General features: G+C 38.3%; 1 protein-coding gene across 2 annotated transcripts; it reads left to right on the forward strand.

Annotated features, from left to right (window-relative positions):
- The first annotated feature begins 23,702 nt into the window (after positions 1-23,702).
- Positions 23,703-58,212, forward strand: LOC118569541 (bile salt sulfotransferase 1-like). 2 transcript variants are annotated; one of them, XM_036167467.1, is made up of 6 exons: positions 23,703-23,835; positions 24,881-25,089; positions 26,746-26,872; positions 40,939-41,033; positions 53,664-53,841; positions 58,100-58,212. In XM_036167467.1, the coding sequence occupies exons 1-6, from the start codon at positions 23,703-23,705 to the stop codon at positions 58,210-58,212; spliced, it is 855 nt and encodes a 284-aa protein (XP_036023360.1). The 2 variants fall into 2 exon arrangements, with proteins under 2 accessions (XP_036023360.1, XP_036023370.1); XM_036167477.1 differs by lacking the exons at positions 40,939-41,033; positions 53,664-53,841.
- The last annotated feature ends 13,877 nt before the right edge of the window (positions 58,213-72,089 follow it).

Raw genomic sequence — 72,089 nt, forward strand, 5'->3', positions numbered from 1 at the left:
AGCGGCAGCTGCTTTGCCTTTGACTGAGATTAATGGGGACGTTGAGATCACAGGCAGCCCTGAGCCTGCCCCGACCTTGCATGCCCCCTCTCTTATTGATGAGCTTATTCCTGCTGCTGAATTAATCCCTCCTCTGTTAAAGCCTCCCACCCCAGTCAAATCCTATAAAAAGATTTATCCTGTCATTAATAAGAATGCAGCAGGCAATGACTGGCTTGACCCTTCTTCACAAATCAGCCTGGAAGAAGTGGCAGCATGTTACAAAAGGGGGAGATATGACCTACCTCCCCTTTCTCAGTCCCAAGCCTTTTTTGCCAGCCACCAAATAGGTGAGAGGAGCCTTCACTGGCACTCTCTGCCTCCCTATGTCACTCCCACTCCCAACACCCTGAGCGCTCCCATTTGTAGGGAGACAATGACAGGACAAATGGGCCCCATTATACCTGGAATGCAGGGTCTCTTAGAGACCAAGGAATCCCTTCTAAACCAGATTACCAATTTGAAGGATGTCCCCCTCACACAGACACACACCCCCCTGGCCCCCCATGCAGGAGCAGGGCGGGGGACCGAGAGGGCTGGCGCCAGCCAAAGACACAGATCAAAGCAAAATTATGCAAGAACAAAAGGGCACTGACTGCAGTGTCCCTCTCTTTCCTACTAATGACCCACTCTGGCACTCAATCCCAGGATGTGGGGGAACAGGCAGACACCACTCAGGGTGCTGAAAGAGATACTGAGGTTGTGGAACAGGGGTCTTCAGCCTTGGAGGGAGAGGAGGAGGACCCAGTGGAGAATCATGACACTGACCAAGTTATATATAAAAAACTAAAAATAAAACATCTAAAGGATTTACACTCAGCAGTCAAAAATTATGGTATTAATGCGCCCTTCACAATTTCAATACTTGAAGGGCTGGGGCAGGGGGTAATCTGTTGCATCATGAATGGAATAAGGTGGTTCAGTCAGTGTTAACACAGAGACAGTTTTTGACCTGGAAGGCTGAATTTATAGACAGGGCTGAAACACAGGCCGTCATAAATAAGAAAAGTCCTCAGATGGCTTCATGGTCTTCTGACAAGATTACAGGGAGAGGCAAATATGCCACAGAGGAAAAACAACGGAAACTCTCAGCAGGGCTTCTGGCACAGACGGCCCAAGTGGCGCTGGCGGCCTGGCGAGCTGTGCCTGCGACAGGGGCAGCCACCACCTCCCTGTCTAAGCTAGTCCAAGGCAACAGCGAACCTTACGCCCAGTTTGTTGCCAGGCTGCCAGAAGTGGCTGAATGAATCCTTGGAGAAGATGGTTTAGATAATATTGTGGTCAAGCAATTAGCCATAGAGACCAATGCAGCCTGCAGGGTGGCCTTGAGCGGCAAAACTAAGGCTATGGACCTCAATGGCATGATTAAGCTGTGTAGTGATGTAGAGTCATTTGATCATAAAATTTCCAAGTCCATCAGTATGGCAATAGGTGCCATGCTCCAGGCGCCTCCTAGAGAGCCTAACAATGGAACCAAAAACTGTTTCAAATGTGGGCACCCGGGACATTTTGTCAGGGAATGCCCTGGCACCCAGAGTGAGAGGTCCCCCCCTTTAATGATAACCTGAGAAACCCACCCCCAGGGCTCTGCCCTAGATGCAAAAGGGGACAGCATTGGGCCAGAGACTGTCACTCCAAGACTGATGCTAACGGCCAGCCGTTATCTGCGGTCTTGGGAAACAGGCTGTGTGCCCCTTTTCGGGGCCCCACCCATCCATCACAGCCCTGTACAACTCCCAACAACCCCTTCAACAACAATCAAGAACAGGGAACCCCACTGCCCCAGACAACCTTGGCCCAACTTGCTCAAGCCTATCCTGAGCCACACCAGGAAGCACAGGACTGGACCTCTGTTCCTCCACCACCTGGATTGTAAACCAGGAAGAGGGCACAGTGATTACAGAGACCGGGATCCTTGTCCCCCATCCCCCCACCCTGCCTGGGATGTTCTTTCTTATTATAGGCCGAGCTTGCAGCTCGCTGCAAGGACTCGCTATCATTCCTTCCATAGTTGATTCTGATTATCAGGAAGAGATAAAATTCCTGGCCCCAGCCTCTTGGGATCCGATCACCATCCCTGTGGGCCAATGTATTGCTCAGGCTCTCCCTCTCCTGATGGTCGGACAATTTCCCCATAAGGGTCCAACTTGTGGCCTTTCAGAACCAGGATCATCAGACATATTCTGGGTCCAACAATTAACAGAGAGCCGACCTACAATTAAACTCTCTGGAGGGAAAACAATTTCTGGGCATTTTGGACACAGGCACTGATGCCACTGTCATAGCCAAAAAATATTGGCCTGATTCATGGCCACTGGAGCCCACTGCCACACATTTAAAGGGGATAGGCCAAATCCAAAATATACTACAAAGCTCTAGATTCCTAAAATGGGAGGACCCTGGGGGAAATACTGGAACAGTAAGGCCCTTTGTGGTTGAGGGTTGCCAATAAACCTGTGGGGAAGAGATATAATGACACAGATGGGGTCATCATGATGAGTCCCAATGATAAAGTGACCCAAATGATGCTAAAGACGGGCTTTCTGCCTGGCAAAGGGTTAGGAAAGTTTGAACAGGGGCAAACTCAGCCCATCATGCCCATCCCCAAGCTGGACAAAAGGGGATTAGGGACGGGCCTTTTTTCCTAAGGACCACTGCTCCTCCTGCACACCAAGCCGATAAAATAACTTGGAATTTGGATGACCTGGTTTGGATAGATCAGTGGTCCATGCCTCAGGAAAAGGTTCAGGCTGCCCTCCAGTTGGTGCAGGACTAGAGCAAGGGCATCTTGAGCCTTCCACATCTCCATGGAACACTCCCATCTTTGTAATAAAGAAAAAACTGGAAAATGGAGGTTGTTACAGGATCTTAGGGAAGTAAATAAGACTATGGTCCCCATGGGGGCGTTATAGCCTGGATTGCCATCTCCTGTGGCCATCCCTAAAAAATATTTTTAAATTGTTATAGATATTAAAGATTGCCTTTTCTCTGTCCCCCTGCATCCTCTGGATTGCAAACGATTTGCCTTCTCTATGCCTGTTGTGAATCATGTTGGACCCAACCCCCGATTTCAATGGAAAGTATTGCCCCAAGGTATGGCCAATTCACCCACATTGTGCCAAAAATATGTAGCTCAATCCATCGATCCAGTGAGGATCCAGTACCCTGATGCTTATATTATACACTATATGGATTATCTATTAATAGCAGGGGAGTCTGAAGAAAAAACACAATATATAGCCCAAAAGATAATTACTTTACTTCAAGGCTGAGGATTTTGTATAGCCCCAGAAAAGATACAAACCCAATACCCCTTCTTGGTTTTAGGATTTGAGTTACATCCAGACCTTCTTTATACCCAGAAAATTCAGATCAAGAGAGGCAAGCTCCATTGTCTTAATGACTTCCAGAAGCTTCTGGGGGATACCAACTGGCTATGATCTTATTTAAAAATAACCAAGGGAGAAGTATGTCCCCTCGAAGATATTCTCAAAGGGGATTCTGATCCTTGGTCCCCCAGATATCTTACTGTAGATGCAGAAAAGGCACTACAAAAAATTGAGTCAGCCATTGCCCAACAACACACAGGATATTTTGAGTTGGCCTCACCTTTATATCTGATCGTTTTTTCTATAGAATTTGCCCCCATGGTACTGCTTTGGCAAGAACCTGTGCCCTTACTTTGGGTACACCTTCCTGTTGCAAAAAGAAAAATCCTTCCCACCTACCCCTCTTTGGTTTGCCAATTGATCCTGCTGGGGATAAAAACTTCCACACGATACTTTGGGCGAGACCCTGATGTTATTATTGTGCCATATGATAAGGAACAGCTTGAATGGCTGTGTACCTGTAGTCCTGATTGGGCCATCCTTGTTTGTACCTATATAGAGAAATTTGATACACAAATGCCCAGTAATAAACTCCTACAATTATTTTCCCTTACTTCTTTTCTTTTTCTCAAAAATACCTGAATGGAGTCCATCCCAGATTCCCCTGTGCTTTTCATAGTTGGGTCAAAAAATGTTAGGGCTGCTTATGTCCTTAATGGCCAAAAGAATGTTATGACAACTCCTTTCAAGTCAGCTCAGTTGGTGGAGTTATATGCTGCACTTGTTTTCTTTAAAGATTTTAAAAATTGCTCCTTTAATTTATATTCAGACAGTCGATATGTGGTAGGGGCTTTACAGACTCTGGAAATGGTCCCAGTAATTCAACCTATTACTACCACCTTCCAAATGTTTTCTGAACTGCAAAAGTTTATCCGACAGATGTCATTACCCTTTTATGTTGGCCATATTCATGCCCACACAGGCCTGCCTGGACCCTTGGCTCAGGAAAATGAGCTTGCTGATTCTGCTACATGTTCTATCTTAATTTCTCATCGGGATCATGACCAGATAGGAGCCGCTCGTGAGGCTCACCGCCTTCATCATCTCAGTGCTCAAACTTTGAGACAAAGTTCTCAATTACCAGGGAGCAGGCTAGGGAAATTGTAAAAAGCTGTAAAAATTGCCTGATGCTCCTACCTGAACTCCATTATGGAGCAAACCCCAGAGGGCTTATACCTAGACAAATACGGCAGATGGATGTCACCCATGTTCCCTCTTTTGGTAAATTAAAGTTCATACTTGTTACTGTAGATACCTTCTCTGGATTTATTTGTGCCTCCGCTCACAGTGGAGAAGCCACTAGAGATGTTATTAATCATATGTTACATGCCTTCACAGTGCTGGGCCAGCCAAAATGTGTAAAAATTGATAATGGCCCGGGATATACTAGTAATAAATTTAAACAATTTGGTTTACAGTTAGGAATTAAACACATCACTAGAATACCCTATAACCCTCAAGGCCAAGGTATCGTGGAGAGAGCTCACCAAACTTTAAAAAATACTCTTAGCAAACTCAGCTCACAAGAAACACTGTTTTCCTTTAAGGGGAACCAAAAGGCTCTGCTTTCTCATGCCCTTTTTGTGTTAAATTTTTTGACATTGGACATTTTTGGAAAATCTGCAGCCGAGCGGCACTGGCACCCAGAGACCAAACAAGGGTATGCTCAGGTCCTTTGGAAAGACCCAATCACAGGAAAATGGGGCGGCCCTGATCCAGTTATTATTTGGGGAAATGGGTCTGCATGTATCTATGATTCCAAGGAAAATGGGACTCGCTGGCTACCTGAGAGACTGGTTAAGCCATATACTGCCCCCAAAACCCAATCTAAAATCGATGGCCAAGATTAATGATCATCACTGTTTATGATGTCCAGGCCTTAACCCTGAGACAAAGATTTTTTTCTCTCTCTCTTTAGGTGTGGTTGAAGCCTCCTACAGAATGAGGGATTCTGCCCTTACCTGCCTTATCATGTGGCTTGCGCTGATGCCTGCTGTTGACACCAACTCCAGCCCTCATCTCTCAGTTCAACAAACCTGGCTTAATGTGAACCCCAATACTGGAACCATTGCCAATTCCACCTCCTCCAGCACATTCCCAAATGGGGCATGGTTCCCAGACCTATATGTAGATCTTTGTGATATAGTGGGGGGGGAATAGGACCCCCCTGATCATTTTCCTTCTCCTCCTCACCTTTGGTCCTTGGGATTTTCAACGATTAACACAATTCATAAAAAATCATATCAATTTGGCTCTATCAAAAACCGTGTCAGTACACTATCATCGTTTAGAGACTCCAGATCAAACTATCAGAACAGGTGAAAGGCTAATAAGGTTCAGCACCCTACAAACCTAAAAACCCCTTGCAACTAAAGGCTAGAGGGTACTCAATGACGGGATTAGTATGGGGCCTGTGCTGGGGTCACAACGTACAGAGGTCGTTGAGACAGGCTCAACATGGCAAGTTTCCAGCCACGGGACGCACCCCATATAGCCTAAGACAGGGGCCCTCTCGAGTCATGACCAAAGCCTGCTTTGGCCATTTTAAGAAAAAAGGGGGGATTGTTGGGAACCAAAAATTGGATGGCTGTGCCATGACTTTTCTTGCTTGGATGATCTGGCATAACTGCACCCATTGACTTGCAAAACAATCATTCCCGGAAAAATCACAAAATGTACTTTTAGATTAACTTCCTGGAGTATGTTTGATTGATCAGTTGTTCAAGCATTGACCAAAGAGGCCTCTCCCTAACCCTTTTCTAATTGATTGATCGGTTGCTTGAGCACTGGACCAAAGAGACCTCGTCCTGAACCCTTTTCTAACAATTTTTTCATTTCCCTTCCTTCCCCTCATATCCACCAGTATATAAGCTTGCTTCACTTTGCAATAAATGAGACCTTGACGTGACTCAGACTGACTCTGTCTTTCTTTATGCACCTGGTCTCCTTTCTCTCTTGCCCCCATTGGTCTTTCAGGTGGTGCCTCCTCAGGTCCAACCTAATAACCTGGCCTGCAGGACAGGTCACCTGGGGTCTCCTTATCTTGTCCAGATGTGAGCTCCTCTTGTCCAGATGAGAGTTCCAGGGCACGGTGGAAGTTCTGGTCCAGATGGGAGTTCCAAGGCGGATGGTAGTTGGGGGCTCTCTGGTCCAGATGGGAGTTCCTAGGCAGGAGGGAACGCTGGAGGCTGGTTTCTAAGTCTCTGGAAGTGGCTGTGGTCTCCCTGGTCCAGATGGGAGTTCTGAGGCAGGATGGAAGCTGGGGGCTGGTTTCTAAGTCTCTGGAAGTGGCTGCCTTCTCAGGCAGATGGGTGTGGGGGCAGGGCGTGGAGGTTGTAGAATTCACTGGAGGGTCTAGGAGAGGGGAAACCTTCCTGGTGGGGATACGGGAGTCCTGCCTCATGGCCAGAATCTGGAGTCCAGTTGGGCAGGTCTTCCCTGGAGTGGCTGGTGCCCAGTGGTGGGACTATAACCTCAGGCACTCACCTCTGGTTCAGATGGGAGTTCTGGGTTGATGGGAGCTGGGGGCTGGTCTCTGAGTCTCAGGAAGTGGCTGGGGCCTCGGGCAAATGGGTGTGGGGGCAGGGTGTGGAGATTGCAGGGTCTGCCTGCAGTCTTAGAAAAGGGGAGCCTTCCCACATGCCTGCCAAATAGCTGGAAACTGGGGCCAAGTTGGGCAGGTCTTCCCGGGACGGCTGGTGCTCACGGGCAGTTGCCTCTCTGAGTATAACCCCAGGCACTCACCACTGGTCCAGATGGGAGTTCTGGGGCAGGATGGAAGCTGGGAGCTGGTGTCTAAGTGTCTGGATGTGGCTGTGGTCTCCCGCAGATGGGTGTGGGGACAGAGTGTGGAGGTTGTAGGATTCACCAGAGGATCTTGGAGAGGGGGAAACTTCCCGGTGTGGATGGGGGTCTTGCCCTATGGCCAGAACCTGGGGCCCAGTTGGGCAGGTCTTTCCCGGAGTGGCTGGTGTCCAGGGCTTGCACCCAGGTGTGGGCCTCTCTGGGTGTGTCCCCAGGCACTCACCTCTGGTCCAGGTGGGAGTTACAGGACAGGATCCACTTATACCTCTTTAGTAAGTTTTTTTCTGAAATTCTTAACAAGGAAAACTATAACTATCTAATCATCAGCTACCTCAAAGACCCAAGAATATAATTTTACCAAAAAAAACAGAAACAAAAAACCAAAACAAAAACAAACAAACAAAACCAAACCAAAACAAAACAAAATACCCAGGAAGTGCATTCAAGCAACTTCCAAATAAATTTGTATTGACAGAAACAGTCAGGTGCCTGGACAGTCACCCAAGGTTTCTCTGCAATGTTGGGGTATCATCTTCAGCCTATAGTCTTAGCATATCTGACAGACTTATTTGTGGAGTAAGATGTACACAAGGCCTACAGTTTGTCCTCACATTTGGTGAGAGTAGTCCAAGTACCAGCAACACCTGAATTTCACTAGTGTCCTGTCATGATTCAGGATTTTAAATTCTAGAAATTGTTGATGCTTTTAGAATTCACTTTGTCCAATTTTCTTGGCTTGTGGGTGGCTTCATCTCAGCATCCTGTTCTTCTCCACATCCCATGGAATGTCATCAGATTAGAACTTAGCTGCCTATGTGCTAGGAGGAGGGTATGTATATAATGGGAGCCTTCAACTTTATTAAATAAATGAGTCTGCTGTTCACCTTTCATCTGATTCCTGGTGTCTGTGTCACTGATGCTGCACCTTCATACCACCTCCCCTGAGGGAGCAAGTAGGACCCAGCAACAGAAATATACAGTGCAATTGTGTCACAATTTTAATTGCATTCCTTTTTAAATATGTTTTAATTTTATTTTACTGTAATGTTTAAGTGTTTTACTTGTATGAAAATATGTGTACCTCATGAATTCCTTGTACCTGTTGAGGCAAGGAGAGATCACTGGATTCCTTGGAACTGCAGTTACAGATAGTTGAGAGTAATGTATGGGTGACAAGAATGGGACCTGGGTCCTCTGTAATAGCAACAATTGCTCTTAATCCCTGAGCCATACTGTGCCTTTCCCATTTTATGGTCTACGTATAAATAAGAAATAAAGTGTTCTACAAAATGGAAATCTGTCTATGGAATCCTGATATCTTACAGGACTAATCTCTTATTTTTCATCACAAATAATAGTTGTGTGTTAGTGTTTCTGTTACTTTGAAGATAACATGACTACAGCAACTTGTATAATGGAAAATATTTAATGGAGTAGCTCACTTATATTTCAGAGGTTGAGTTAATTATTATCATGGTGGTAAACAAGAGAACATCCAGGTAGACATGGTGCTGAAGCTAAGAGTTCTTATCTTGATCCAAAGGTAATAGGAAATGGTCTCAGTCATTGGGACTGGCTTAAGCATATATGAGACCTCAGAGCCCACAGTGAAACACTTCCTCCAACAAGGCCACACATACTCTAACAAAGCCACACCTGCTAATATTATCGTTTCTTTTGGTGGGCCATTTTCTTTCAAATGACCACAATTTGGTATATCATATGAATTCAAAATATGTTGAGGAATATTACTTAAACTATGTAAAATTGTGTTGCATTTGTTTCTGTTGCAGAATATTACTTATCTATGTAAATGTGTGTTACATTTGTTTATGATGCATTTGTTTAAATATGTACACATGACTTGTATTTGTCTTATTTTACCTCCCTAAGACACCTCATTGGTCTACCAAAAAGTGGAACAACCAGTAGCTAGGCAGTAGAGGTATAGGTGGGGCTATTGGGAAGAGAGAATAAATAGGAGGAGGAGTCTAGAAAGCAAAGAGTGGAGAAAATGAGGGAGAAAGAGGAAAGTGCTGAAGGCCATACAGACACAGAGTGAGCAAGAAAAGTAGGACATACAGAATGAAAGAAAGGTTAAAAAGTCCTGAGGCAAACTCTAGAAGAAGAGAAACAGGTTAACTTAAGTTATAAGAGCTAGTGGGATGAGCATAGATAAGACCTAGCATTTATAAGTAATAATGAGTCTCTGTGTCATGATTTGGGACCTAGTTGGTGGTTCAAAAGAAAGACTGCTACAAAAAAAAATGACTTTCTGTTGTTATTGGATTTGGTCTGTAGTGTTAATTTACATTATTTCGCTAAAATGAAATCTTGTGCAATATCAAAATAATAGGCCTGTAGCATAAGTCTTAAAAGGTCTTATTAATAAAAACAAGCCTGGAACCAGGTATTGGGATGAACGCTGAAAGATCAGAGAGACAGAACCAGCCACAGATACCCTTACCTCCCCAACTTCTGAGCCAATCCTGTTTCTTCAAAATGGAAGCCTCTGAATCCTCATCTGGAATGAATCTCAGCTGAATTGCTGCTAAAAGCCTAAAAGCTTAACCAGGCCTAGTTCTTGGTCCTCATGCCTTATAAAACTTTCTTCTTCCTGCCACCACTTCCTGGGATTAAAGGTGTGTGTCACCATGCCTGGCTGTTTCCAATGTGGCTTTGAACTCACAGTGACCCAGATGGATCTCTGCCTTCATAATGCTATGATTAAAGGTGTGAGTGTCACCATTTTCTGGCCTCTATATCTACTGGCTGTTTTGTTCTCTGACCCCTGATAAGTTTATTAGGGTGCACAGTATATTGGGAAACATAATATCACCACATAGGCCAGATCAAATTTTTATCATATAAATAAAATCTCAAGTACCAGGAATTGGTTACATCTTGTAAGTTGTTGGTCAAAGAGGTCCCATAGACCCCCTAAACATTATAGGATCTGGTCAGTGTTATTGGTTACCATCCACAACCTGATGGTAAGGCCTTATTCCTGAAGGCAGAACTTAACTTATATCATTGAACATGGAGAAGAGGAGCTGGTATATAACAGGAAACTTCATCACTACTACTTATCATTAATAGTGCTAAAAGGTAATGTGCACATTGCAGGAGAAGAAATGCAATCCTCAGTCTCACACACCTACAAATTCTGCAACCTAGAACAGTGACCTACCTTCAAGATATAGTGGTACAATAATGGCACAAATGTTATTGGAGTGATCAACAACTTTTTATCTGGAATTAAATCCAACTCCATCAGATGGAGCCCATAACTGATACTAATGAGGCTAAGAATAATAGTAACAGAATTTTCCATAAGTCTTTGACTTAAGTAGAATCAGTTTGAAATTGATTCTGATAAATGAATATAACAATAAAATGAATCCTGATGCTGGTCGGTGATGGCACACACCTTTAATCCCAGCACTCGGGAGGCAGAGCCAGGTGGATCTCTGTGAGTTCAAGGCCAGCCTGGGCTACCAAGTGAATTTCAGGAAAGGCACAAAGCTACACAGAGAAACCCTGTCTTGAAATACCAAAAAAAAAAAAAAAATCCTGATGACATATTGCTACGCCAAAACATCAGTGCTCAACTCTCATCAGAAAAACTCTATTTTTTTTTGCAGTAAATGGTGATTAATACAGAGACTCACAGATGGACAATGTATAGACAGTGAGAAGCTAGGAGAACTCATTCCAAAACAGGATGTTTTAATAAAACCCATGACTCTAAAAGATTTATGAAGAATAGAAGATAGATTGATTTTAGGAGCCAGAATTGTTAGATTACTTCAAGGAAACAGATAATTTCAGACTCAAGAGGGTTTGAACATGTATGAATTCATAGAGACCTATAGCATGCATAAGACTTGCACAGGTTCAAACCAGACAAAACTCCAGCACACAGGATGGCAGATGGACATAAGGTCTCACTCCTAACCAAGAAGCTATATACAATTGATACATTCTAGGGAAATCAAAGTCAGTGTTCTCCAATAAAGTGTTATTGGGGATATCAACCTTATTCTAGAATAGCCCTCGCACCCAGGTATAGCTGGCAAACACAAAACAAACTCCAGGTTTATTTATTGAGGGAAAAGAGACTTTTATTTAATTTTGGTTTGGTTTGGGGTTTTGTTTGTAATTTTATTTGTGCTTTTCTTTTTAGAAAGAGGGGATAGTGTTGAGTGGGTAAGAAAGATGGTAGGACCTGTAAGCTGTCAAGGTATGGAAAAATATGATCATATATATTAGATAAAAAATTAAATACAATATATGAAATTAAAATTTAAAAGTACTTTGGGAGCCCACAACTGACTCAGTTTCCCAGTATAATTCTGAAGACTATTCTGAGTCAATAGGGTTCAAGCTTGCTTGCTCCAGGGCTTTATAAATGACCTGACAGGCCCACAGAGTCTCCTCAAAGAGCTGTGAGAAAGTCCTGATTAGCTCATGGGAAGGAAATACTATCTAGCAAGACACAGGCTGCTGAAAGAGAAAATGAATACTGCTTGCTCCTTGACTCAAGGACAGGACAGATAGTGGTTGAATGCCTGTGCTGTGCATTGTTCTAATTCTGTCCTTCAAGATTGTATATAAGCTAGTTGTGAAATAAAGTTGGAGCTGTCTGGCATTGACTGGCAGACCTCTCAACTCTTTTCATTGTCTCTACAAAGCACATGCCTCTACCCAGCTACCCAGGTCTCTGTGGGCAGGCCCTGGCAAGTACAGAGACTTCCTTGACAGGCTCCACAGAAGAAAAAAAAGGAGTGCACTCAACAAAAGTGGAATCTGTGGTAAGTATGACTCAAGATTAAAACTGATAAGCATAAATAAAAAAGCAGATGTGGTAAAAAAAAAAAATTGAATGAGTGAAAAAATAGGTATGGCCCAAGGAAATAGAAAAGAGATGTTTGTATATTTACTTAGAGATATCTTAAAGGCTAGAGGTACTAAAGTAGGATGTACAAAACTAAATTTTTAGAATTTGTAGAATGTATTGGAGTTAAGGTACAGCTGTATTATGATAAGCATGGTCCAAAAAAACTTCCATCAGATATTATCAGTCTCTGGACATTCATTTGGGATAGGTTAGACCTCCATCCTGTAAGGCACAAAGTGTTTCCAGAATAAATTAAAACTGAAACTAAACATTGTGCTCTGGCACTTTATGTGGATTTTGCTCCACCTCCATTCCTGACTATGAATGATTTCTCTGGAGAGAATAAGCAGGTCAAACCATTCACCCAGTGTCTCACTTTCAGATCTGTTCATTGCAGCTAGTAAATGTAAATGTGAGCTCTCTCTGTCTTAGCCTGTGTTCTGACTGTTACTATGTTAAGGGTTGATCCCATGTGTTTAAGGGGACTGGGTCTCCCTGACTAAACTGAGACAAGCAGATAACTTCTGTGAGGTGTGGCTTGTGTATTGCAAGAGAAGCCATCTGTTAGACAGGACTCTCTAACCATGAGGAAAGCCATCATCTCAGTGTTCAAGTTCCAGTATTTTGTTTTCTGTTCAAGTGTTATTTGTTTCTGTCTACTAGCCTTTCTCATTTTCCTGGAAGAGTAGGAGAGAGGGGTATTGCAAGGGCAGCCTCCCCCCATAGCTCTCTTTCTATCAGGTAAAGTGGCAGAAAGTTTACTGTCTACAATTGGCAAGGTGAACAAACACTGAAAAGAGAATCTGGGGTTAATTGTTAACTTTAGTCAGGGGAGTCAACAAAATTTTTTTTCAGCAACAGCCAAAAGTACACTCTATGCCTCCCTTCCTTCCTAAGCCAAATTCTTCACTGTGATAACATGAAGGTCTCTTCCACTAGCCAGCAACTTCCAATTTTAGCCCACTTTAACCCTCCTCTGTCCTGATACTGCTTGAGAAAAATGTTGAATTACAAGCCTGCAGACTTTTAAACGCTTTGACTATATAATAAAAGTAAAAAACATATTATGTTTGGAAAAATTTTGCTTTTGCCTCCACAGGGTTTCAATTATAAGGTTACAGAAAGAAAGCCTATTTTCACACAATCACCCTTAATTTATCCGGTAACCATACAACAGCAACCTGGTCAAGTGAATACGCAAAATATTTGGACTCCAGTTGAAATGTTAGACTTACAAAGGTTTAAGGAAGCAATAGTATCTTATGGCATGCATTCTCCATATGTAAAGCAAATGTTAAACTCCTGGTCAACTTACCATAGGATTATACCACAGGACTGGCAGGAGCTGGCACTGGCGGTTCTGGAACCCGGACAGCAGCTCCAGTGGCAAATGTGGTTCAAAGAGGAAGCTAAAAACATAGCAAAACAATGTAGGGATAGAGGTATACAAATCTTCCAGGATCAGCTTGTTGGAGAAGGCCAATATGCTGCAGTAGAAACACAATGTTTATATGATATCCAAATTATAATTCTATGTCAAATGGCAGCCTTGATGCATGGGATGGAGTTGAGGAACCAGGAAAGAAAACTGAGTCATTTACAAAGGTTATACAGGGCCCAAAAGAATCTTTCACAGATTTCTTACAAAAACTGACTTCAGGAGTAAAGAGAATGGTCCCAAATTCAGAAGCTAGCCAGATAATAATTGAATCTTTGGCTTTTGAGAACACAAATGCAGCATGCAAGAGAATAATCAGGCCATTAAAGGCAAGATCTGCACCCCTGGAAAATTGGATTAAAGACATGGTTAATGTTGAGGCTCATGATCATGATAATATGTGGGTAGGAGAAGCAATTTCAAGAGGTTTGAGGAATGTCAGATGTTTTGGATGTGGAAAGCAAGGACATTTGAAAAGGGACTGTAAACAGGACACTTCTAGAAACAATGTTTCTTCAAGGAACAATGGCAACAGAATGCCCCTTCCTTCTGGAGTATGTAGAAGGTGTGGTAAGGGAAGACACTGGACCAATGAATGTAGATCAACAAGGGACAGACAAGGTAATACTTTGCCTCAGTCTTTGGGAAACACCCAGAGGGGCCTCAGTGAATCCAGTTCAGACCTTTCCTGCAATCGTAAAGGAGACCCCTACTCAGAGCAGTTAAATAACCAAATGCCTATTGGAATAAACCAGGCTACTCAGAGTAATGGAACAACTGAGACAGAGAACAGAAAATTCACGAGAAACCATAAAGAAAATTTTTTGCAAACTTCTATAAACGAACAAAGACCAAACTTAACAATAAAAATAAATGGTGTTTTGTTGTCTGGTCTAGTAGTCACAGGTGCTGATGTTAACATAATTGCGCCAAAATTTTGGCATCCATCTTGGCCTCTTCAGGAGGTAAATGTTCAACTGTTAGGAATTGGAACATTATCTCAAGTGAAACAGAGTGCAAGATGGCTCGAATGTATAGGCCCAGAAGGACAGAGAGGCAGATTAAAACCATATGTGGCTAACATAGCCATGAACCTGTGGGGTTGAGACCTGTTACAACAATGGAATACTCAGATTAACATCCCTCCAACCTCAGAAATAAATCATAAACTAGCAAATGTTTCTGAGAGAAATATTAGAAGGTATTATTCTAATAAGTGGTCACCAGCCATCCATATTATACAAGAACAGGGCATAAAAACTGATGATCTTCCAAAGACACCAACAGCTCTACCTTTAAAATGGTTAACAGACAAGCCTATATGGGTTCAGCAATTGTCTTTAACAACAGAGAAACTCCAGGCTTTAGAAGAGCTGGTAGAAGAACAGTTAAATGCTCAGCATATTGAAGAATCTACTAGCCCATGGAATTCTCCTATATTTGTTATTAAAAAGAAATCTGGTAAATGGAGAATGGTAACAGACCTTAGAGCAATTAACAAAGTAATTCAGCCAATGGGCTCTCTACAATCTGGAATTCCTTTGCCTACTCTGTTACCTAAAGGATGGCCTCTCATAGTTATCGATTTAAAAGACTGTTTCTTTTCAATACCCCTACAAGAAAAAGACATAGAAAGATTTGCTTTCATGGTGCCTACTTACAATAATTCTCAACCGGTTAGAAGATTTCAATGGAGAGTCCTCCCACAGGGAATGTTGAATAGTCCAACCCTGTGTCAATATTTTGTACAACAGCCCTTGGAAGTGATAGGTAAAAAAATTTCCTAAATCTGTAATTTATCATTATATGGATGATACTTTACTAGCTGACTCCAATGCAGATACATTAGAAAGAATGTTTGAAGAAGTAAAGAAAATATTGCCTTGCTGGGGAATACAAATTGCTCTTGAAAAGATACAAAGAGGAGACTCTATTAATTATTTAGGATATAAAATAGAGCTACAAAAAATTAGACCTCAAAAGGTACAAATTAGGAGAGATCACCTACAGACTCTTAATGACTTTCAAAGATTATTTGGGGACATTTCTCATTTATGAACTATTGTTGGGGTAAAAAATGATGAACTGAATAATTTATTCAAAACCTTAGAAGGTGACAAGGACTTAAATAGTCCAAGAGAATTATCATCTGAAGCTGAGAAAGAATTGGCCTTGGTAGAAAAAAAAGTACATGAAGGACATGTGGATCATATTGATCCAAAGCTGGATTGCATTTTGGTTATGTTACCTTCTAGGCATTATCCTACAGGAATATTAATGCAGAGAGAAGATATTATATTGGAATGGATATTTTTACTAAATAAACCAAATAAAAAATTAAAAACTTATGTTGAAAAAATCTCTGACTCAATTTTGAAAGGAAAATTGAGACTTCGTCAATTAGCAGGAATCGACCCAGCAGAAATTGTTGTACCTTTAACTGAAGAGGACATTGAAAAATTATGGACAGAAAGTGAACCTTGGAAAAGAGCTTGCAGTAACTTTTTGGGAGAAATTAACAGCAAATATCCTAAAAGCAATAGAATTGATCTTATAAAGAGAGCTGATTGGATCTTGCCTCGAATTGTAAGTGAAAAACCGATATCTGGAGTTCAGACATTTTATACAGATGCCAACAAACAAGGAAAGGCAGGTTACAAATGAGAAAATTTAAGTAAAGTGGTTCAAAGTCCTTATAATTCAGTTCAAAAATCGGAATTGTAAGCTATTCTGTTGGTATTAATGGATTTTTCAGAACCTCTCAACATAGTTACTGACTCTCAGTATGCTGAAAGAATGGTATTACATATTGAGAATGCAGAATATATCCCTGATGCTTCAGAATTAACTTCACTATTTATTCAATTACATGATACAATCAGGGAAAGGAGTCATCCTTTATATATAACTCACATCCGATCCCATACTGGTCTGCCAGGCCCTCTCGCACAAGGAAATGATGAGATTGATAAATTATTGATAGGAAATGTGCTGGAGGCCTCAGAATTTCATAAGAAACGTCAATAGTAAAGGTTAAAAAGGATTTTTCCATAACCTGGCAACAAGCCTAGGAAATTGTAAAGAAATGTCCTACTTGTTCCTTCTACAATCAGACACCATTACCAGCAGGATGTAACCCAAAGGGTACTCAGAGGAATGAAATCTGGCAGATGTATGTGTTTCACTTTGCAGAATTTGGAAAATTGAAATATGTACACCATACTATCAATACTTATTCAGGATTTCAATGGACGACTGCTTTGAGTTCTGAAAAAGCTGATTCCTGTAATCACTCATTTGCTAGAAGTTTGGCCATCATGGGTATACCAGCACAAATTAAAACTGACAATGCTCCAGCATATGTCTCTATTAAAATGAAACAGTTTTTTGCTTATTATGATATAAAGCACATTACAGGTATACCACATAATCCTACAGGCCAAGCAGTTATAGAAAGATCCAACAGAACTCTAAAGGACATGATAAATAAACAGAAAGAGGTAACAAAAACCCCCAGAAGTTTACTGCACAATGCTCTATTAGCTTCGAATTTTCTCAGTGCTAATGAGAAAGGAACAACAGCTGCAGAGAGACATTGGTTAATAGAAAAAACAACAGAATTAAATCAGCCTATATACTTCAAGGATGTGCTGACCTCACAATGGAAACCAGGGTATGTGTTATGTTGGGGACGAGGTTTTGCTTTTGTTTCTGCAGGAGAAGATAAGCTGTGGGTACCATCAAAATTGATAAAGGATCGATTTGAACAAGAGAGACCTCTTAATTAGAGGAGGTGAAAGTTCATCAACCAACATGACCATCCAGTTTAAACTCACTTACACCATTAATACATGCCTTTTCATTTAATCAGATGTAACTTGCCAAAAGGGAACCTCCCCAAAATTAGTCTTGGGGAAGGGTTTTTGTTTTTGTCTTTTAGGAGAATGAAGGATAAGGAATCTGAAGAACACTGGACAAATGAGACAACTGAAGAAAAAGGACAAATCATCTGTCCCAGGACAAAGAGTAAAATGGCCTATTGGTATATCTTCTACAAAATTTCATAAATCTTCCTAAATTTTTGTTTCTTCTCTTCTCTAAAAAATTAATACTATTGGTCTTCTTGTAGTCCCAGTTCAATTAAAGCTTCAAGCTGATTTTGGAGTTGGAGAATGGCTCTCTCCTCCTTTAAACTCAAGCATGTTGTTAAAAGGAAAATGAAAACTCCCGGTATCATATCAGAAGAAAAAGCCATCTTCTTACATGGAACAGGAGAGAAAGCAAATTAATTAAGGAACTATTCTATTACTAATCTTAATTCTTTGATTCTATTCTGATTCTTTAAATTTTACTTAAAGTATGAATTTTATATCAAAATTACTATATATATATATATATATATATATATATATATATATTAAACTTTGTTAAGATAATAATGGTTATATAGAGTACTAATTAATTCTAGAGAAAAGGCTTCGATTAGCTGCCTATACATGTCTTTGTGTTCGAGTCTCTTTTCAGTTTTCTGCAGGAAATCACGGCCAGGCCTAACTTCAACTGAAATCTCCAGGAAGAAGATGGGGCCCCACAGTGACAATTCCACATAGAAAATAATATCACTAAGCTGACAAACATCATCTACAGATCAGCTTTGGACTACAAAGTGCTTAGAGCAATTCTGAGATGGCTAGCTGAGATGATCCAGTTTCAAAGACTACTTGAATAAGGACTTGAGATAAACCCTGAACTTTGGCATTATGGATAACAAAGAATATAGTTACCTTTCCTAGAATTTGTCAATTAACCCAAAATTTTTCTTTTCAGAATAAAAATAACTTTGCCCATATTGAGCAGGAAGCAATTTTAAGAATACGATGCCCACCTTCCCAAAGGGGTGGTGTGGGGTGGGTAGTTTTTTGGTCTTTTTAGGGGTATTGGGTCTGGGATAGTTTTCATTGTTTAGGAGGGTTGGTTACAAGTTGTTGTTAAGGGTTAGGAAAAGGGCTAGGCAAAAGGTGCTTGTTAAAAAAAAAGAAAAAGAAAAATGTAAAAGACAATTACTAGTTTTAAATACTTTATATTGGATTGGATTGTTTTATATTGTATACAAATTATTATTATTATTGAGATTGAGATTGTTAGAGTATGTCATATACATATTTCTAATCTTGCTCAAGATATTGTATTTATACCATTCATTTAACAATGTAATGCAATTTGCTAATCCTTGAATTTTAGTATTACCAACTATTAGAATATATAGAAATGAAAATTAGTGGTTAGACATTACAATTGAACTTGTAGTCATATTAGGTGTGTTTTCAAGATCAAACAGATATATTTTAGATAGACAGGTAATCTTCAAACCCTTCAGAGATCTATAGAATATGGCATTTAAAATGTTTTAATAACTTAGGAATTTTTCTTTTTTGCTATGACTATGAGACATGTCGACTCCTGGCAGTACCAATCTACTTCAGAGTAAATATGGGCATTAAAGAAACTGCATATGGAATTAACTTTCATTGTGGCAAAAGTTAGCCACTGGACAACAATGTATCCTCAAATCAACTGCTGATAAACAGGACAGTCAGGACATGAAACCAAGGACTACCAGTTCTTGCCAAAACAAGTGTGGTTGTGGCTTTAACAAAAGGCATCTTCTGAAGCCAGGACAATATGGCACCATCCCTTAAGTGAGTGGCCTTTGCAATCTGTAAAAGGTACCGTGTCCTTTTCTTTGAAGGCAGCTGAACAGGAAGTGGGCCAATGGCTTCTGATGTGCAATGGAACAGCAGATGAAACAGTTATTCTTGGAGAATAACTAAGCTCACCCCTCTCAATAGTAGACTGGCATTTAATAGAGGGATGTGGAGAAGAACAGGATGCTGAGATGAAGCCACATAAACACAGCCAAGAAAAATGGACAGCTGAATTGAAGAAACATCAATAATTTCCAGAATTTAAAATCCTGAATCATGACATGACACTAATGGAATTCGGGTGTTTCTGGTACATGGACTGCTCTCACTAAATGTAAGGTCAAACTGTTGACCTTGTATACATCCTAGTTCACAAAAGAGTACGATAAGCCTATAGGCTGAAGATGATGCCCCAACCCTGTGGAGAAACCTCAGGTGGCTGTCTAGACAACTGGCTGTTTCTGTCAACTCACATTTTTTTTATGGAAGCTGCTTGCATGCACTTCCTGTTTTTATTTTTTATTAGGTAGTGTTATTTCCTTCTTGGGTCTCTGAGGGAGTTGAACATCAGTTAGTTATACTTATAATTATCATTGTTAAGGACTTCAGAAAAACTCACTAAGAGTTGTAAGTGTATAAATTTGAAAGATGTTATAAGACAGTTCTGTTAGCAATATAAGTTAGGATAGAAAGTGAATCAGGTACATTTTGGACTTACCAAAATAGGATAGATAATGGAATTATTTTCTCTGAATTTGTCAAATGCAAATGGACTAGATATTGTTTAGGTATTTATTGTTTGTAATATGGTATTTAGTTATTGTACTTTTGTACATAGTTTTTCTTATATTAGTTATAACTTTTTCCTTTTTTCTTTTTATTAAAATAGAAAAGGGGAAATATAGTAATATTTTATTTGTATTGAAATGTGATTTTATTTATATGTTAATAAAGTTGCCTTGAGGTCAGAGCAAGCCAGAGCAGGAACTGGGCGGTAGTGGTGCACGTCTTTAATTTTGGGAGGCAGAGCTAGGTAGATCTTTGTGTGTTCAAGGACACAGCCAGCATGGCAGACACACGCCTTTAGTCTCAATAGCAACCATAGAAGACCTGGAGGTCTGTACAAACAGGCAGCGATGAGGAGGTCATGTGGCTGGGTTTACAACCAATGAGAAAACAGAACAGAAAATCTATAAAAAAAAAAGATAGGACACAGAGAGGTAGCTCTCTTGGGGAGAGGAAGAACAGCAGAAGCAGTGAAGGGTAAGGTTTTCAGCTCTTGCTCTGACCTCGTGGTTTTTAACTCTGCAATTGGTACTGTGTTTCTTATTTAACAGGCTGGTTACATCTACAATAGAGCTCAAGCTTCTTTGCTCCAGGACTGTGAGAAAGTCATGATTAGCCCACAGAGTCTCCTTGAAGGGCTGTGAGAAAGTCCTTAGTAGTCTACAGAGTCCTCTTGAATGACTGTGAGAAAGTCCTGATTAGCCCATGGAAGGGAACACACTATCTAGCTGGATTCAGGCTGCTGCTGCCAGCTGAAGGTACATTGAGATAGAAAATCAAATTACTTGCTTCTTGATTCAAGGACAGGCAGATAGTGGTTGAATGCATGTGCTGTGAATCATTCTACTTCTGTCCTTCAAGACTATATATGAGCTGGCTGTCTGGCATTGATTAGAAGACCTCAAGACTCTTTTCTGTATTTTTCATTGGCTCTACAATCTGCATACCTGTACTCATCTACACAGATGACTGTCTGCAGGTTCAGACAAAGTACAAAAGCATCAGGAGAAAGAGACGAAATGTTTAAAGACTAGGCTATATTGAAAACTGGGCAATATCTCTGACCCAAAACTTCTCAAGTGAATAAATTAAAATGTCTAAGAAATATCTTTTAAATTGGTCAACATCTTTAAAATTAAGAAAATGAAAATTAAAACTACTTTGAGATTTCATTTTACTCCAGTAAGAATGACTATTATGAAGAAAACAACCAAAAACAAATGCTGGCAAGAATAAGTGCTGGTGAAGGTGTTGGGGAAGGGGAACCCTCATTCACTCTTAGTGTGACTGCAAATTCTGGAAATCAGTGGAGCCATTCTGGAAATCAACATGGAAAATTTTTCACATGGTCCAGATGTATTACTCCTTGGCATGTAACCAGAAAACTTGATATCCTAATCCACAAATTCTTCCTTAGCCATGTTCATTACTTTTCTATTCAAAATAGCTAAGAAATACAAACGACTAAAATCTCCTTCAACAAAAGAATGACTAATGAAAATGTGGTACACACATAAAATAGAATTCCACTTAGCTATGGAAAAAATGAACTCATGAAAATTTTCAGGAAAATATGTAAAAGTAAAATGTATTATACTGAGTGAGGTAACCCAGGCACAGAAATACTAATGTTAAATGTCCCCTCTTCTTCATGCTTTCTGTCTTTGAATTTATAGATGTGCACTTATAACCTGGAGAAACTACAAACTAAGATAGGAAAACAGGACTGATTGGGGAAGTAATTCTAGATATTGGAATAGCATGCAGGTGCTACAAAGAGAGAAATATAATAAATGGAGGAGTTAACTGATAAGTGGTCAGAGAGGCAAATACAGAGTGACAGAGAAGAAGGTGAGATAAATTTTACTAAGGATGTTTGGAGAGAAATGGAGAAGCTTATTATCACACATTTATCTAATGTCACATATAATATGCATGTATAAAAATATATTTTAAAGATGCTATGAAATTTATAATGGCAATACTTCCCCCCAAGTGCCATGGACTATATGGGAAAACCCCAGTACCATGCATGAGAAACCTCCTCTCATATTGTTGGTCAGGGTACTTCAAGCAATGTCTAAAACAATACCAAGTATAATTGCCCTTGATTGTCTTACAGAACTTGAAGATACAATTCTGTTACAGAAACCACAATATACTTCAGACACAGAAATTAGAGGAATTGAACTGAAACTCACCTGGAACTTCTTATCTGAGGAGTGGATTTCATAAGTTAAAACCTGCCAAGGCAGAAGAGCAATAACTGGGCTTATCCAGGAGTGATATCAGTGAACAACAAAAATAAATTAACTGGCAATGCATCCATGGTGGTGCAACAGAGGAATTTTAATCTTGGAGGTTTCAAGGGCTGACTAATTGGACTTAAGGCACACTCATTAAGAGGGAAGCCATATCTTGTACTGTAAACACAGATAATTAATTGGGCCTGCAAAGTGCATAGAACCAAGAGGTGAACCTGCTGCTGCCAAGTTCAGAACCTAGTATACTTTCTAGTTGTTTTCTTAATACCTATCTTTTACACATAGATAAATATAGTTCTCACCCCTCAACAAGAAAGCATCTTTTTACAATATATGGATATTATCACAAAGTCCCACATGTGGTCAAAATGCATAATTGACTGTAAGGTGCCTAACCCCAACTGATATCTCTGAAATGAATCCATTCAAGCTAAGGCTTGGAGAAAACACAGAAGAGGGGGCAGAAAGACCTCAGATTCCCAGGATCCCTATTGATAGGAAATATCCACTGACCATGACAAGGGACTATGCCTATGAACACTCAATACTACATTTATGCAAATGCATCAGCATAATTGCACCAGTTGGTACACACATAAAAGACAGAGGAACTTCTACATGGTCTTATCCCTAGATGGAGGAATACAGCAGTCCAATGGCTGCTGAAAGAGGGAGAATCAGGTGCCTCAGTGTGAGAAATCCCATATTGGTTGCCCAATCACAAGTGCTTAACTCAGGATTCATTCACAAAGAAACAGAACTAAAAGGACTCAGTAGGTTATATATATATATAAGTTTATATATACATATGTATATATGTATATATAGTAGTTTATATTATATAGTATATATAAACTGAAAATTAAAGAAGAGATCATAAATATGGGAAATGGGTAGGTACTGGAGTGGTAGAGGGAGGGTGGAAGTCATATAGTGCAGCCAAGTAACTATGAGTTTCTCTAAAACAACCACTACTTTTTACAAAACAATTGCATGTGGCAACATTTTTAAGATCTCTAACTTTGATGCACATTTGAAACCATTTTGAAAGCTGAACTGTATTAGAAATCATTTCAAATGAAACCCCAATTCAATCTCCTAGTCTTGTTATTGAACTTCTGGTTTGGGGTCATGAACTCAGGCTCACAAAAGCCACAGAATGATCTCTGAATGAGTTCACAATTGCTTAATACAACAACCTTTGACTGGTCACTACAATAATCGTTTCTTCCTTTTAGTAGCTAGTTTTACAAAAAACTGTGGAGTGTAAATGATTTCTTTTGACTGCACTATAAATATTACCTCTCAAGATTTGCTACAAGCTGAACAGGTGGCTAAAGCTGGAATCCTAACAGTAACTATAAAGAGCTCTTCACCATGTCAGACTACCTTTGGTTTGAAGGAATACCTTTCCCTGCTGTAGGGTTTGAAAAAGAAATAATTCAAGAAGCTCATGATAAGTTTGTGATCAGAGATGAAGACACAGTCATATTGACTTACCCCAAATCAGGTAAGAACTGTGAATGAGAATAATCCTGAAGTGTATGAAGGTTAGGTTTTTAGATCTCTTTGATTTGGGCTATAAGTGGAGTGTTCTTTTTATCTGATGCATAAAATGTTTGTGAGCATGGAGAGCTGTGTGTGAGTGCATTTTCACTCAGAGAAAGACCTCTAGTCTAATATGTGTAGGCAGAAGATCAGTCAAATCGTGAGATAAATGTTGATATATCCTAAGTAGACTCTGTCATTATTCTGCCTCTGTGTGGAAGAGAGAGTAGAAAAGGGAGAATGATGAAAATAACCAGAATAAATAACATCAAGGTGTAAAGACATGGATGCAAGGATATGTGGAGAGAGGACAATGTCAGGTAGAAGATTTACCATGAAACTTGTCCAGGTAAAGGAAAGAGTAAACAAAATGAGGCATCATGGGTTTTGGCGGAGGTTTGTTTACTGGGTGGCAAAAACACTGAACATTTGGTAAATGTTACATTGCTGATATTGAAAAGCAATAACATGGAAAATCCAAGGGCAATAGAACACAAGAAAAATATTCATGTAATAGTCCAGAGACAAGAGCCAGAGAAATATCCATTGACCAACAATCATTTAAACACAAATACAACTGTGTATGATAAATAGACACAAGGGGATTTATTCACATTAAAGAGAAGTAGTATTCATACACACACTGCATCATGGATACATCTCAACAGCATTGTATTAAATGACAGGAGCCAAGCCCAAGGACAGATTCCATGAATGCATCCATGTGAATATCTGGTATAGTCAAATTCACTGCATCAGACTAGAATGATGATGGCCCAAGACTAGAGGTGATGTTAATAGGCAGGTATTCAGTATATTCTTTGTTTTTAAGAGTCAAGCATTGGGAATGTACCAGATGAATATGCTTTGTACTGTATAGACATTGTGAACACCATAGGTCTGTGTGCTTGGAAACAGTTGCACTGTAAATTGTGTAGTTATATATGCTACTTCAGGCTTTTCTGCAAGTACTGTTGAAATAATGACCACCACTTTTCCTTCTTCAGGAACTAACTGGCTGATTGAGATGGTCTCCTTGATTCAGACCAAGGGGAATCCCAAGTGGGTTCAATCTGTGCCTATCTGGGAACGTTCACCCTGGTTAGAGTCTCAAGTAGGATATCAAATATTAATGAATAAGGAAGGACCACGCCTCATCAGCTCCCACCTTCCCTTCCATTTTTTCCCCAAGTCTTTCTTCAGTTCCAAGGCCAAGGTCAGTGTTCAGTGGTTATAAAATCTTTTTACAAAATTCTCTTTGAACTTATTCTACCATGACAGGCCCTGGAGATCTTGCTGAAATGCACTCTGATTGTGTAAGGTGGGAGTGGGAAGCTGGTCTTCAAATACATAGGTGATGCTATTGTGTCCCTTCCTCAGACTACATCAGAGTACCAGTATATCAACAACCACACAGTGCTCCTGGATAAATAAATATATGAAAGAAAGTAAAATATCAACTAGAGCATTCAGAAACTATATACAGGTCAAGCATAGTTCATACTCTAGTGTACAGTGGATAATAATATTTGCTGTCATCGAGGTCAATTAGTTAATCTTGATTCTACACATAGCTCATGCCCTTGAATTACTCAAGACACAGCTGCATATAGTGGAAGCAGCCTGACCAGGCATAAGTGCTCTAATTGTGGAGATTGTTCAGTAGTCATGCCTCATTTGTACCCATTGTGTCTTGCTGTATCTATCTGTCCATTGAGATCAGTAGCCACAGGATTCATCCACATCACTTAGAGAGGATCTCCAGAAGGGAGCAGAGATATATAGGTTCTAATCTATTATAGTTTCTAGTTAGTAAAAAAATTTTCTGGAAGTTTCTTCACCATAGAACTTAAAAATATTTTATGCCTAAACAACAAAGATAGATATAGAATTATTACCTCTCTTAAAAATATCACAACAAAGGTGTGATCATACACTTATATGCATGTGTGTTATGTGGATTTGGCAAAACCTTGACTGGAGAAATTGAAGCCTGAAGAGTTGAATTCTAGAATAATTTTACAAAAAGAATTAGTACAAAATATAAATTTCCATTTATTAAAATTATTATTTATTTTTAAATTATTTCCTTTTTTGAGATTATAATATAATGACATACATCATTCCCCATACTTCCTCCCTCCAAGCTTTCCTCCTTTCTCTCTTTCAAATTTGTGGTCTCTTTTTTCACTTATTGTTGCTACATCTGTGTATGTATCTACATATTTTTCAAAATTTAAATATAACCTGCTCAGTCTATACAATGTAACTTGTATGTATGTTTTCAGGGCTGAGAATTTGGTATTGGATAACCAACTGTTATGATTTTCCCAGAGGAAGTCTATGTCTTCCACTATCAGCATTTCTTAGTTGCCTGCAGGTCTTTGTTTTCATGGTACAATGACACACTGGCTTTGAACTCTGCACCATGATTCTTTTGAAAGTTATATTTGGTAGTTACAGTTGCAAAAAGCATTTAGTTTCTCATATTGCAAATAGATTCAGCACTGTACTCATCACTCTGTGTATATAAGTTGTTCTTCACAGTGGATGGGTGGTCTTTCCATTGTAAGGTATTGATATTCACAACTATAGACTCAGTCTTGGATTTTTTTGTTATTATTGTCATTTTGTTTTTTACACTATTATTGACCTGAGTTATTTTGTTGTTACATGTGTGTAAATGAAATAAAAATAAAAAAGAGGATTCTGACTATACATTTACACTTATGTAAATATTTTGTCCAAATAAAAATAATATATGCTTTTAGAAAATTGATGGATATTTGATTGACATTTCATGTAAATTTTGCCAATTAAAAGGTATTGGAATGCCTATATTTACCTTCATGTGCATGTTTTTCAATTTAAGGTAATCTACATCATCAGAAATCCCAGAGATGTTCTTGTGTCTGGTTATTTTTTCTGGGGTAAGACAAACCTTGCTACGAATCCAGAGTCACTGAGAACTTACTTTGAATGGTTCCTCAGAGGAAATGGTGAGTGTCCTATTATATATAGGACTTGGGGGGAGGCTCAGAGACATTTTTAAAGACAAAATCAGGTATAGCACAGGCTTCTCTTGAACTCTCTATATAGCCAAGGACAGTGTTGACACTCTAATCCTCTTGCATCTACCTCTTGAATTCTAGGACTACAAGCACATACTACAATGCTCTGTTTATTTAATGTTGGGGCTCACAACCATAATATCATCTATGTTATCTAATTTGTTTATATCCCGAGCCTTTAATATATTCTTTAGTCCTCACATGGCTCCATTTTATCCCTGTACATTCAACCAATCTGTGGCTCCAAGTTTCATCACCATTTTGAATCTAATTATAAAGTCTTCCTCTTTTCATACACCACTTCATAACTGGGCATAGCCACAGGTTGCCTTATGACACATCATCCTAGCAATATTTGGAGTATCTAGTCTTTCCAGTACTAAGGTAGTTATTATAATTTGTGGTATTATTGAATAAGAAATGCCATACCTACACTGATATTTGAATATTTGTTTCCAATTTGATAGCACTCTTTCAGAAGATTTATGAAGTACATCCTTTCAGTAAGAATTACATCATTGAGTTTGGGCATTGAGAGGTTTAAATTTCTTTTTTTTTTAATTTATTTTGTACCCTGACCAGTTCCCCTCTCTCATTTCCTTCAATTTTTCTCCCTCACCTCCCTCCCCATCCCACCCATAAATCCACTCCTCTGTTTCTGTTCAGAAAGGAGCAGCCTCAACATGGGTGTCTACACAGCACGACATCAAGTTGACATAGGGCTATGCTCCTCTCCTTGTATTAAGGTGCAGCAAGGCAACCTACTATGAAGGAAAGGTTCCTGATTGTCAGCCAAACCAATAGAAAGAAGCCCTGCTTTCTCCACTAGGATTCCACAAGCAGATCAAGCTGCACAATTATCACACATGTGTGGAAGGCCTATGTTGGTCCTTTTCAGGCTCCTTAGCTGAGAATCTAGGGTCTGTGAGCTACTTTGAGTCCATGTAAGTTGTTTCTATGGGTACCCTTGTAATGACCTTGACCTACCTGGCTTGTCCAGTCTTCTTCCCTCTCTTCAACAGGATTCCTTGAGCTAGACCCAATGCTTGGCTGTGGGTCTCTGTGTCTGTTCACTTCAGTCACTCAATGAAGGCTGTCTTATGACAATGTTGGTAGCTAGCAATCTGATTATAGGAAATTACCAGCTCAGGAAACTACCCACTATTGCTAATAGTCTTAGCTTTAGTCATCCTTGTACATTCATGGGAGTTTCCATTTTACCAGATTTCGACCTGACCCCAAAATTCCTCCCATCAAGATGTCTCTTTCATTACTCTCCCACTTCATTCATACCTCCAACCTGATCTGTTCCCATCCCCATTTGTCCCCATCAACCCAAGAAATCTCTTCTATTTTCCCTTACCATGGGCATTCATGAATTGCTGTCCCCTTTGATCCCTCCTTGTTACCTAAACTCTTTGAGGCTGTAGATTGTGCAAGGTTATATTTTACATACAGTTAATAACCACTTATGAGTGAGTACGTACCATGTTTATTTTCCTTGGTTACCTCAGTCAGGATGATTTTTTTTCTAGTTCCATCTAATTATCTTCAAACTTCCTGGTGGCATTGATTTTTACAGCTGAGTAATATTCTATTGTGAAAATGTACCACATTTACTTTATCTGTTGTGTAGTTGAGGAACCCATAAGTTGTTTCCATGTTCTGGCTATTATTAAAAATGTTGCTATGAACTTAGTTGAACAATAAATCACGTGAAAAGATTGAGCCTCCTTTGCATAAATGCCCAAGAGTAATATTGCTGGGTCTTGAGGTAGATTGATTCTGAGTTTTCTGAGAAACATCCAGATGGATTTCCATAGTGGCTGTGAAAGTTTGCACTACTGTGAGCAGTGGAGGTGTCTTCTCTTTGATCCACATCAAAAGGTTAAGTTCTTAAGTCACATCCAGTTTCCTGTCTCTGCTTCCTGCTTGTAGTTGAGATGACCTCTCAGCTTTCTGCTGCTATAGTCCTGCCTGCCACTTGTTGCTATTTTTTTTTTTTTTTGAGACAGGGTTTCTCTGTGTAGCTTTGCGCCTTTCCTGGAACTCACTTGGTAGACCAGGCTGGTCTCAAACTCATAGAGATCCACCTGGCTCTACCTCCCAAGTACTGGGATTAAAGGCATGCACCATCACCACCGGCCCAATCATTTATTCTTATTCCTCTAGAATAATAAGCCCAAATTAAATTCTCTCTGCTTACTTAACTTGCCTTTGTTCATGATGTTTTATCACAGCAAAAAATAGCAAATATGCATGTCTTTCTACCACATAATTCATTTGTGGATTCTTAGGGGTTTTTTGGTTGTTTGTTTGTTTGTTTTCTCATTGGCTTCCCATATATTAGCCTGATGTTAAGATGCACCTTTCCAAATATTGTGAATCCTGTTTCTTTCTTTGTTTCAAAAGTATTTTCATAGGAATGAATTCTTTATATTTTGTATTTAATTTAATTTTTGTTGATATATAATAAATTAATTCATTATATATTTTCATCCATGTGTGCAGATATTTTGATCAAATTATTGGCTCACTAACCTCTCTTATCCATTTCCTGCTCATGCTGCTCCTTTTCCTCTTCTCCACTAGCTGTACTTTCTACTTACATGACTTTTTCTTCATGTGTATGTTTGTTACCCAGTAAGGTCTATTGATTTTGCTTACTAGACCACAGCAAGGAATCATTTATAGGAACATGGGTACCTTATCAGCAGGTCCTGGACTAAAAAAAATACCTCTCCCTCCAATAACAACTACTAACTGCCCATTGATGCAGGAAGGAGGAGGTCTCATGAATCCTGCCCCTAACAACATTTAAAAAAATGCTTTATTACTCATGAATATCTTCTCATTACTTGATCGAGTATTTGAGGACCCAGTCTTGTGAAGTAATCACAGCTTCTATGAGTTAAAGGGTGCTATGGCCATGTAATGTCTAAAATACAATATTTTACTTCATTCTACCCAATATCTAATCTTTTACAACATTTCCATACCAGTTTCCTTCATGTTTCTTAAAGCTACATGGATATCTATATTATCTCATTTGGGGTATTTATTCTCTCCATTTTGGCCTTTTTTGAGACTTCAAAACTACTACTGCTCACTACAAGAATAATCTTCTATTACAAAGCTGACAATAGGTATACATAAGGATAAAAATAGCTATTTAGAAGATAATTTGATGTGCACATAGAGTCCATTTAGCAGAAAAACTGTGATAGCTTCAACAATAGGATCTATTCCCTCTCTGAAATGGATATTCAACCAAATGCACCACATTTGAACTCCTCGTAACCAGAAAATGATTGGTTACCATGATACCATAATTTCCCTTATTGTACTAGTGGGCATAATGATGGTCTCCATTAGACAGCACGGCACTTTCTGGTACTATGAGAGAGATTCAGCAGAAAGGCGTATTTCATCCCATTCCCACTTTGCTTTCTTTATGTACTGCGACAAGAATATGAGGATGTGTTCAGAAATAGGTCTTAGCAGTTAGTTTTAGGAATCACTGACAACAGTAACATTTGCTTTTATTATTTGAATCCTCAGGCCCTTTCTAGGCAACAAATCCTAGGGAGATATCCCAGTGCTAGCAATGGAGTTTTCATTTAATAACCTATGAATTCTTGGAGCAGCATTGTTCCTTGACTTAAACTTTTTAATATTTTTAATGAGCTTACAAACTGATGAGTTTCCATAAGGCATTTTCATATATTCTTGGTTTTGGTTAATTTTACCCTTCACCCTCTCAGCCCATCTTCATGTTAACCCATTCAATCTCATATTCCCTCCATTCATATTCATACTAGAGGTTTTCTGCAATTTCTCTCCTTTAAGGTCTATTTTTTCATGTTCCTATTCTAATGGCCCCTTTCAGGGTTCCTGTCCTTTATATGCACTTCAAGTTAAATACACTAAGAATTTTTCTAGGATCCTCATATGAGAGAGAACAGGGAATATTTATCTATCTGTGCTGGGGTTACCACGTTAGGTGCATTTTCCTGTTCCACCTATTTTACTGAGAATTCCGTAATTTCACCTTTATAGATGAATTAAATTAAACTGTGTATACACATTACAATTTTATTATCTACTTTTCAGTTGGTGGCATGTAGGGTAAAGCTGTTTGCCAGTTATTGTAAATAGAGCTGCAATAAGCACAGGTGTTTGAGTATCTGTATCGTTGTACATTCCTCACTACATAGTAGACTACACCTAAAAAGTTTGATCATATACCTAAGAATCAATAGCTGGGCCATACAGAAGTTTTCCTTTCAGCTTTGAGAAAATGCCACAGTGATGTTAATATTGATTGTATCATTTTCCTCTCACCAGTGTTTCTCTTTCCCCAAAATTTTCTTTCTTAAAAATTTTAAAAACTAAGCTTTATTATAAAGAAACTTGTAAATAAACAAGAAGATACACCTAAATTAATGAGACTCCAAGTCTGCACAACTGAATGAATTTATATACAGTTAGAATTGGTATTCAAAAGAGAAACTGTGAAGCTTCACATTAAATATTACACTTTCAATATCACTTATATTGCACTGATTTTCCAACACCCAACCAAAAATCCATGACGAATATACAACTAGAACACAGTAGCCTGATACTCTCTTTCAACTCTCTTATCCATTATCTGCATCTACCCTTTCTCATCCCTTTATATTTGGATTCTCTTCTCTTTACTCCACACTTCAAATATTTGCTGTCATTTGATCTCTATCTTTCCTTTAGTTGACTTTTTAAATGTTTTTAAGAGATGGGGTTTCTCTGGGTGACTGTTCTAGCATCATTTGTTTTCTTGACAATAGCCATTTTGATAAGATAGACTTTTTAATTAATATTATTTGTGCTTCTCAGACAGGTAATGATGTTGAAAATCTTAAAAGTTCACATAAGGCATGGTTTTTCTTTTTTGGTAACACCGTTGAGTTCCATGGACCAGGGTTTGTTTGTTTTCTTTGTTTGTGTGCGTGATTCAAAACAGGGTTCCTCTGTGTGCCACCACCACCTAGCATGGCCCAAGTTCATTTGAAAAAAATTTTCCATAGTGGTTAATGATTTTCTTTGTTTGATAGAAGTATTTTAATTTATTGAGGTCCAACTTGTTTATTTGCTATCTTTTTCTGAGTATTATTTAAAAATTCCTTAGCTGTGATACCATTTCAAAGTGGACTTCCTAATCTTTCTACTACCAGTTTCAGAGTTTGGGGTCTTCTGTCAAGGTTCTTGACATATTTGGGATTAGGGTGAATGCACTTGCATATCTCTCTCTCTCTCTCTCTCTCTCTCTCTGTGTGTGTGTGTGTGTGTGTGTGTGTGTGTGTGTGTGTGTGTGTGCATATATGATGTGTGTGAGTACATGTGAAATGAAGTGTGCAGGTCAGGACTAAGAACAACTTACAGCAATTTGTTATTTCTTTTCATCATGTGGATTTAGGTCATCAGATTTGGCAGCAAATTAATTTTCCTGTTAAGCCATTTAACTACTCTTTGTAATGTTCCTGATTGTGGTTAGAAAGCATCTTGTTGACAAGTTTTGTATCTATGTTCATCATGTATCTCAGTCTGTACTTTTCTTTTTTGTTCAATATTTATCTGCCTTTCATACCAAGATGGATACTTTATAAAAAGCACTTTGGTGATGTGCCTTCTTTTCCGACTTTTATGAAACATCAATAAGCTTTGTTTAAGTTCTCTGAAGGTCTGAGAAAATTCATCTGGGCCTGAATTCTTTTTAATTTAGATTGTTTTAAGTACTTCTGCAAACTCATTGCTTGTTACAGGCCTGAGTATTTGTATAATTTAATTTAATTTTTTCTATAATTTATCATCATGCACCCCAATCCCACTCATTTTTCATGACTTCCATATCTGCCCTCCACCCCTGTATCCTCCCCTAAAAATAACATATTTTTTACGAGAAAGAAAAGTTTGAGTATTGTTCTTTACTGAATAAGAAATCAGAAGTAGGAAAGATTTCCCATGCTCTTACCAAAAGTGGTCATCTTACAAAAAGCAAGATATAGATTCAACATTATTATCATCAATGTTCCAACACAATTGTTAACATAACTGGAAAGAACAATACTCAATTTCATATGAAAAAATAAGATACAGGATTACTGAAAAAATCCTGTACAATAACAGAACATCCACAGGTATCATCACCTCTGATTTTGAGCTCTACTACAGATCTGTGGTAGTAGAAACTGTATGGTATTTGCATAAACACAGAAAGGTGACTCTGTGTCACCTTTGAACTAAATACTAAGACATAAATCCACAAAACTACAGACACATGATCTTCAACAAACAAGCAAAGATTATACAATGGAAAAAAGAAAGCACCTTCAACAAATATTGGTGGTCTAACTGGATGGCAGCTTGGAGAAGAATACAAATCAATCTACAGTTATCACTTTGCACAGAACTCAAGTCCAAGTAGATGAAAGATCTCAAAGGAAATCCAGATACACAGAATCCGATAGAAAAAAAAATGAGGAATAGCCTCGAATGGCACAGGAGACAACTTCCTAAACAGAACACCAATAGCACAGTCACTAATATCAACAATTAATAACTGTAACCGTGTGAAACTGAAAATCTATAAAGCAAAGGACACTGTCAACAGGGACAAAATTGCAACCCAAAGATTGGAAAAAGATTTTGAACAACTTGGCATCTGACATAGGGTTAATATCCAAAATATATGAAAGAACTAAAAAACCTAGACACCCACAAACTAAATACTCCAATTTAAAAATGGAGTACAAGTAAAAAGGAAGATTCATGAGGGCTACAGCAAGATATCAATGTAAAAGGGAAATAGAAGAGAATATGTGACTGATCTGAGCACAGATGGGTTGGGGACAGGAGTCATCAGTTTGAGGTAGGATAGTGGGTGAGAGTACCTAAAGAGTCTACTGGAAGAAGGGGGGCATGTGAGGGTTAGGTTAAAAACTTGGAACAAGGGAATAGCCAAAAAATCTATGAGGAAGATTCCTTATACTCCTTGAAATAGCAGATATGTTGTCTGAAACGGCCATCTCCTGTGACCAGATTGGTGCCTAACCCAATTGTCATCAGAGAGGCTTCAACCAGCAACTGATGGAAACAGATGCAGACTCCACAGTGGAGTTCAGAGAATCCTGCAGAAGATGGTAAGAAAGGATTGTAGGAGCCACAGGAGTCAAGGACACCACCATAAAACTCACAGAATGAACCTGGGCTTACAGGGGTTCACAGCATCTGAACTGCGAACAAACCAGGTTGCCTACATGGGACTGACCTTGGCCCTCTGTATATGTGTTAGAGGTTTGTAGCTTTGTGCTTTTGTAGGACACCAAACAGAGGGAAAAGGGGCTGACTCTAACTCTTTTACTAGCTTTTGGGACTCTACCCCTCTTACTGGGTCAACTTGTCCAGCTTTAAGCCATTGGGAATTGCTTAGTCTTACTGAAACTCCATAGTACATGATTTGTTGATAGTCATGGGAGACCTGCCCTTTCCTATACAGAAATGGAGAAGGAGTGGTATGAGGGCTGAGAACAGATGGAGGTTAGGGGAAGGTCCTGGGATGAGAAGAGAGAGGGGAAATTATGGCTGGAATGTTATATATATTGGTTCGTTTGTTTTTCCTATATATATATATATATATATATATATAGATAGATAGATAGATAGATAGATATAGATATAGATATAGATATAGATATAGATATAGATAGATATAGATATAGATATAGATAGATAGATAGATAGATAGATATAGATATAGATATGAAGGAAAAACAAACGAACCAAAAATTAAACCATCTTGTGGACCCCATCTGGGCAAGATATTCTGCTCCTCTATCAATCACATTCTTCTTTCATACTAGTCAAACATGTTGTGTCTCCAGTTCCAACATACTTGTACCACTTTGCTACTCCATTTTCCCCACTTCTCTATTACTTATTTGTTCATCATAATGGCCTAGTGCACTGGGGTGTGTGATGCAGTATACCATTTTCCCAAACAGCTTTACTTGCTAATATTCATGGCAATGACCTGTTGATCTGGTTCATGGCCTCTGGCTTATGTTACACCATCAATACTGGCCCTCACCCAGACACCTCTTGGATATCCTACTATTGCTCAGAGTCATGGATATCCTGTGGCTAGGGTTCTGCTGGACTGACCCTCTTTACCTCCTCCTCCAGCTCATAGATACAGTTAATGTTGGGGTGAACCAACTCAAAGCCCTAGATCTGGGTCTCGATGGTAGCTGAATTATTCAGCACTGGTCTTTGCTATAGTGTCTTCCACCCCAGAGGTGACAGTCAAGGGGAAGGGCCAGTCGTATTTTTAAGGTTCAATTTATTTTGTGTAGAAATATTTTACTTGCATGTATGTGTGTTTGTTGCACATGTGTCTGGTGCCCAAGGAAGCTAGAAGAAGGCATTGTGAGTTGTCATGAAAATACTAGAAATTGAATCCTGGTTGTCTACAAGAACAGTTTTTAACTGCTCAGCTTTATCCCCACCTATGCTTGATTAATTGTTTAAAATGTCATCTTAGTTCAATTTTGGTAGTTTTTAATCTATGTAGAATTTTATTTATATTTTTTAGATTTTCCAGTTCAGTGGAATGTTCTTAAGGTAAATTCTAATAATTTTCTTAATTTCACTGGAGCTTGTCATAAAGACTCCATTTTCGTGTCTTATTGTTTTAGCTTTGTCATTCATTGTTCCTTTTGGGTAGTTTATCTAAAGTTTGTCAATATTGTTTGTGTTGTGTAGGGACCAATCTGCTTCATTGACTCTGTGGTCTATTTTCTTGTTGAGCTGTTCTCGTTTCTCCAGTAACATTCATGTCACTGCTTTCTTTCCAGCTCCTGATTTTGGTGTGTAACTTGTTCTTTTTCCAGAACCCTAATGCAAATCATTAACTTAATTATTAAACATCTCTTTGATTTCTTAGTGTAGGCGTATTGACCTTTAAACATCTCTCTTTGGACTGTTTACATTGCATCTCACAGATTAAAGGATGTTGGTTTTAACTTTCACTTCATTATAGAAGTCTTTCTACTATTTATTTCTTCAAGTGATAATTCATAATTATGCTGTGAGTTGTTTAATCTCCAGGAATGTGTTTACCGTCCAGAGTTTCTCTTGTTTATTTGAAGTAATTTTATTGTTGTTGTGTAGAATATAAGGAAATATTTCCATTTACCCATATTTGCTCAGACATTCTTTGTGTAATAATATATGATCTATTTTAGTGATAGTTCCAGTGGCTGCTGCGAATAATTTATATTCTACAGTGTTTGGGTAGAATATTCTATAGTTGTCTTTTAAGGTCATTTTACCTTTGGTTTCATTTAATTCTGTCTACTTTCTATTGGAATGAAAGGTTAATTGTTGGGAATGAAGCTACTATGACACCTGGTAATAGCCTATGGTTTTACATATAGTAGTATTTTTTGTGTAGAACTAGGTGTATGTGTGTGTGGAATTGTACAGTTCTTTCCATGAATTGTTCCTGTAAGTGATAGGAAGTGATATCGTTTCTCATTAGATTTGGTTTCAAGTCCATTTTGTCAGATTGCACAAGCAACATTTGCTTGTTTTCAAGCTCTATTGGCCTAGAACATCTGTTTTCATCATTTCATTGTACAGTTACATCTCTCTTTTATGATGGAGTACAACAAAATACTTCCTATTTTTTAATTCCAATCTCTTAGCCTATGTCTTTTGATTAAGGAATTGACACCATTAACATTAAGATACTACTGAAAGGTGAATATTGATTATTGTAATTTTGATGATTTTGCCAAATGCTCAAGTGGTTTTCATTTTATTACTTGTTCAGCTGCTTTGCTATATGCTTTATGGTTTTGCTTTATGGTTTCTGTGATAAAACATTCTTGCTAGAATAAATGTAGGGTAAGAAAGTATTTATCAGGCTTACACTTTTAGGTCACAATCTACATATGGGAGAAGTCAGGGCAGTAACCCCAAAAGAAACTGAAGCAGAAACTATTTTAATACTCTGTTTCATTAATTTTATCAGTGTTACATGCCTAGTTAGCTTTCTCATACAGCTCAGGCCCTGCTACCTTTGCTGTGGGCCAGAACACATTAATCATCAATTAAGACAACATCTTAAACACCTGGTAACATGCAAATCTCATGGGGACAATATCTTAACTGAGGCTTTCTCAGGTAATTCTAGGTTGTGCAAATTGACGGGTCAAGTGGCCTTTTGCTTGTTGCAGTCTTAAGGGTACACCTATTTTTCTCTTAACTTGAAAAGACACCATAAATATATTTTGTAGAGCTGTGTTGTTGGACATAAATGCATTTTGCACATTTTTAGCACATAAAGATTTATATCTCCTTCAGTTATGACAAGTAGCTTTGATGGGTACAGTAGTCTGATTTGTTGTTGGTGGTCATTGAGAACTTGAAATACAGCTTTCTAGTCCCTTCTGCTTTTCAAAGTCACAGCTAAATATCTGTTATTCTGGAAGACCTTCCTTTACATTTGTCTTTGTGTTTCTATCTTTCCAATTTCAATCTATTTTCTTTAAATATAATATTTTGAGAGGTCTTGTCTATATAGGGTTCTAAATTCTGCCTGTATCTGAACTTGCATCCATTCTACCCAAAAAGAAAACAACTTAGAGAGAAGAGGTTTTGTTTTGCTTATAACACCCAGATACAGTTTGTTATTGATGAGAAGTTTTGGTAGGAAGTTAAAACACTGTATTCATGGTCAAAATGATACAAACAACATGTTTACTCTTGCTTTCTTGCCTGCGTCTAGCTTTAACTTCCCTTATACTTTTCTGAACTCCCAACAGTAGGGAATGCTGCTGCCCACAATGTTCTACATTATCAATGAACTATCAGGATACCCTTTCAAAGATATGCCTAGAGCCAATGTTATCTAGATGATTCCTCATTGTATATCTCTTCTAAGGTGGTTATACGTTGTGTTAAATAAACACTAAAAGCTACTAAACAGAACTTCTCTTTTACTAACTACAGGAAATGATCATAAAAATGATTTCTGTACCTATGAACCTTAGATTTCATCTTTACATGGGGTGACATCTATCCTGGTGACAGATATTCCACTCTTATCTTTTTATTATGTAATCTGTGTTCTTATTTGATTGTCCCAAGTCCTCCACCTTGCCTTCACACTCTTATTTTTTTCCTTTAGAAATACCTTATTATGATCTGGTGTGGATGTCTGCAAAAGTATCTGTGAGGGTGAACACATTTCAAAGAACATTTGTGAGAACTTGAGAACAATGTTGTGGAGTAAGTTGTCTACTTCTGATACATGTGGATTACAGAGACAGCTTGGTCATCAGGTTTATACTATAAGCACTTTTTTTTAAACCCATTTTTATCTCAAAATTCTGCCATTCCCATTTGTATCTCTATTTACTTCATTTACAATTTGTTTGTTGTATAGATTATTTGTGCTAATTTATACATTTTCTTATGCAATAGAGTTGTTTTCATAGCTTACTCTTCAAAATTATGTCATTGGGGGGTGGATAGATACTTCAGTGGTAAAAAGTACTAGAAGATTTTTAGAGAAGTGACATTTGTTTCCCAGCACTCATATTAAGTGACTCAAAAATTTCCATGACTCCAGCTTTAGGAGAACCGTCAGTCTTCAAATATCAGTGGGCACACGCACACACACACACATACACACACACACACACACACACACACACACACACAGAGAGAGAGAGAGAGAGAGAGAGAGAGAGAGAGAGAGAGACTCACACTCCTATGAAAATGCACAAACATAAACAAAAATAAAAAATAAATTTCTTAAAAATTATTTCATTAACTAAAATTTTCTAGGACCTTGCATATTACCTGATTGTCCATGTATAATATTCTCCTCTCTCTCTCTCTCTCTCTCTCTCTCTCTATATATATATATATATATATATATATATATATATATATATATATACTTATTACCCTCATTGTGTTCATTCATGTGGTTATTAATGATGTCATACAACCTTGATTTATATTATTATTGGATTTCACTCAACAGGTGTTTGTGTTGATGAGTATAATTCTTCCCAACGTCATACAAAATGCTATTCTTCCCATCTTGGTCATTGAATCTTTGTCTTCAGAACACACTTCACCAGGAGGCAGGAACTTACTTGTTTGCTGACTGAACATTTCTCCCTGTTAACTTTTAGATCTTGTGGTTGTTTGTTGTTGGATACAGCCAATAGGTCTCATTACTTGATATACATCAATTAAAATGTAACAAAATAATAAATATCCAGGCTGATTATTATGATGCAATCCTGTAATCACAATGTTCATGGGATGGATTCAAATGGATCAATAGTTCAAGATTATCCTTGACTACATGCCAAGACTGAGGCAGCCATGTTAACATACCCTTTACAATCCCTGCCTCCAAATAAACACATATCTTTAATATCACTTCCAAGTCAGAACCTCTGTTAATTATCAGCTATATTTATGTCATTGGCTTATTTTTGGTGCTTGCAATAAAACAGTTTTGTTTTTTTCTTTGTTTTCAGACAGGATCTGTTTTATGCCAGGTAAACCCTAAATAACCTCTGTACTGGAAAATGACACTAAATCTCTGGTCTTCTCTTGTCTCTACCTCCTGGGATTTAGTATTACAGATGTATGCCAAGACATTTAGCTTGGCTTTTAGCTTTTCTTTTGATATTCATAGTTATGTGTGTTTATGATGGTGTGTATACAAACACGTGAATGTGGTTGTTCTTGTGCCAAAGCTCGAGTGTGGAAGACAAACAACAACCTCAGGTGTTTACGCTTAATTTCTACCTTGTTTGAGACAGTCTCTTCTTGTCCATCACTGTGGCAGATTAGCTGGTCCCAAGCTTCTGTGCATTCTCCTGTCTCCACTTCCCATGTAATAGAAGGAAAACTAGGGTAACAAAAGGAATTTGGATCACCATCTTTGAGTCCTACCTGAGGATTCAAACTCAATACTCATACATTCAAGGTAAATGCTTTCTACTGAGCCATGACCTGAGCCCAGTTTTTAATCACATTAAGTGTCTTAACTCTGTTACATATTGTACAATTCTCTTTCTCTCTATTACCTCTATATAGATCATTTACACTTAGCTTTCAATAAAAATTCTGTCATGTTTTGTGCAATTCCCTTTCTATCTACTAAATCTCTGTAGATCATTTACCCCCTGATTTCAATCAAATCTTATATTCCTTGAATTCATGCATCCTTCTGCTCTGACCATGGTGTAACTCTTTCTTCTTTCCAGACTTTATTCAGTAAGATATTCAAATAATGTTGAACAATCCAAGTGTGCAATGAAGGCTGGGACAGGTACAGAAAGCCTTAGACCAGGAAAAGTGAAGACACTGTGACTGTTGAGAATACATCACAGTAGACCTAGAAATGTAAATGAGGCATTGAGGTGAATCATTTGGGCTGTGCCTGGAAGGTCTCTAGTTGTCTGGGTTTTGGAAACTTGGGTGTTGAGGAATCACTATTGAGAAGTGATGGAAGCTTAGAGGTGAATGACTGGGTGAGGGGATCTCCATCGGGAAGGGTTAAGATAGTTCTTCAGACTTGATGATAAAAAGTCTAAGCCTAGCCATTCTAACACCTCTCTTGCTTATTGTATAGGTATGATTGCTTTTTCCTAAAACATGCCTCCATCATTGTAGCCCCCTAGGAGGATGTCTCAATGTGGCATCAGGGGTAAATCTGTGAGGGGATAGGTTTACTAATGAACATGATTTACTCAGCTCACTATCTGTGTGTATATGTCAAATGTCACATAGAATAGTGTAAATACTGGTTTGATTTTTTTTTCAGTAAAACTGTCTGCCATTTGCAGAAAAGTAAAGAATTTCAGGCAGTCCTCACTTTCTTTCTTTATAATCAATGCTTTTTTCTTCCTGTCACACAGTGTTATATGGATCATGGTTTGAGCACACCCGTGCCTGGCTGTCCATGAGAGAAAGAGACAACTTCCTGCTACTGAGCTATGAAGACATAAAAAAGGTAATTGTCATTCTTACAGGAATCACAAAGCCTCTCACAAACTCTCCCCACACAGCACCCCTTATTTCTCAGTATCCCCATATCAGATTTAAGCTCATGGAAAGTAAATGAAAGTGAAATTATGCCCTATGTCCTTTATTAACCTGCACCTGGAATTTTCTCTCCAGCCTCCTTATCCATCACCCCCATCTTTACCTTATCCACCCTCAGGTAAGGTCGGGTAGCTCACACTTATGCTATAGGTACTTTGAATTCTGTCTATGCAACATATTTAATACAACTAATAGCCCACTGTTGTTCTCAAATGTATGTCAATGCCCCCCTGAACTGCAAAAAGAGGGACAAAGGCAGGAAATCCATCTTTGAATCCTGGGAGAGCACAAGAGCTGAAGTTACATGAACAGCAATTAGTGATATTCATATCTGACTAGGTGTGTACAGGATGCAGCTAGTCAGAGAGGACTGTGTCCTGTGCTCTGTGGTACAAAGAGTTCTGTATGGTGGGACAGAATACACTAGAGATTTCAAAACTCTTGGTAGAGAATATCTAAAATGTTTCAACATTAAGTAATGACATATGTCTAAATAGACTGATAGTCCATACCATTAGTCAGATCTTTGCAGGTTCTATTTCATTCAAATGCTCCCACATAATGTTATAAATATGTTTAAGGATTGTACACATGTCTCAAATATCTCTTATATAAAAATAAAAGTATATTTTGACAGGGTGTCACATGACTCTAAACTTAGCACAGGTAGGTGAAGACAGTTTCAAAGGTTCTAGATCATCTTTGTGTGTATGGTGTGTTTGACATCAACCTTGGCTACAAGAGACAATGTTTCAAAAGACCATTAAGAAAAATAATGTTAAGTTCATTTATGTTTTTTTTTATTTTCATTTAGTTAAAAAATACCATATTTTCTTTATCCATTCTTCAGTTGAAGGGCATCTAGGTTGTTTCCAGGTTCTGGCTATTACAAACAAAGCTGATACAAATATAGGTGAGCAAATGCCCTTGTGGTATGATTGAGCATACCTTGGGTATATGCCCAAGAGTGCTATAGCTGGGTCTTAGGGGAGATGGATTTCCAATTTTCTAAGGAAGCACCATATTGATTTCCAAAGTGGCTGTACAAGCTTGCATTCCTACCAGCATTCCCACCAGCAGTGGGGGAGAGTTCCCCTTGCTCCACATCCTCTCCAGCATAAGCTGTCTTCTGTGCTTTTGATCTTAGCCATTCTGACAGGTGTAAGGTGGTATCTCAGAGTCGTTTTGATTTGCATTTCCCAGATAATTGTTGAATCCAGGATTGCAAAAAGCACAGGGACAAATAGCCAAATGAATGGAAGCACATGAATTATGAACCAAAGGCTGTGGAGCCCCCAGCTGGATCAGGCCTTCTGGATAAGTGAGACCATTGAATAGCTTGATCTGTTTGGGAGGCATCCAGACTGTGGGACCAGGATCTGTCCTTAGTGCATGAGCTGGCTGTTTGAAACCTTGGGCTTACACAGGGACACTTCGCTCAGTCTGGAAGGAGGTAACAGGACCTGCCTGTACTGAATCTATCAGGAAATGGAGGGGAGGGGCTGGGGGGAAAGCAGGGTTGGGGGCAGGAGGGGGGAGGACAGGGAAACCCATGGCTGATGTACAAAATTTAAAACACATAACAATAAAGAAAAAATTATTTATTAAAAAGAATACTCCCTCTAATGATGGAACATACTAATGACAAGAAGCACATAAGCACAAAAATGTTCTCATATGATCATCAACTCAAAAGGTTAAGTAGTTTGGAAGTTATAAGTGAAAGATAACCATCATTTACATATTACAGATAACGATGTCAAGTGCAATTTATACTGAACAAAATAAAATTGTACTGAGCATGCAGTCTGTCAGAGAAAACACTTGCTCATTCTTATAACAGTCCAAAATATTAGTTAAGGAGGAAAAGAAGCAGTATTACAACCACTGTTTACCTATAAGAAGTTGAGTCTGGTGATGATGAAGGGTACTGATAGTTGTAACTATTTGTTTTCATTTTTAATTCTCTTATTAATTTTTTATTTTTTAATATATTTTATTTTTTCATATGAATATTTGTGTTTCAATTTTATATATCAGCCATGGGTGCCCCAGTGTTCCCCCCCTCGCGATCCCGAACCTGACTTCCCCTCAGCCCTTCCCCCCATTCCCAACTCCTCCAGGGAAAAGACTCCCCTGGGGATTCAGCTCAACCTGGTAGATTCAGTACAGGCAGGTCCAGTCACCTCCTTCCAGGCTGAGCAAAGTGTCCCTGCATAAGCACCAGGTTCCAAACAGCCAGCTCATGCACTAAGGACAGGTCCCAGTCCCACAGCCTGGATGCCGCCCAAACAGTTCAAGCTATTCAATTGTCTCACAAATCCAAAGGGCCTGATCCAGATGGGGGCTCCTCAGCTTTTGGTTCATAATTCATGTGCTTCCATTCGTTTCACTATTTATCCCTGTGCTTTTTTCGATCTTGGTCTCAACAATTCACACTCCTACAATCCCTCCTCTTTCTTGACAATTGAACTCCTGGAGCTTCATCTGGGACTTGGCTGTGGGTCTTTGCATCTGCTTCCCCCAGTTATTGGATGAGATTTCTAGCAGGACAGTTAGGGTGTTTGTTCATCTGATCATCAGAGGAGGTCAGTTCAGGCTTTCTGTCAACCATTGCCAGTAGTCTAGTGTAGAGGTATCATTGTGGATTTCTGGGGATCTCTCTAGCACTTTGCTTCTTCCTGTTCTCATGTGGTCTTCATTAACATTTAAAATAATTTTTCAATTTACATATATGTTGATAATATTCTTTCCCTCTCACAATTTCTTCAAAATTTTCTACTCCTCCTTATTCACCCAACCTTAAATTTTTTCAAAAAAACAAACAAAATCCAAATCAAACAAAATTCTTGTGAAAGAAGACAAAATGAAACAATTCACAAAAGAAAAAATAAAAACACTGAACTGTAACCAAATAAAAGCCCCACACACACCAAAATGAAAAAAAAAAAAAGTGGAGTCCCTTATATGTTTTCAAATACTCTGAAGACTGAATTGGAGGGGTTGATATATGTAGTGTCACTGCATGAAGAAAACTGATTTTCCCTCTCCCAGCAGGTAAAAATGAAAGTTGAACTGCTAACCTTTAGCTTAATGGACAGATTTTCATTCATTCATTCATTCTTAAAAAGTATAACAAAATAAAATACAATATGTGAAACAATATTATCAGCCCAAAGCAGGACAAGATCAACTACCAAAAGGAAAACAGTACAAGAGAAGGCACAAGCAGAGAATGCATATTTTGGAAGCCTATAAAATTGCTAAAGGGGAAGCCATACTTATAAGTAGAGGATTAGTGCAGACTGGTGTGGCATTATGCATGCTGCTCTAGTCTGTGGGTTCAAATTCACATTTCTTACGTTGATGTAAAAGGCATGGTTTGTTTTTTTTTTGTATCAAGAGATGGCCATTTGGGACATCATCTCCCTCATTATTAGGCTATACTATTTATATGGTCTTCATATGTATACATGAATATATAAATATTAGTTCCATCAAATGTCCATTAATTTTAGGTGTGTCTCCCCATATTCACTCCTCAAGTCCCTCTTCTTTCCCCATCCACACTAGGTCCTACCATTCTAGTACCTACCTATTTATCCATTATTTGCCTTCCAAGTTTAGATTTTTTTATATTAATTTTTTTATTTTATAATTATTACATGCTGAGAGGGCTTTCTCTCCTGATTCAGTCTATTTGGTGTTCTCTATGCATCTATTACTGTGATAGTCGTCTCCTTCTTTAGGTTAGGGAAATTTCTTCTATAATTGTGTTGAAGGTATTTTCTGTGCCTTTGACCTGGCTTTTCTTCTTCGTCCTCTATTCTTATTATTTATCTTAGTATTTTCATAGTGTCCCAGATATCTTGAATGTTTTGTGACAGGATTATTTTAGATTTAACATTTTCTCTGACAAATGTATACAATTATTTTATGTTGTCTTCAATGAATGAGATTTTCTCATCCATTTCTTTTATTCTATTCATGAAGATCATGTCTGAGGTTCCTAAGTTTTTCTTTTTCATTTCCTTCAATTTGGGTTTTCATGATTTCCACTATCAGGTCATGAACAGTATTTATTTCCTTCCACAGCTTGTGTTTGCACAGATTTCTCCATGGAATTTATTTCCTTGTTTCTTTAAGAACATCTATCATCTCCACACTGGCGTTTTAGGGTACTTTTCTTCTTCTGCAATTATGTTGGAATATTCAGGGTCTATTTTAGTATGGGGCTGGGCTCTTGTGAAGACATACTGTCCTGCATGCTATTGACTGTGCTTTTAGGCTGGCATCTATGCAACTATGCATCTAGGATTGGGAAAATTGTAATTATACATGCTGATATCTGGTCTTGTCTTTGCTGGGTTGATGCTTCTTTCCTTATTTTCTGTTGCTCTGGTATTTAGGAGACTGTGGTGGCTGTGTGTTGCCTAGTAGGAAATTCTTATGGGATCTTGATAAGTGTGTCCACTGGGGGTTTCAGGTAAAATGTTTCCACGTTTACAAAGCTTACATTTAGGAATGGAGATCATCTAGGAGGGGAGTATAAGCAGATCCACAGAAGAGAAGAGTATGGGGTATTCTATAGGGGCTGCTTAGTTAGTCACTTGGGAATGGGACAATTGACTGCAGTCAGACCACAGGAGAAAGTTTGACATAAAGCTCTGAATGAGAATGAAGACTGGACTTGGAAGAATGGAAGGAGAGAGGAAGATCTGCAGCTAACTTATTGCTTTCCTGCTTAGAGTGGCAAGTTGGTTCTTAGGTAGTGTCTTCTGGATTTCAAGAGTTGATAGGACAAAAAATGATAAGGGAGAAGTAATTTTGTTTGTTAAAATCTGTGTTATCCACATGAGACAGAGGCATATGGGGGAGGGGACTGCAGCAGGTGTTCTACACAGAGCTTGAATTGAGTCTAAGAGACTGGACTTGGAGGAGCAAGTGGAGAGGTGAAGATTTGCATTTAGCCTAACTGCTTCCCTGCCTAGCTTGGTCTGTAGGCTGCTAGGAAATTCTTAAAGGAGTACAGGTGTGGGACATATCAACTCATTGTGGTATGGACATTAGGAAGGATCTGAGAGATCTATTAGAAATTTGGGTGGCTAAGGCAGGTGTTCTGCTGCAGAGCTGGGGGCAAGACAGGGGGGTTGGACTCAAAGGAATGAGGATGATGAAGATCTGTAATTATCTTACTTCTTCCCTGGCCACAGTGCTCTGTGGAAGGAGGGCATGTTGGAGTTGGATGTTCAGATATTACTATGAATTAGAGGATTGAAGTTAGAAAACCTAGATGATGAGAGATGCCACAGATTATCTGTGGCATACCTGGGGATGAGATGGGAGAATTGGATCTGAAGGAGCACAAGGAAATGTAAAAATCTGAAGTCTGCCTACCTTCTTCCCTGCCAGGTATTGTTGGAATCTTAAACAGTCTTATTAATAGAAAACTCTGAGCCAGATATTGGGGTAAAAGCTGATATCAGAGAAGCAGAGCAAGCCAAAACCAATCTCACCTAGCAATCTCCTCAGCCAATCCTGGAATCCTCTGGGTCCTCACACAAAAAGCCTCAGCCAAAAAGAGCCTTTAGTTCCTGTCTCCTTATTCCTTATATACCTTTCTTAATATACCATATTACTTATTGGGATTAAAGAAATGTGTGCTTCACAAGCAAAGGCATGAGATCTTAAGTGCTGGGATTAAAAGTGTGTGCCACCAGTGTCTGGCTCTGTTTCTGACCTAGACTGAATCAATGTCATGTAGTCCAGGATGCCTTTGAACTCACAGAGATGCTGACAGATCTCTGCCTCCATAGTGCTAGTATTAAAGATATATACCACCACTTCCTGACCTCTATAGCTGATCTAGAAGCTGGTTCTGTCCTTTGATCCTCAGGTGAGTACGATTTGCGTGAACAATCTATCACCACATTTCCCATTTTTGTGTAAAATAATAGAAGATGACTATAACTAATATAAGAAAAAGTATATACAATATGTACAATAAATATATACAGTACATATAGCCAAGAATTACATTAATAATGTCTAGTCCATTAACATTTGACAGATTCAGAGAAAATATTCATTATTTATCCTATTTTGGTGAGTCCAAAATGTTGTACCTAAGTCACTTCCTATTATAACTTCTTTTACCAAGCAAATACTATTTTTTAATTTCTTTCAAACTTACATACTTTACAACTCTTTAGTGAGTAGTGAGTTTCTTTTCTGAATTAGTTAACAAAAAAACTATAATTATGCCTGGTGTTGGTGACACACGCCTTTAATCCCAGCACTTGGGAGGCAGAGACAGGTGGATCTTTGTGAGTTTGAGGCCAGCCTGGTCTACAGGGCAAGATCCTGGAAAGGCACAAATCTACACAGAGAAACCCTGTCTCAAAATGCCAAAAAAACCCACAAAGCAAAACTATAATTATAACTATCTAGTCTTAAACTCCCTCAGAGAACAAAGAAGGAAATAATATTACCTAAAGTAAGCAGGAAGTACAAGCATGCAACATCTAAAAAATGTGAGAAATGATAGAAACAGCTGATTGCCTGAACAGTCACCCAATGTTTCTCTGCAATGTAGGTGCATCCATATTCAGCTGACAGGCCTAGCATATTTGACAGACTCATCTATAATTCAGGATTTTCAAAGGGGCCTTCCTACCTTGTCTTGGCAAGGTTCAGCAATACTTTATATTCTGCTTGTGTTTTTTGGACATTGTAATGTCAGCAGTTAAAGCAAGGGCACTTTCTTGCCCAGTGGCTAACTTTTTGCCACAAAGAAAGTAAACTCTATAAGGAGTTTTTCTCATGTCCCTCATCTTCTGTAAAGCTGATTGGTGCTGTCAGAAGCAGACATGTCTCATAGTCATAAAAAATCACCTAAGTTATTAAAACATCTCAAGTGCCATATTGTACAGATCTGAAATGTTAGAAGACGACCTGTCTATCTAAAATATATTTCTGTTTGATGTGAAAACATACCTATAAGTTCAATTGTAATAGGTGACTAGCTACTAACTTGCAAATTGTATATCGTAATTGGTTGGTAATAATAAATTTCAAGGACTGGCAATTTGTACTGCAATGTTAAAGGAATTGTATAGGTACACAATCTTGAACAAGATTAGAATTGTATGTACAGTATGTTCCAACAAAATTAATCTCAAATTTATATTAACATACAAAATTTGTATAAAATATACAAAAATCAAATCCAATGTAAAATCTTTAAAACTAGTGGTTGTTTTTTTTTAAAAGTAGATTCAATAATCTACCCATTTATCCTGTTATTTATATATTTCTTTTTTAAAGAGAGGATTCATTTCTATACAATATGTTTCTATTTCCTATTCTTACTTCTTTTAGAAAGAGATTGACTATGACCAATAACTATTTTTAACTAACCCCTAAACAGACAAACACCCATAATCCATATTTTTGGAAAATGGCATTGTTTTCTAGGCTACTTCCTACTTATTGGGAGCACTGGTAGTCATATGGGGACACAAAGAAAATTTAGGATTATGGTCATATACTGATTGGAGTAATCTGTGAGACTGCATCATCTTTGTTAGCCATCTTGTATTTGTCCAGAACTGTTTTCAGTCCAAAGCCATTCTTTGGGTGATGTTTATCAGCTTGGTGGCATTATTGTTGTCCTGATGGAATCATCATTGTGGGGTCCCATCATGTTTTTTGAGACTTCAAAGTTGCTGTTAGGCATGGCCATGGTCTACTGCAGAAAACTGATAGAGACTAAAACCCAAAATCATGCACAGGAAGCTAGATGAAGCCTTTTTTATAGAATTAGTTACTGATTTATATGATCATTAATATCATGGCAGAAATTATATATACATATATATTCATATATATATATCTTATAAATTTTGATATAAAATTCATATCTTAATAAAAGTTTTAAATAGTGATAGAATAGTGTCTTAATTTTGGTTTTTCTTCTGTCATATCAGGTGGCTCTTCTGACATGAAACAAAGATTTTGCATTTTTATTTACCAAACATGCTTGACTTTAGAGAAGGAAAGAAGCACATTCCAGTTCCAAAACCAGCTGTGATTTTTAATTGAACTATGACTACATGAAAATCACTAGTGTTATGTGTCTATAGAGAACAACAGCAACAAACATTTAGGAAGACTAATGGAATTCCATCCTATTAGATATGTGACATACCAATAAGCCAATTTACTCTTTTTCTTGAGACATTTTTTTTCTGGATTATTTATCCTTTTTTTTTTCAGATGTCTCATTTGCCTAGTGTTCTTCAGATTCCTTAACCTTCATTCTTCTAAAAGACAAAAACAAAACCCTTCCCTAATCCTAATTTTGGAGAGTTTCCCTTTTCTAATCTTTATCAATTTTGATTTATGGTTCCTCCTTAAATTTTCGTTTTGTTTTCTAAAGCTGTAATTTTTATTCTCTTTTCTATGGCTATTCTATCACTCCAAGCAGTATGGCTTTTTTACAATAGGAATTAGGTTCTTTAATTGCTCTATGAAGTAGTTTACTACAAGATTGAAGGAAAGGATTCAATTAAATTTGACCTGGGAGCCTGCAAGAGACCCCTCAGGTAGTTTCCCAATAGCAAAGGCAAGGGATTACCTTGCCTATCCCTTGTTGATCTAAATTCATTAGTTCAATGAATGCCTTTGCCGAGCTTTCTGCATAATCTAGAAGAGAAGAATGTTCTATTGGGATTATTCCTTGAAAAAAAAAGCATTATTTCCAGAAATGCCCTGTTTACAGACTCATTTTAGGTGACCTTGTTTGCCACAATTAAAACATTTGACATTACTATTTTTCTTCAAAGCTCTGAAAATCACCTTTCCTATCTAAGTATCATCATGATCATGAGATTTAATATTTATTGTATCTCAGATCCATTCCTCCAGTGGTGCTGATCTTGCCTTTAACAGCCTAATTATCCTTTCTTATTGTGCATTAGCAATTTCAAAAGCCAGAGATTCAAGTATTATCTGTCTAGCTTCTGAATTTAGTATAATTCTCTTTACTGTTGAAGTCAGTCTTCTTTTTAAGAAATCAGTGAAGGTTTCTTTTGAGCCCTATATAACTTTAGTAAATGACTCTATTTTCTTTCCTACTTCTTCAATTTTGTCCCAAGCATTCAAGGCTGCCATTCTGCATAAAGCCAGGGTGTGGTCATCATATAAAGTTTGTTTTTGTATATCAGCATAAATTGCCCTCTCCAAGAAGTTGATCTTGAGAAATTTCCATACCTCTAGCCCTACTTTGTTGTTTAATTGTCTTAGTCTCATCTTCCCACCACACCCTCCATTATAATTGGAGTACAACCTCTAAACTGCTGTAACCAAATCTCTCCAGTCTTGAGAGATAATTTTATTACAAGTTGATCATGAGTTTAACATCTGCTTCATGAAAAATGAGTTGATGCCGTAAGAGACTCTTGCTCCTAAGAATTTCCCCAAACCTAACATTTGCACAAGAGTCAAGTCAGCTCTTACACAGCCTTGAGGATATCTATCACTGGGTAGTTCCTGTAAGGTTACTACATAGAATAAGGTTGACTATTTAAAAGCTTTATGTTGTTTCTCTGTAAGCATATAAGGCAATGTTGAGTTTGGTTCTACTTTAAATTCTGTCTGGGGCTCAATATTTCTGTGATCTGTTTTAACAAGTTTTTTTTTAAAACTTATATCTTAGCACTCATATTGACCAACTTTATTAATGATTAAACAGAAATGATCAAAAATAATATTTATAATTGACATTATGTAAATTATATCAGCATTAATTATCCTTTCATTTAATTGGTCCATTTTGAGACTATCAATTGTATTATCAAATAGAGACCACAATCCCTCCATTGTAAAAATGCTTTCAATTTTTTCATGTGAGAAAAAACTTCCAATTAAGTAATTCCTTTTTAAGAAATCCAAATTGACTTACCAAATCTGCTGACAATGAGATTCAGATGACAGTGTGGCCCCTGAGGAGGAGGCCCAGAGAAAGCTATAACCCACCAGGGGAGAAAAGGAACAAATGATCGAACTATTTTCTTTTTTTTTAAGATTTATTTATTTATTATTATGTATACAGCATGAATGACTGCAGGACAGAAGAGGGCACCAGATCTCATTACAGATGTTTGCAAGCCACCATGTGGTTGCTGGGAATTGAACTCAGGACCTCTGGAAGAGCAGTCAGTGCTCTTAACCTCTGAGCCATCTCTCCAGCCCCTCGAACTATTTTCATGGGGAAGTTTTCCAAAGTGGCTAACTCGTGCAGTTTTTAGAGCCCTAAAACCTGTGGAGTTTGCTGTAGAGGCTGCAACAAAAACTTAGACAGTGGGTTAGGGTGTCCAGCCCACATAGGGTAGAGGCTCTGGCTATGTGCAGCTGAGGCCTGAGCAAGGAACTGCAAGTCCACAGGCCAGTGGCTTTTTTGAGTTCATGCCCCAAAAGTTGGATACCAGATGTTACTCAAATTCTCAAAAGTCTTAAAAAAAACACAAAAAAACCTGGAGCCAGAAATTGGGGTGAATACTGAAAGATCAGAGAGACAAAGAAACAAACCACTTCATACAGCTAGGACTCCTCAACCTGAAAAGCTTTCTTCAGCCAAAAGATTTTAGTTACTGTCTCCTCAAGCCCCATATACCTTTCTTTGTCCTCACAGTACTTACTGGGATTAAGTGTGTGTGTGTGTGTGTGTGTGTGTGTGTGTGTGTGTGTGTGTGTTTACCAAGCAAAGGCATGAGATTGCAAGAGCTGGAATTTAAGGTGTGTGTCACCAATGTCTAGCTCTGTTATTCTCCTAGACTGAGTCAATCTCATATAGTTCAGGGTGGCCTTGAACTCACAGAGATGCTGTCAGATCTCTGCCTCCAGAATGCTAGTATTAACAGTGTGGCCACCACTGCCTGACCTCTATGTCTAATCTATGGCTAGCTCTGTTCTCTTTATTTGGGTATACAATATATCACCACAGGTAGGAGTAGCAAAAAAATCTTTATTTTATTTTTATTTTTTTGGTCTTTCGAGACAGGGTTTCCTTGTATAGCTTTGCACCTTTCTTGGAACTCACTTGGTAGCCCAGGCTGGCCTCGAACTCACAGACATCTGCCTGCCTCTGCCTCCGGAATGCTGGGATTAAAGGCTCACAACCAAAAATATTTTTTAATGAAAAATATTAAGGATCAACAAAAATAAGAAAATTGGATCATTTAAAAAATGTGATCTCTTAACCTTATCATCCAGGAACAGAAAGTTTCTATGTAAGCAGCAACACCAAAGGCTGTTTTGTCTTTTGTAAAATATTTTACTTTCTCATTATAAAAGTCAATATTACTCAGGAAGCTTCCTTACACAGCTGTCTCTGTTGTATGGTATTGCAGTTCCTCAAAAGTCTCCTGTCCAACCATTCAACACAGTCTTTTCAGTTATTGCCATGGTTGCTTCCTTCCCATGTAATAGTAACTCAACTTGTGTTGAAATATGTAATAAATCTATTGAGCCAATAATATCTTTAAAGCTCAGGCCAAGGCCTGTACTCAAATAAAAATCTTCAGTGTTCCAATATTCTGCCTTCTTATGAGTATCTCATTGGATTAAGCCAGTTGTGGCAGTCCACAGTTGTAATTCCAGAATACAGGCATCTGAAGCAGGAAGACTATGAATGTGATGCCCATCTTAGTTATAGAATAAGCTCCTAAATCAAAACAAAATGAAATATCCCAGAACTACCCCAAGTAATAATTATTGAGATCACTCTTATGAAAGAGTTTTAAAAGCATATTATTCTCACTTACCCACAGAAAACAATATTACATGGTGTAAACATAAACCACTCTCAAATTATTTGTGCACATTGCCTTAATTCCCATTTATCACTGTCTGGAATTAATTCTTTAAGTCTGTTTTAATATCTCATGGAATGTTGGATACAGTGATATGCACACCTTTAATGACAACACTTAGAAGTTAAAGCCAGGTAGATGAATCTTTGACCTCTTTGAGCTTGAGGTCAATCTGGTCTCCAGAGCAGCTTCCATCCTACAAGTCAGGCTCTATTGTGAGACCATCTCTCAGGAAAAAAACATTGCAGTGCATTTAGTAGGTGGTTTGGAACACACCTGTGAACACAGCACTACAGAGATGGAAACAAGAGAATCAAATGTTCAATGACTTCATCCACTATGAAGTGAGTTTGAGAACAGCACCAGTTATATGAGACCCTACCTCTAATATCTTCTCCTCCCTAAAATAAATCCCAGCCTCTATACTTTAGGATGACAGACCAGCCACATTGCAAGCCCACCCAATGTACAAAGGCTGTGTGGGACTACTACCATCTCTACATGGCCTGTTTCTTTCTAAATCCTCTTCAATATTTTCTCATTTCATGTTGCAATTTTTTTTCTTCATGTCCCTTGTTTCATTCCCCATCCGTAGTTCTAATCTCTCCATGTGTTCTCAGAAATCTTTCAGTTATCAACCTCATTTTTGTATCATCTTCTTTTAGGACACAAAGAGCACCATATTGAAAATCTGTGACTTCCTAGGAAAGAAATTGGAACCAGAAGAGCAGGATATGGTCCTCAAGTACAGCTCCTTTGAATCCATGAAAGAAAATAACATGTCCAATTTTAGTCTCATCCCAGAAGATGTGATTACTAATGGTTTGGTTCTCTTGAGAAAAGGTGAAGAAATTTTAGAGCTTTGAAATATGTCATAACATGTGTAGTGCTTGTTCTTCTAAAGAGCCTCTTAGAAAGTGTTGGGAATGTTTCAGAAGTCTTTGCTCATTACATCATAGTTTCTCACAGACCTTACAGAAGAATCATTCCATGGTGATGATGTGGGCTTCAGTAGCTCTGAAAACATTGATTTGTTCTGGAAAATCATCTTGAGATTGCATATGGTCAGGACCAATACACTCAATGGAAAACAAAATGTTGACTTGTTGCAGAGTCTATGTAAGGCTCCCTGTATCTTAGACATCAACTCTAAAGAAAACATTAATTGAATGGGATCAAAGACTTTTCTGGGATGATAGCCAAATGAAACACTTCTATTCATGGCTGGAAAAGATATGGAACATGTCAGGATTTCTGAACCTTAGCAGGCTGAGAGTAGACCCACAAAAAGGCTAAGCAAATTGTTCTCCTCTGTTGCAACCTGATAGTACTCGCCAACCTAATTTTGGATTGCCTCAAGCTCAGAGCTATTATTGTGAATTGTCTCTCCTGGAATGGAACTATCCAATTTCTCTATATCTGTGCCACCTCTCTATGCTGAAAGCATACTGCATGTATGGTTTTATAGTTGTAAAGTTGAGGAGGAACTTTGCCAGAATGAATTACTCCTGATGTGTCACTTTTACTTAATTATCAAAGAATTGGTGAGATGCGACTTGGAGGTTGAAGAAGAAATGAGTTAGATGTCAAGTCTTAGGAGATGAGTAAAGCACATGAGTATAGACACAAGAAGCAAAGAGTTATGGGTTTAAATTTCTTTCCCAATAATTTACATTCTTCAGCCTTAACTTTCAGTCTTCCTTCACTCTACAGTATAAGGATCAGATGCTAGAATATAAGGATATCATGAGTATATATAGAGAGATAAATTAAAGTGATTAGAAGATTACATTTAATCTAATATTGTTGCTGTCCTCACAAGAGGAAGTTGGGAATCAGATTTGAGCACACATACACGTCTCCTCAAGAATATAGTCATCTATACACTAAGGATTGAGGCCACTGCAATAATCCACAGCTATTGACAGATAACCTCAGACTCTTGTGCTCCAGATTCTGTGCAGACAGAGTTCTCTACACTATAACTGAAGTTTTCATGTAAAAAGAGAAGTTGCCCGTTCTTGGATTTCTTATAATGAATCAGAATTCAGCAGAGGTTAAACAGTATACATACACGAAAGGCTTTAATGAAATGCCAAAAGAAATGAAGTGGCTTGTTTAATAGGCAAAGGCTATGGAAACTAACATGCAAAACTTTTGTCAGAAACACACTGGAGCAGATGCAATATAATTAAATACAAAATTCCATGAGGCCAACTACTATCATTGTCACTTCTCCATGTAGATTCTTTCAGGATGAAACCACAATCAGACTTCAGTCTCTTAAAAACATAATATTTTTCATGTATCATATACCTTAGGAGGAATATATATATATATATATATATATATATATATATATATATATATATAATTTCTGTAAAAAACTTGTTCTGACTCTGTAAGTCATTCATATTTTAATTATCCTAGTGATTTTATATTTGGTTCTTTTCCTTTTAAAGATAACATTTTCTCTGGGGAACTATTTTCCTTATACTCCCACTCATTATAAACCATGAGATCCATTGGAAATCAGGACATCAAAGGGAGAGCTCAACACCATTACTCATCCCACCCTGATTCATTACTTCTTTGTAGAGGATTCTGAGTTGGATATTATGGGAAACAATTTTGAAATAAGAAGCATGAGGATAATGTTGGTCTTTTCAATTCATACATCAGATTGGTTCTATTTTTTAATCTTGAGGGTATGATCAGATCAAAGATTAATTCTAAAATTAATTTCATTACTTACTACTAAATAACTAATTCCCTAATTCATAATGGATGAAAAGCTATGTCAAGTGATATTGGCATGGCGTGAAATGGAAGAATTTTTCTAGACCTATTTTCACTGTCTTTTAGTTGCACTTCTCAGGATATAAGAAAAATACATTTTCCTGCCTCTAGAGAGCTACTCTAAAGAGCTACTCTTTACCTGGGAGACTCAATTATCTGACTAGGTGGGAATAACGTGGCTATAAGTTTCAAACAATTATTTTCTACAAACCTTTTTTTGTCATTATGATTGCATATTAACATACTGCAGGAAATGCAGACCAGAGACATTGTCATTCCCATTCATCCATAGTTTAGTTGACAGAATTTTTAAAAAGAAATTGTCACAATCAACACATATGAGAGGGAATGTCTTCTGATAAACTCTAAAGGATTTGACCTCATTTCTTCACAGTGGATATTTCCTAAACAGACTATCTGTACCATTAATTATTTTCACTGGTGTCCTGAGAAGACATTAATCTGAGACACAGAAGGAAGAAGACCTAGAGAGAAGCCCACTATCTGCAGTCCAATTAAAAAAAACAAAACAAATCAAAACATGGAAGACTGGACATCAACACTCTGTGAGACCTGCAACATCCATAACTATGAGGAAGTTCCTTTCCAACAAGACTTAAGCCACCAAGCATTAGGGATATCCTGTCCCCTGATGCAACAGAGTTTGAATAGATTTAGAAAGAACAAATGAAGAAAAATATATGCTTTTAAGGTGCACAGGATTTTGACATAATTGGATTTAAAGCTTTATTTGTGAACCTGAAAAGACATGCTTCTCTGGTTCAATTCAGTGAGCAGAAAATTAAATTTGCTGGGATCCTGGTAGCATGACATCCATTCTGCCTTTAGAGCAGCCAGTATTACTGTACAAAATAACAACAAAATGTGTTCTAACAATGAATACAGAAATTAAGCTGACAGTAGCAATGGATACTTATAAGTTCCCATCTTAAGAGATGATACTCTCATAGTCATACCAATAAATACTATATTTTTTGAATAATGTGTATCAATAATCACCATTTAATTATGAATACTTTGTATATTTTTGTTAATAATGCAGTTGTGAATTTAAAATTAACTGGTGTGATACATAAGGAATATAATGTGATAAGGAAAATATGACTTATATTTTCAGTCATTTTTCTTCAAATCCACATGTATCACTATTATGCTGGGTAACATCTCAAGGGCCAATTTTTCATCATTTATAAAGTGGGAACAAGGCTAACACCATCCTCCATCATTCATGAATTCTTTCAACAATTCCATACTAAGTAAGTTCTATATCTCTGATATGCTTTGATAAAGGAAGCCTTTGGTGATGCAAGAAATATTCTACTTTTCAAATCTATTAGATACATATTTCAGGCATCTTTACAAAAAGAAAATTCAACCAAGTGTCACAGCTATGAAATAAAAAATAACAGCAAGGATGTGGCATGTAGAGTTCTACATGAATGGAAGATATGAAGATGTGGCCATAGTGGCATAAATTAGGAAACTAAAGAACAAGAAGTGACTATATGGAAGACATCAGCAATCTAGTGTGAAGGGAAACACAATGTAATATGCGCAGTAAGACAATTTGACATCTCTAATGTCAAAACTAAAGTCATAATAGAATGGAGTAATAAGAACTAAGATATGGTAAAAGTTAATGGTAAAAAGATCATGTAGATCTTCAAACATCAACAAGCACCATACTGACTGAAAACTGAAATCCTGGGTTATTCCCAGGTGGAGGTCTCCTGCATTTGATGAAAGCTTCAAGAAGATTGGCATGTAGCTCACAACAGTGTGTATCTCCAATGAAAGGGGTCTGAAGCCTCAAACCCCTATAGGCACCTGCATTCATGTGCACCTATACACACATATAATTAAAATTAATAATAAAAGATGTTTTAGAAGTTGCTTACATGCTTTTCAGAACTTTTATATGTTAGCATAAAATGCAGAAAGAAGAATTGAAGTCTGTTTGGGTAATTGAAATAAGAAGCTCTGTTGGGCTGCACCATGTGATGGAAGCAGGTATAGTGGGAATCAGTAATAATATGAACATCTAAAAGAGCTAGTGTTAAAGCTGTTGATATGATGGAATAGGAGAAGGCGGGGGAAATTATTGCCATAGAGGTAGAAGTCTGATGGATATTACTTCAAGGCATAAGATGTGTTTTCCAGGAAGTCATTGGTACTTCCTCTTTATTAACTTTGTGGTCCTTGTCAAGTAGATGGTAAGAGCATGTTAAGAAATAATTGGGATCATCATTAATCCATCTATATGTCTGCTTCACATTTCCAGGCACAACTGGGGACTGGAAGAATCATTTTACAGTAGCCCAAGCTGAAGCCTTTGATAAAGTTTTCCAGGAGAAAATGGCCGGTTTCCCTACAGGGCTTTTTCCATGGGAATAAGTTCTTAACACTTTTAAATCATATATGGACACAGGGGGTTATTTTCCTGTCCTTATACATGTGAATGCCTGCATGCAGTCATAGAATAAATCCTGTTATTGAAAAGTGGAGTTATTTTTTAAGATATTAGTAGTATCAGCAGTAGTAGTGGTGGTAGCAATTGTTATATTGTGTGTATGTGTGTGTATGTGTGCATGTATATGTGTGTATTTTTGAGTATGTGTGTATATGTGTTTCTGTACTTCTGTGTACAGTGTCTTCAGAGGCCTGAAGAATGCATTGGTTCCCATGGAGTTGCAGTTCCCATGTCCTGTAAACCTCCTGCTTTGTGTCTTGTAACTGAACTCAGGTTCTCTACAACAGCAGTATAGTTCTCTTGACCTCTGAGTCATCTCTCCAGCCCTGAAACTCAGAGTCTTGAATCATCAAGTATTTGCTTCTTTTTTTTCTGTTATTTTCTTTGTTTTAATTTTATTTCACATATCAGTCATGGATTCCCCTGTCCTCCTCCTTGCCCCCCACCTTCCTCCCAGCCCACCCCCCATTCCCATCTCTTCCAGGGCAAAGACTTCCCTGTGGATTCAGCTCAACCTGGTAGATTCAGTACAGGCAGGTCCAATATCCTCCTCCCAGGCTGAGCAAAGTGCCCCTGCATAAGCACCAGGTTCCAAACAGCCAGCTCATGCAGTAAGGACAGGTCCCCATCCCACTGCCTGGATGCCTCCCAAACAGTTCACGCTAATCAACTGTCTCACTTATCCAGAGAGCCTGATCCACCTGGGGGCTCCACAGCTATTGGTTCATAGTTAATGTGTTTCCATTAGTTTGGCTATTTGTCCCTGTGCTTTTTCCAATCTTGGTCTCAACAATTCACACTCTCACAATCCCTCCTATTTCTCTACAATTGGACTCCTGGAGCTCCACCTGGGACCTGGCTTTGGCTCTTTGCATCTGCTTCCCCCAAGTCATTGGGTGAGAATTCTAGCAGGACAGTTAGGGTGTTTGGCCATCTGATCACCAGAGGAGGTCAGTTTGGGTTTTCTCTTGACCATTGCCAGTAGTCTACAGTGGAGGTACCTTTGTGGATTTCTGGGGACCTCTCTAGCACTTTGCTTCTTCCTATTCTCATGTGGTCTTCATTTACATGGTCTCTTATTCCTTGTTCTCCCTGTCTGTTCATGATCCAACTGGGATCTCCCACTCCTCTAAGCTCTCTTTCCCTCAAACTTTGCCCTTCATTACAAGACCTCAACTTGAATCCAGTTACTCTGAACCTGATAGAAGAGAAAGTAGGAAGTAGTCTTTAATGCATTGGCATAGGAGATCATTTCCTAAATATAACACCAGTAGCACAGACACTGAGAGTAACAATCAATCAACCAATCAACAGGACCTCTTGAAACTGAGAAGCTTTTATAGAGCAAAGGACAAGGTCAACAAAACAAAGCAACAACTTACAGAATGGAAAAAGGTCTTCACCAACCCCACATATTCGCTTCTTTTATTAGTTGTTTGTTATACATTATCACTAACTCCAATATGCTTCCTGGCTTTCCAGCTTAAAACTCTCATTCTAATATTTTAAACATAAAGAAACTTTAAGAAAATTTTACTCTGTGACACTGGGGCAAAGGAAATAAATTGTATTCATTAAGACATTTAAACCTCATTCAAATAGCCTATTGTATAGACCTTTATAAACTTACATTTCTGCTCAGTATTGCATACTTGTGTTTCACTTTGTCTTTGTTTTGTTAATTTTTCAGTGTGTGTGTAAAGTAATGGGTTACATTAGGAAACTTTGATACAAAGATACACATCATAGTAATTTACTCAGTATTTCTCCTCTACTGCCGAGTCATGTCCTTTTGCTCCTGATAGTATCTTCTGTTCCCACATTGTTCCCTCTGCTTGTGTGTCATAGAGATGCATTTATATTTAATTCTGGATGTGCAGATGGGAAAATAATGCATTTTTCTTTCCTCCTATGGCCAAGGGGAAGGTATTCTGATAGACGTGACACAACCAGGGGCACCCTAATAAATTTATCTTGGGTCACAGAACAGACAGCCACTAGACATAGAGGCTAGAAAATGGTGGCACTGACGCCTTTAATCCTAGCATTCTAGTAACAGAAATCCCTCTGGATCTCTGTGAGTTTAAGGCCACATTGGAATACCACTCACGTCTGTGCCCATCAAGTACAGTGCATTGGATGTAAGAGAAGCTAGTGTTCTTATCAGTTTCCTAAGCAGAGTTGAAAGAGATATCGCCTTTGTCTCAGAAAAGTAAAGTTCTTTTGTTTTGAGTGAGTTCCTTCATCTGGCTCCATTAGAAATACAGCAAAGAGAAGAATTATTCTCTCAGAAAACAGAGTGTGTTTCTTGTAAGAGAACTTGGTGTTGAATTCCCCTCCATAAACTGAGTTTTACCACATGTTGTATTTTGTCTGATGATCAGCAGTTCTTTCCTGGTAAGCAAAGTCACTGTTGAGCTCCTGTTTAGATACACATTGGTAATACCATCTACATATGTTCCAGGCAATCATAGTGCATTGGATGTAAGAGAGGCTACTGTTTTTATCAGTTTCCTAAGCAGAGGTGAAAGAAACAATGCCTGGGTCTAAGAAGAGCACAGTTCTTTTGTTCTGATTACACTCGCTCTTGTGGCTGCATTGGAAACACAGTAAAGAGAAGAATGCTTCTTTTCCTAACATAGAGTGTGTTTCTTGTGAGAAAACTTGGTGTTGAATCCCCCTTCCTCAACTGTGATTAACCACATGCTTTCTCTTGTCCTGCAAACAGCAGTACTGTTCTAGTAAGCAGAGTCTCTGTATGGCTCCCATTGACATACCACACTCGTCTGTGCCCATTGAGTACAGTGCATTGGATGTAAGAGAGGCTACTGTTCTTATCAATTTCCTAAGCATAGTTGAAAGATATATTGCCTGGGTCACAGGAAAGAACTATTCTTTTGTTCTGACCAGCTTCCTCATCTGGCTCGGTTAGAAACATAATAAAGAGAAGAGTGCTTCTTTCTGGACCACTGAGTGTGTTTCTTGTAAGGGAACTTAATATTGAATTGCCCTCCCTAAACTGAGTTTAACCACATGCTGTCTCTTGCTCTACTAACAGCAGTTCATTTCTGGTAAGCAAAGTCACTGTTGGGATTCCATTGACATACACATTGGGAAAAAAAAAAAAACACCTCATCTGTTCCCAGCAATCATAGGGCATTGGATTTAGGAGAGGCTACTGTTCTTATTAATTTTCTAATTAGAGCTGAAAGAGGTATCACCTGGGTCTGGAAAAGCACAGGTTTGTTTGTTTGTTTGTTTGTTTGTTTGTTTTTTCTGAGCTGGCTCCCTCTTCTGGTTCCATTGGAAACACAGTAAAAGGATGAGTGCTTCTTTCTGGAACACAGACTGTGTTTCTTGTAAGGGAACATGGTGTCGAATGCCCCTTCTTAACCTTAGTTTAACCACATGCTGTCTCTTGTCCTAGGAATGGTAGTTCTTTTATAGTAACCAAAGTCATTGCTAGGCTCCCATTGACATACACTGTGCAAATAACACTCACATCTGTGCCAGTTATGTACAGTTCATTTGATATAAGATAAGCTACTGTTCAATCTCATGGAAACTGAGTAATGCTCATCTGACTCACCAATGGGTTAAGGAAGAAATAAAGAAATTAAAGACTTCCTAGAGATCAATGAAAATGAATACACCACATACCCAAACTTATGGGACACTATGAAAGCAGTGCAAAGAGGGAAATTCATAGGACTAAATGCCCACATAAAGAACCTGGAGAAATCTCACGCTAGTGACTTGACAGCACACCTGAAAGCCCTTGAACAGGAAGAAGCAAAGTCTCCCAGGAGGAACAGATGCCAGGAAATTATCAAATTGAGAGCTGAAATCAATAAAATATAAATGAAGAGAACAAAACGAAGGATTAATGAAACAAAGAGTTGGTTCTTTGAGAAGATCAACAAGATAGACAAGCCCTTATCCAAACTAACCAAAAGACAGAGAGAGAGCATCCAAATTAACAAAATCAGAAATGAAAAGGGGGACATAACAACAGACAATGAGGAATTCCAGAAAATCATCAGGTCATACTTCAAAGACCTCTACTCCACAAAACTGGAATATCTAAAAGAAATGGATATTTTTCTGGATAGGTACCACATACCTAAGTTCAATCAAGACCAGATAAACCATTTAAATAGTCCAATAACCCCTAAGGAAATACAATCAGTCATTAAAAGTCTCCCAACCAAAAAAAGCCCTGGACCTGATGGTTTCACTGCAGAATTCTACCAGATCTTCAAAGAAGACTTAATACCAATACTCTTTAAATTGTTCCACACAATAGAAGCAGAAGGTATATTACCAAACTGCTTATATGAGGCTACAATTACCCTGATTCCTAAACCAAACAAACATGCAACCAAGAAAGAGAACTACAGACTGATCTCCCTCATGAACATTGATGCAAAAATACTCTTATGAGTTTCCTATGCAGAGTTGAAAGAGATATCACATGTGTTTCAGAAATGTACAGTTCTTCAGGCTGCATTGGAACACACAGTGAAGAGAATAGTGCATCTTTCTATATAACAGATTGTGTTTCTTGAGAGGAAACTTAGTGTTGAATTCCCTTTCAAAAACTGAGTTTAACCCCATGCTGTCTCTTGTCTACAAAGAGCAGTTTTTCTGGTAAGCAAAGTCACTATTGGGCTCCCATTGACAAACACATTGAAAATACCACCCATATCTGCACCCATCAAGTACATTGCACTGGATGTAATGGAAGCTACTGTTCTTATCACTTTCCTAAGCAGAGATGAAAATGATATCACCTGGATCTCAGAAAAGCACAGTTCTTTTGTTCTGAGCAAATTCCCTTTTCTGGCTCTATTGTAATCAAAGTAAAGAGAAGAGTGCTTCTTTCTTGAAAACTGAATTAAGGAAGTTCAGTGCTGAATTACCCTTCTGAAACTGAGTTTAACTGCATGCTGTCTCTTATCGTATGAACAGCAGTCCTTGTCTGGTAAGCAAGTCACCATTGACATACACATTGGAATACCACTCACGTCTGTGCCTATCAAGCACAGTGCATTGGATGTAAGAGAAGCTAGTGTTCTTATCATTTTCCTAAGCAGAATTGAAAGAGATATCTCATGGACTTTGGAAAAGTAAAATTCCTTTGTTTTGAGCAAGTTCACTGTTGTGGCTCCATTGGAAAGACAGTATAGAGAAGAGTGCTTATCTCTTGAAAACATTGTGTGTATCATGTAAGGGAATTCAGGGTTTAATTCCCCTTCCAAAACTGAGTTTAACCACATGGTGTCTCCTGTCTTATGAACACCATTTCTTTTCTGGTAAGCAAAGTAACTGTTAGCTCCATTGAAAACACAGTGGAAATACCACTTGTATATGTTCCAATCAACTGCAGTGCTTTGTATGTAACACAAGCTATTTTTCTTATCAGTTTCCCAACAGAGTTGCAAGATATATTGCATGGGTATCAGAAAAGCCCAGGTCTTTCGATCTGAGCAAGCTGCCTCTTCTGGTTGCTTTAGAAACAGAGTGAAGAGAAGAATGCTTTTTTCTTGAAAACATAGCTTGTTTCTTTTAAGGAAACTCAGTGTTGAATTCCCCTTTCAAAATTGAGTTTATCCACATGCTGTCTCTTGTCCTATGAACAGAAGTTCTTTTTTTGTAAGCAAAGTCACTGTTGGGTGTCCATTGACATACACATTGAGAATACCACTCACATTGGTGCTCATCAAGTACAGTGCATTGGATGTAAGAGAGGGTACTGTTTTTAATCAGTTTCCTAAGCAGAGTTAAAAGAGATGTTGCCTGGGTCTTGGAAATCACAGTTCTTTTGTTCTTAGCAAGCTCCCTTTTTTGGCCACTTTGGGAACACAAGAAAAGAAGTGTGCTTCTTTTGGAAAAGCAGAGTGTGTTTCTTGTAAGTGAACTCGGTGTTGAATTCCACTTCCTAAACAGAGTTTAACCATATGTTGTCTCTTGTCCTACCAAAAGTAGTTCTTTTCTGGTAAGAAAAGTTACTGTTGGGTTCTAATTTACATATACAGAGGAAATATCACCCTCATCTCTTCTCAGCAGTCACAGTGCATTTGATTTAAGAAAAGCTACTGTTCTTATCAGTTTCCTAAGCAGAGTTGAAAGAGGTATCCCCTGGTCTCAGAAAATCCCAGTTGTTCTTAGCAAGCTCCCTCTTCTGGCTGAAAAGGAAGCACAGTGAAAAGAAGAACGCTTCTTTCTTGAACACAGAATGTATTTCTTGTAAGGGAACTCATTGTTGAGTTTTCCTTCCTAGACTGAATTTAACCACATGCTAGTTATTGTCCTATGAACAGCAGTTCATTTCTGGTAAGCAAAGTCTCTGTATGGCTCCCATTGACATACACATTAGAATACCACTCACATCTGTGCCCATCAAGTAGAGTGCACTGGATGTAAGAGAACCTACTGTTCCTATCAGTTTCCTAAGCAGAATTGAAAATTATATCACCTGGGTCTCAGAAAAGTAAAGTTCTTTGCTCAGGGCAAGTTCTTCTGGCTCCATTGGAAACACAGGAAAGAGAATATTCTCTCTTATAAACAGACTGTGTTTCTTGTATGGGACTCAGTGTTGAATTCCCCTTCCTAAACTGAGTTTTACCACATGTTCTCTCTAGTCTACAAAGAGCAGTTCTTTACTGGTAAGCAAAGTCACTCTTGGGCTCCATTGACATACATAGTGCAAATACCACTCATGTCTGTGCCCATCAAGTATAGTGCATCAGGTGTAAGAGAAGCTACTATTCTTATAAATTTCCTAAGCATAGTTGGAAGAGATATTGCCTGGGGCCCAGAAAAGCACACTTCTTTTGTTCTGTACAAGCTCCCTCTTCTGGCTCCATTGGAAACACTGGACAGAGAAGAGTGCTTCTTTCTCAAAAACAGAAAGAGTTTCATGTAAGGGAACTGAGTGTTGTCTCTTGGCCTATGAACAGTAGTTCACTTCTGGTAAGCAACATCACTGTTGGGATCCCATACATTGGAAATACCACTCATGTCTGTTCTTAGCAATCACAGTGCATTGGATGTAAGAGTAGCTATTATTCTTTTCAGTTTCCTAAGTAGAGTTGAAAGAGGTACCGCCTGGGTCTCAGAAAAGCACAGTTCTTTTTTTCTGAGCAAGCTCCGTCTTCTGGCAGCAATGAAAAAACAGTGAAGAGAAGAGTGCTTCTTTCTCAATAACAGTGTGTTTTTTCTAAGGTAACTCAGTGTTAAGTTCCCCTTAGTAAACTGAGGTTAACCACATGCTGTCTCTTTTCCTACAAACAGCAGTTCTTTGATAGTAATCAAAGTCACTGTTGGGCTCTCTATGACATATGCAGTGGAAATAACACTTGGATCTGTCCCCAGCAAGTACAGTGCATAGGATGGAAGATAAACTATTGTTCGTATTGGTTTCACAAGCAGAGTGAAAGAGAGATTGCCTGGGTCTCAGTAAAGTACAGTTCTTTTGTTTTGAGCTAGCTCCCTCTCCTGGCTGCATTGGAAAAACAGTAAAGAGAAGAGTGCTTCTTTCTCACAGAGTAATTTTTTTGTAAGGGAAGTTCGTGTTGAATTCCCCTTCCTAAAATAAGTTTAACCACAAGCTATTTCTTGTCTACAAAGAGCAGTTCTTTTCTGGTAAACAAAGTCACTGTTTGGTTCCCACTGACATTCACAGTGGAAATACCACTGGTATCTGTTCTCAGGAAATACAGTGCTTTGGATGTAAGAGAAGCTATTGTTCGTATCAGTTTCCTAAGCAGAGTTGAAAGAGATATCATCTGGGTCTTGGAAATCACAATTCTTTTTTTCTGATCAAGTTCCTTTTTCTGACTGCACAAGAAAAAAAAGTGCTTCTTTAGGAAAAAACAGAGCGTGTTTCATATAACTGTGTTGAATTCGCCTTCCTAAACAGAGTTTAACCACATGTTGTCTCTTGTCCTACCAACAGCAGTTTATTTCAGATAAGCAAAGTAATTATTAGGGTCCAATTGACATACACAGAGGAAATACCTGCATTTGTTCCCAGCAATTACAGTTCATTAGACAGAAGAGAAGCTACTATTCTTATCAGTTTCCTAAGCGGAGTTGGAAGAGATATCTCCTGGGTCTCAGAAAAGCACAGCTCTTTTGTTCTTTAATAACAGATTTCTGATGTTTTGTGACCTCCTGCATGTATCCACAACTGCTGTGATTTCATATTTGCTGCATCATGATGAACACATTAAGATGTAATATGAGCAGTTTTGGAAATTAATTGTTCAACAAATGGTTTTTCCTTGGTTTCCCTATAACCTCTGACACTAACTCATTTCTTACTAATTACCCATTACATAAATATTCACTCTATCCAGAACCCTAATCTTAGGTCTGGTCTTTTCATCTTCCTTAAAGTAGTAGTTCCTTTTAATTTTATATATTATAATTTGATATATTTTGTTCATTATATAATCTAGGGATTTTTTTTGTTAATTTTTTTAAAGACAGGAACAAATTATATAGCCCAGGCTGGTTGTCAAATCTCAATGAAGAGCAGGCTGCCCTTGAACTCATAAGATCTTCCTGCCTTAACATTCTAGGTTCTGTGTGACCACACCTTATCATTTTTCAATTATAGCTATATGGTTGAGGTGGTTTTAAAGGAAGGTTTGTGCACATGAGTATATTTGCACAAGGAGACCATAAGAAGCTCTCATATACTCTCAAGCTGTTCTTACAGAAGGTTGTGAACTCTCCAACCTGGGTTCTGGATATTGAACTCCAGTCCACTGGAAGAGCAGCAAGCAATCTTAAACTCTTAGTCATATATCCAGTCTCAGTATATTTTATTGCTTAAACAATTTTATCTATTGAAACAATAGACAATGAAGTCTGTTAGAAATATGTTTAAAATTATCCAAAATTTGATATTTCTGAGAATCCTTGGAAATAGTGACATAATATCCAAGAAGAGGAATCTGAACATACTGGGAATATTTTTCCCACATTGATATTATTCTTAAATGTATCAGTATTTGATTTATAAGCATACTTCTTTTAAATTATAATTATTATAATACTGTGTTACAAGTAATCTGAAGAGAAATGGGGAAAATAAGGGTGTGTACTAACTACAGAGGGGATGTATATCTATATAGAAGAAAAGGAAGGATTGATAAATTAAGAGTATGTATAAAAATATCATAAGGAATCACACTAGAAAGAAACAACATATAACACATAAACATATATTTAGTTTACTTGAAAATTTCTTTTTTGAATGTGTAATACAAATCTACATTTTTCTTTATTATTATGTGTTTTAAATTTTATACATCAGCCATGGGTTCCCCTATCCTCCCGCCTCCCACACCCACACCCACCTTCCCCCCAGCCCCTCCCCTCCATTCCCATGTCCTCCAGGATCAAGGAACCCCTGGGGATTCATTTAAACATGGTGGATTCAGTACAGGCAGGTCCTGTCACCTCCTTCCAGACTGAGCGAAGTGTCCCTGTGTAAACCCAAGGTTTCAAACAGCCAGCTCATGCACTAAGGACAGATCCTGGTCCCACAGCCAGGATGCCTCCCAAGCAGATCAAGCTATTCAATTGTCTCACTTATCCAGAGGCCTGATCCAGCTGGGGGCTCCACAGTCTTGCATTCATAATTCATGTGCTTCCATTCATTTGGCTATTTGTCCCTATGCTTTTTTCAATTTTGGATTCAATAATTCACGCTCTTGCAGACCCTCCTCTTTCTCGACAGTTGGACACCTGGAGCTCCACCTGGGGCCTGGCTGAAGATCTCTGCATCCACTTCCATCAGTTATTGGATGAGAGTTCCAGCAAAACAGTTAGGGTGTTTAGCCCTCTGATCACCAGACTAGGTCAGATCAGGCTTTCTCTCGACCATTGCCAGCAGTCTACAGAGGATGTATCATTGTGGATTTCTGGGGACCTCTCAAGCACTCTGCCTATTCCTGTTCTCATGTTGTCTTCATTTATCATGGTCTGTTGTTTGTTGTGCTCCCTTTCTGTTCTTGATCCAGCTGGGACCTCCTGCTCCCCTAAGCTTTCTTTCCCTCTAATCTTGCCCTTCATTACTCCCACAGTCATCCAGGTGGTTCATGTAGATCTCATCCATTTCTCTGTAATTGGGTGATCCCTGGGTCTTTCCTAGGGTCCCGTTTTCTAGGTAGCCTCCCTGGAGTTGTGTAGCAGTTTCGTCATCTTTGTTTTACATCTAGTATCCTCCTATGAGTGAGTACATACTGTGTTTGTCCTTCTTAGTCTGGGTTACCTCACTCAAAGAAATTGAAGAAGATGTCAGAAAATGGAAAGATCTCCCATGCTCATGGATAGGTAGGATTAACATAGTAAAAATGTTGGTCTTACCAAAAGCAATCTCCAGATTCAACACAATTCCCATCACATTACCAACACAATTCTTCACAGATCTGGAAAGAATAATACTCAACTTCATATGGAAAAACAAAAAAACCCAGGATAGCCAAAAGAATCAGGTACAATAAAACAACCTCTGGAGGCATCAAAATTCCCGACCTCAAATTCTACTATAAAGCTACTGTAATAAAAACAGCTTGTTACTGGCATAAAAACGGACATGTGGACCAATGGAATTGATTTGAAGTCCCTGACATTAACCCGCACACCTATGAACATATAATTTTTGGCAAAGAAGCCACAAATGTATGATGGAAAAAAGAAAGCATCTTCAACAAATGGTGCTGGCCAAACTGGATGTCAATGTGTAGAAGGCTGCAAATAGATCCATATCTGTCACTGTGCACAAAACTTAAATCCAAGTGGATCAAATACCTCAACATAAATCTATGTACTCTGAACCTGAGAGAAGAGAAAGTAGGAAGTACTCTTGAACGCATTGGCACCAGAGATCACTTTCTAAACATAACACCAGTAGCACAGACACTGAGAGAAACTATCAATCAATGGGACTTGTTGAAACTGAGAAACTTTTGTAGAGCAAAGGACATGGTCAACAAGACAAAGCAACAGCCAACAGAATGGGAAAAGGTCTTCACCAACCCCACATCTGACAGAGGGCTGATATCCAGAATATATAAAGAACTCAAGAAATTAGACATCAAAATGCCCAACAGTCCAATTAAGAAATGGGCTATAGAACTAAACAGAGAATTCTCAACAGAGGAAGTTGAAATGGCTGAAAGACATTTAAGGAATTGCTCAACATCCTTAATTATCCAGGAAATGCAAATCAAAACGACTCTGAGATACCACCTTACACCTGTAAGAGTGGCTAAGATCAAAAACACAGAAGACAGCTTATGCTGGAGAGGATGTGGAGCAAGGGGAACTCTCCTCCACTGCTGGTGGGAATGCAAGCTTGTATAGCCACTTTGGAAATCAATATGGCACTTCCTTAGAAAATTAGGAATCCATCTCCCCCAAGACCCAGCTGTAGCACTCTTGGGCATATACCCAAGGAATGCTCAATCATACCACAAGGGCATTTGCTCAGCTTTGTTCATATCAGCTTTGTTTGTAATAGCCAGAACCTGGAAACATCTTAGATGCCCTTCAACTGAAGAATGGATAAAGAAAATACAGTACATATACACAATGGAGTACTACTCAGCAGAGAAAAACAATGACATCATGAGGTTTGCAGGCAAATGGATGGATCTAGAAAAAAATCATCCTGAGTGAGGTAACAAGTCTATATTTTATTTTTGCAAAATTTCATCAACAATCATACAGAATTTAAAATAACTCATTAAATATCGTTAGATCACTTAGCTTAATGCAGATTTAATTCAGTATATTTCAAAATGATGGGGTTTTATCATCTTCATATGAAGATTGCCTGATATGAAATGTAGAATTTTCAGGTTCAGATTAATTAAATCTTATATATTTACAAAATAGAATTACTTCACACATTTTAGGTGTAGGATTGGAAATCAAATATCAATAGAATAACCACAGCCAATATACATTTTGTGGGTAAAAAAGGCGTTATCTAAAGTGGAGTTGTGGAAGATAAAGGTGATACTAAAGAATTAGTAATTTTAAAGCCATCAAAATCTATGACAATCACTTTGTCTTTCACTTCCATCAATGATAAAACATAGATTAAGATGTGTATGAAAATAATTCAGTTGGTTTCCTAGTTTCTTTCTTTATTTTCTTTCATTTTTGTTATTAAGGAATTTTCTATTCATCTTATATACCAACCACATATCACCCTTTCTCACCACCTCCATCCAGCATTCCCCCAACTCCCACCTCCTCCAAGGCAAGTCTTCCCATGGGGAGTCAGCAGGGCCTGGTACAATCAGTTTAGGCAGGTCCAAGCCTCTCTCCCAGCACCAAGGCTGTGTAAGGTGTCCAACCATAGGTATTGGGCTCTAAATAGCCCACTTATGCACAAGGGATGGATCCTGAACCCACTGCCTGTGGGCCCCTTAAACACTCTTAAAGATTTCAAGCAAAACAATTTTCTCATCTATGCAGGAGGACTAGTCCAGTTCCATGGAGGCTCCAAAGCTATTGGTCCACAGTTCCTGAGTTCCCACTAGTTTGGTTTGGTTGTCTCTGTACATTTCTCCATCATGATCTTTGTGTCCCTTGCTCATAGAATTCCACTTCTCTCTCATCAACTGGAGTCTTGTAGCTAGGCCTGATTCTTGGCTGTGGATCTCTGCATCTGCCTCCATCCATTGCTGGATGAAGGCTATATGATGACAGTTAGGGTATTCACAAATCTGATTACTGGAGTAGGCAAGTTGAGGCATCCTCTCTACTATAGCTAGTAGTTTAAGGTGAGGTCTTACCTGTGGATTCCTTGGAACTTCCAAAGCACCCTATTTTTCCCTGTTCCCAGGATGTCTCCATCTATCATTGTATCTCTTTCCTCCCTCTTACATTCTGCCCCTGTTCCAGCTCGAAACACCCATTCCCTCATGTTCTAATCTCCCATCCCCTACTCACTATTTTCCCACTTCAGCACCAGTTTACTCATGGAGATCTTATCTATTTCTCCTTTTCAGGGCAATCTATGCATCCCTTTTAGGGTCCTCCTTGTTAGGTAGCTTCTCTGGAGCTGTGTTTTGTACTCTGGTAATCATTTGCTTTAATCTAGTATCCACTTATGAGTGAGTACATACTATGCTTGTCCTTCTGAGTAGGAGTTACCTCACTCAGGATGATATTTTCTAATTATATCCATTTGCCTGCAAATTTCATGTTGCCATTTTTTACTGCTGAGTAGAACTCCATTGTGTATATGTGCCACATGTTCTTTATCCATCCATTCTTTGGATGAGGAACATTTAGGTTATTTCCATGTTCTGGCAATTATGAATAATACTGCTATAAACATTGTTGAGCATATGTCCTTGTGGTATGATTGTGTATTTCTCAGGTGTATGCAAAAGAGTGGTATAGCTGGGTCTTGAGGAAGGTTGATTCTGAATTTTTGGTAAAACTGGTATACTGATTTCCAAAGTGGCTATACAAATTTGCACTACCACCAAGAGTGAAGGTATGTACTCCTTGCTCTACATCCTCTTCAACATAAGCTGTTATCAGTGTTTTTGATCTTAGCCATTCTGATAGGTGTAAGATGTTATCTCAGAATCATTTTGATTTGCATTTTCCTAATGACTAAGGATGTTGAGCAATTCTTTAAATATCTTTAGGCCATTTGAGATTCTTCTGTTGAGAATTCTGTGTTTAACTCTGGAGCCCATTTTTATTTGGATTGCTTGGTATTTTGAAGTCTAGTTTCTTGAATTCTTTTTGTGTTTTG

This window comes from Onychomys torridus, chromosome 1 (assembly GCF_903995425.1).
Source record: "Onychomys torridus chromosome 1, mOncTor1.1, whole genome shotgun sequence".
Taxonomy (NCBI): Eukaryota; Metazoa; Chordata; class Mammalia; order Rodentia; family Cricetidae; genus Onychomys; species Onychomys torridus.

Coding starts and splice junctions, on each gene's coding strand:
- LOC118569541 (XM_036167467.1), top strand. CDS start 23,703: ATGTCAGACTACCTTTGGTTTGAAGGAATACCTTTCCCTGCTGTAGGG. Junction 25,090..26,745: donor TCTTCAGTTCCAAGGCCAAG/GTCAGTGTTCAG, acceptor TTTCAATTTAAG/GTAATCTACATCATCAGAAA. Junction 53,842..58,099: donor TTTGGTTCTCTTGAGAAAAG/GTGAAGAAATTT, acceptor TCACATTTCCAG/GCACAACTGGGGACTGGAAG.